Source organism: Lotus japonicus, chromosome 2 (assembly GCF_012489685.1).
Source record: "Lotus japonicus ecotype B-129 chromosome 2, LjGifu_v1.2".
NCBI lineage: Eukaryota > Viridiplantae > Streptophyta > Magnoliopsida > Fabales > Fabaceae > Lotus > Lotus japonicus.
Genome location: NC_080042.1, coordinates 52,575,754 through 52,647,842, shown reverse-complemented (window position 1 = coordinate 52,647,842; position 72,089 = coordinate 52,575,754). Strand labels below are relative to the sequence as shown.

The 72,089-nt window shown below is 38.3% G+C and overlaps 3 protein-coding genes, 2 long non-coding RNA genes and 1 pseudogene across 5 annotated transcripts; 3 read left to right on the top strand and 3 right to left on the bottom strand.

The window, feature by feature from the left end:
• Positions 1-22,607: 22,607 nt before the first annotated feature.
• LOC130738300 (heat stress transcription factor B-2a-like) lies at positions 22,608-24,145 on the bottom strand. Its single transcript, XM_057590274.1, has 2 exons — positions 23,741-24,145; positions 22,608-23,655 (listed from the first exon to the last, which is right to left on the bottom strand). The coding sequence occupies exons 1-2, from the start codon at positions 24,029-24,031 to the stop codon at positions 22,909-22,911; spliced, it is 1,038 nt and encodes a 345-aa protein (XP_057446257.1). The 5' UTR covers positions 24,032-24,145; the 3' UTR covers positions 22,608-22,908.
• A 125-nt stretch (positions 24,146-24,270) lies between these two features.
• On the top strand, positions 24,271-31,570 carry LOC130736605 (mitogen-activated protein kinase kinae mkk2-like; annotated as a pseudogene).
• An 8,024-nt stretch (positions 31,571-39,594) lies between these two features.
• On the top strand, positions 39,595-43,258 carry LOC130736604 (uncharacterized). Its single transcript, XM_057588417.1, has 8 exons — positions 39,595-39,625; positions 39,971-40,207; positions 40,439-41,214; positions 41,296-41,644; positions 41,728-41,864; positions 41,966-42,060; positions 42,157-42,647; positions 42,816-43,258. The coding sequence occupies exons 1-8, from the start codon at positions 39,595-39,597 to the stop codon at positions 43,256-43,258; spliced, it is 2,559 nt and encodes an 852-aa protein (XP_057444400.1).
• A 4,931-nt stretch (positions 43,259-48,189) lies between these two features.
• Positions 48,190-50,113, bottom strand: LOC130738299 (uncharacterized). Its single transcript, XM_057590273.1, has 3 exons — positions 49,751-50,113; positions 48,904-48,974; positions 48,190-48,422 (listed from the first exon to the last, which is right to left on the bottom strand). The coding sequence occupies exons 1-3, from the start codon at positions 49,989-49,991 to the stop codon at positions 48,345-48,347; spliced, it is 390 nt and encodes a 129-aa protein (XP_057446256.1). The 5' UTR covers positions 49,992-50,113; the 3' UTR covers positions 48,190-48,344.
• Positions 50,114-53,985: 3,872 nt separating this feature from the next.
• On the top strand, positions 53,986-54,702 carry LOC130735450 (uncharacterized). Its single transcript, XR_009018456.1, has 2 exons — positions 53,986-54,359; positions 54,439-54,702. It is a non-coding gene; the product is annotated as an uncharacterized LOC130735450 (long non-coding RNA).
• A 782-nt stretch (positions 54,703-55,484) lies between these two features.
• On the bottom strand, positions 55,485-58,837 carry LOC130738298 (uncharacterized). Its single transcript, XR_009019320.1, has 4 exons — positions 57,301-58,837; positions 56,549-57,130; positions 56,101-56,385; positions 55,485-56,016 (listed from the first exon to the last, which is right to left on the bottom strand). It is a non-coding gene; the product is annotated as an uncharacterized LOC130738298 (long non-coding RNA).
• Between the last annotated feature and the right edge of the window lie 13,252 nt (positions 58,838-72,089).

The window sequence follows — 72,089 nt, the reverse complement described above, 5'->3', positions numbered from 1 at the left end:
GGAAAGAATGCAGATGCATTTCTTGGGAAAATAGTTTGGTAAGGTCCTAGATATGCATGCAACTTATCACCAATGGAGAAGGGAATAAGTACCTGGGAATTCCAGATCTTAATCTTTTCTTCTTCATTGGGAGGTTCTGGAACAAAGGTCCTCCCTTCAACTTCAATGGGTTTTAAAAGAGAAACCGCAGACGGAATCTGAGAAGAGGATGTGGAAGTCATGGTCGTGGCCGGCGAACTGGAAGATGATGATGATGCAATGATGGTGATGGTGAAAGCTCGCGTAAACCGAAATGGTTCCGGTAGAGCTTTGGAATATCAAGGAGTTGCAGGGTTTGGAAATGGGTTTTTTCAGAGAGAAAAGCTAGAGGTTGAAGAAGAAGTGAAGTGGAAAAGTTTTTTCCATCTATTTATAAGTCTGGAGCTACAACAAGATGGACGGTTGAGATTGAAGCGGATGCCAAACTTTTGTTTAATAGAATTTATTTGTGATCCGTTTAAATTCTGAGTGGGGTATGGCAGTTTTCCTTGGAGAACGTGTCTGACATGATTAGACATTTATGATAGTGGAGTGTGGAAGTTACTAAAGGTTAAAAGAGACTTTTACTTGTCAGAAATGAAAAAGGGGAAAACTGACATATAGTATGTGGTCGAAATTAGGTAAGTCGAAAATATCATTTTTCTGATCGAACAAATGATATTTTGGGGGGCATCTGTTAATTGCATATAATTTCGACCTATTGTTGGACATTTCGATTGGAATTTATACTGGGCTCAACCTTCGAAGTCGAAAGTGAAGGGAATCAAGGAAATTTATCAAGTGTTCAACGACTTCGACTGTAAAGTACTGTTTTTCGAGATACGGAGAGTTCCATATGAGAAGCCGGTTTGTCTTTGAAAGATGATTCACGAGGGACACGTATAGAATAGAAAGACACGTGTAGGACGAAGCTATGTTCAGAAGACACTTGTAATAGTTGTATTAATTGACCGTTAGAAGTCAGTTACATTTTAAGTCTATAAATAGCAGGTTTGTAGAAAGAATAGGGGTTCACAATCTTTACTCGAAAACTCTCAAGTGCTTACAATCGATCACAATGATTACAAGCCAAGTTAGAGTGAAAAAGTAGGGATTCGTGTAACACTTTGCATCTTATAGTTCATTATTATTATTCAGATTCAGAAAGTTCATTTATGTTTTTATCATTTAAGTCGAATTTATTCGTTTTGTTTCTAATTTGTTATTAAATTTCTTTAGTTTTGAGTGACTAAATTTAATTCATTTTCACCAAAGAACCCAAGAGGACTCGAATCCAGTCCCAGATTGATCTTTGGATTCTTTATTTGTGTTTACCAAAATTTGGTGTAAACACTTGGATAATAAGTTGGTTTGTTTGAACCGCAAAGGCCCAGGGGTCCCCCTGCGTTATGACAAGGGCGAGATTGGCTTTGGCCATGTGGAAACGTCCAGGGATGTGTTATGATTGCTCTGAAGAAGTTTCTCTTCAAGGCATAACAAATAATATCAGGTCTCACCGGCTTAGATGATGTAGAGTGGCTAGTCTCTCTTGGGTTGTTTGTAGGTCTTTTGTTCATAGGGGTTTCTTTGGTTGTTTTCGTGCCTTTGTTTAATTTTTTTTTGGGTTTTCCTTCATAGGGGTTGCTCTTAGTTTTTTTGATGATTCACTTTTGTTGTACTAATCAACTTCTCACATTTTTTTATTTATATATTTCTCATCTTATCATCTATCACATCTCATATTTTCTCTTTCTTACTTTTTCTTTTCTTCCTATCTCTCTCATCATTCCACCTCTCCATCTCAAAAGAGAGGTGTGGATGAAACATTACTCAATTTTGGCATATAAATTTAGCGTGCCATTCCCTACGGTTCAAGCTATCAATAATCTAGCACTTAAATATCTTGGGTCGTTACTGATAGTTTGTTTTATTTTTCTGAACGAATTCGTGAATTTGTTTGCGCCGGAGACTTTTAAAGAAAAATAAAGTTGGGTGTTATATTCTGAAATTACAATTAGAGTAGTGTCGTAGAGCGTAGATTTTAGATAACAATAAAGTCGAATATTATTATGATAAACGTTAAGGAAAATGACTGTATTTTACTAAAAAAAATACTATAGAGAAATATTCATTAAAGGAAAAAAATAAAAATCTGCAAACTAAATTCTATTTGTTTCTACTAAAAAAATTCTATTCGTGGAAGATATACACAGATAAGGCTGGTCAAATGCACAGGGACATTGATGTATTATTTGGTTCAACAATTGCAGCTATGGGTGATAGATATTTTACACGTTATCAATTGCAGATATCAAATGCTTGGTAATTAATGGAATTGAAGTGCTGCAGAAAAGGAACAGACGAACAGTCCATTCCTTCTAGAAAAGCCTTTGATTATAGTTTTAACATATCTATACACATTTTCTCTTTTATCTTAATTTTTTTCTGTAATATTTTATTCATTCTATCTGTTTCTCTTCTTATAACATCACCCATAATATTTTTTAAACTTTTTTCACTATGAATGTGTGTGACACTCTGACAATGAGATGTTAATATAAAATTAATGTTTTGATTATATGGATGAAAAGTTGAAAACGATGGCCACATATTTAATTCAAAAGATCCACATGTTGGCGGTGTCTTTTATAAAAAGAAAAAAAGAAAAGAGACAAGGTGGGGTGCTCGTTTGAAAATTTAATCCAATAATATAATAATCTTTGGAAGCTTTGAGAAACTCATAAAGTTCCCCCTTTTATTATGCTACTGTGACCTTAAACTCTACCGTTTACTTCCCCTTCCTTCCCCTTTCTATCATGCTTCCGTCCGTGACCATAAAATGTACTATTTTCTTCCCTTCAATCATTGAACCTCCTTGCCCATATTCGGAAACCTAGCCCCTTTTTCCATTTTTAATTGTCACAAAGAAGGGATGGGGTTGGGGAAAAAGGGTTGCATCAAAGAATAGACAAAGGCATGGCATAGCTCTATTATCACACCCCAGAAAACATCTACTTGCATCACGTGGCTCAGCAAAATAAAACCAACACAATAGGACTAGATTATTTTTAAAAGTTCTTAGAAGAGTGTGACTGTACATACAATCAATAAATGAGTTTGTAGCGATTTTAAATTAGAACAAGAAAAAACGTGAAAACACATTTCTAGTAGCTACGCTAACAGTTCTAAACGACGGAAATGTGTATGTTTGAAGTATGACTAATACTGAATGATGCAACAATACATTGCCTTTTTAAATGAAAAAATTATTTCTTTAGATAATATATAAGGAATTTTCCAAGGAAATAAGGCTATTGTTTATTGGTAAATAGCCAACTTGGTCCCTGAAAGTGTCAGCCGCCTTCAACTTCGTCCCTAAACTTTTAAAATGACGCACGTGGTTCCTGAATGTGCCATTTCTCCTTCATCAGAGGTCCTTGGGTTAAAAAATTCTCACGCCGTTAACGAAAGCAACAGCTGACGTGGCATTTGAACGTAAGGAATGTTTGGGAATGGTTCAATATAGTCCTTGAAAGTTGAGAAAGTTTTAAAAACTTCAATTTAGTCCCTATGGTTGAAAATAATTCTTTTTCTCCCCATCTTCCTCTACCTCTCCCCATTACCATCACCATCTCTCCATCTCCATCTTCTTCATCCTTCTTCTTCTTCCCCCCACCCTCGTCGCCTCCCTCTCACGCTCTTCCTCACCCCAAATCCTGTTCATTGAAGCCAAAACCTTCGTTTCCACCATCGACTAGTTCTCCTTCTAGGGTTCCTACTACATCTCTACCTCAGTTCAAAGTTGCTAGAACATATTTTCGTGTTCTTCTCTGATGACTGACGAATCTCCATTTCTTGATTTTGTTCCAGATCTAGTTGAATCGCGATTTCACAGACATGATTATGAGCTCTACTCACTGAAATTGTACACTTTAGGTTTTGTTTCTATTTTCACTATTGATCCTCATTGCTGAAATTGTCCACTTCAGGATTTGTCCACCAATTGCATAATTCAAAGAAACTCAATTCGAAATCCTTAGATGCCACCTGAAAGCGATTTTGCAAAAAAAAATTGATGCATCCAATTCATGTCATTCCAACTAGGTTAGTTCAATATTTTGTTTGCGTGTTTGATTTTTTGTTAGTTTTGGCACTCATGCCTATGTTAAATGTGTTTTGGTACCTTTCGAAGGTTTTATTTGCTGAAAAAGGACTTGTTCAAGAAGTGGAGGGAAGGTACATCGTTCTTGCTGGTATAACTTTGACTTGTTCAACAATACTGGCATTACCTAATTGGGCAGTGAGTTTGGTGGCAATGGGTTCAAGTTTATTTCTTGATTTTGTGATTTTGGGTTGAAGGATTTGATTTTTGGAAGGAAAGAGGGTTGGGGTGAGGGAGAGTGTGAGAGGGAGGGGATGAGGGTGGGAAGAAGAAGAAGAAGGATGAAGAAGATGGAGATGGAGAGAGGATGATGGTGGCTGGGAGAGGTAGAGGAAGATGGGGGAGAAAAATAATTCTTTTCAATCATAGGGGCTAAATTGAAGTTTTTAAAATTTTCTCAACTTTCAAGGACTAAATTGAACTATTTACAAACATTCCTTACATTCACATGTCACGTCAGTTGTAGCTTTTCAAAAAAAAATACGCCACGTCACTTTTCCGTTAACGGCGTGAGGTTTTTTTAACCCAAGGACCTCTGATGAAGGAGAAATGTCACTTTCAGGGACCACGGGCGCCATTTTGCAAGTTTAGGGACGAAGTTGAAGGCAGCTGACACTTTCAGGGACCAAGTTGGCTATTTACCCATTGTTTATTGGTGCACAAACGTAAACTGGTTCCTTTGTTAGGTGCGTTTAATGTGCACCCGTCAATTAGGTGGTGTATCCATACACCATCAAATTTCTGTGAGAAAATACCAAGTTGTCCTTGTCTTCTACCTTCCAACCTTAGTAGAGTGTGTGTATGTCAGATTCTGATTTTCCTCCTATGTCGCCGACTACAAATATTTCAAGCAAACTACCCGCGACCGTAATCCCTCTCTTCTCTTCCCAGACCTTCCTTTATCACTATCGATTCATCAAATTCCTCGTTTGCTTCGTAACTTGCTTTCTTTCATTCCATCTGTTCTAGGAATGAACATTGAGGATAGGTATAGTACCTAGAGAGTGGAGAATTGTGCTAGAGAGAGAATGAGAATGAGAGTGAGAATGCTGAATTTCATGTGTAATTTTATCAAATAAGCCAAAAGTCCCTTACAATTGGTAACTACCTCCCATTTATAGAGTTTGGGTACTACCTATTGGGCCAATTGGGCCTCCGAAGCTGAGGCCCATCCTAAGGCCAGGCCCTCGCCTCGGGGCGAGCTACACACTGGGCGTTGCCCCTCTAGGGGCTCGCCCAGTCCACAAGTCCACAAGACACCGAGCTCGAAGCATGAGAGCTAAGTGTGTCTTTTAAATGCCTTTACATGTATCCTATAGTACACTGGGATCTAAGCTGCCAACATGGCTTGAGAAAAAATAAGTACACTATATTGCCAACATGGCGTAAGCAAAGAGAAACAAGCATTTCTGATCTTGACGATCAACCCGAACCAGCAAGTCCACAAGTCCGCCAGTCCACAAGTCCACAAGTCCACAAGCGGCGAGAACGACCGCTCCGTATTGGCGATTGGTTGGAGTAGGTGAGCGGTCGTTCGCTGGCGAGAAAGGTGGCAGGCATTGATCATGTACTGATCACCCAAGTGTTGGCTGGCAATGTCCCTGGCGAGTGGCTGAACTTTAGTGTTGGTATTACCTGTCGGGCGATGACGTTTGGATTCCATGGTGGCGAGGCCTTTCGCGCCTCCTCTTATTTTAAAAACCTTTCAAATCCCTACCCACTCCACGTGCTGTGTCAGTTACATCTGTTTTCCTCTTTCTCCGGAACCGTCACTTCACTTTTCATAACTGTCCTATTGTGCGCAGTAACTCCCCATTACACGCGACCCACTTCCCAAAAACCATCATGACTTCCAACCTTCCACACGCGTCCAACACGCGTCACCCTTCCAGCTTCCCCCCATTTTCCTATAAAAACCCTTCTTCCCTACAATCATACCTTTCCGAGACCTCTCTTCACTTCCCTAATCGCTTACCAAACTCCCTCTGCCAACTTCCGTTCTGGAGCCGTCGCTTATCATCCTTTCCGCTACCCACTCTTCACATCCTTCTCCGGTGAGTCCTACTGCCCTTATCTCTGCATCATACATATACTCATCCTTTCCTTTTTTCCATTTCACTGTCTAAAAATGGCTTCAAACCCTAACTCCCCTAATCCCTCCTCCCCTAACTCCCCTAACCACCCCTCTTCCTCTTCCGGGAGCGACCCTGACTCCACCGCGGCCGGCGGCCTTCGATTAGAGGTCCCGGAGATCCCTCCTTATCGATTAAAAACCTTCGCCACTCTGCCCCTTCCAGTTCAAAGAGCCCCCACCCACGAAGCTATAGACCAACCATCCATTTTCCAAGATAGTGATCTCATCGTGCAATTCGTGAGCACCCTGGGTGGTTTGTCTGACGATGATGAGTTTAACGCCAAACTCAGGATTTGGACCTGCAGTTCTGGGGACCGCCCCTGGCTTCATAAGCTCGACGGCGACGTAAAGAGATCTCACTTTTTCTTTGCGTACGAATACATGTTTGGCGAGCTTGGGGTCAGGCTTCCTTTCTCGCCCTTTGTCCAAACCGTCCTCCGCGACATCAACGCGGCTCCCTGTCAACTTCACCCCAACGCCTGGGCCTTCATCCGGTGCTTTGAAATTTAATGCGCCGCGGTTGGCACCGCCTCGTCTCCCACCAGCTTCTTCTACCTCTACGATGTTGACTCCAAGTCCATCAAGAATAGAGGATGGATCTCCTTAAAGGCCCGAGCCGGCCGAAAGTGTTTGTATCCTCACAAAAGCAACGCAAAGTCTTCCTTTGCCCGAAGGTACTTTCGTGTGGCGGTTCACCCCGCCTATCCGGAGGCATTCACCCTCAGGGACGGGACTGCCCTTTTTCCTCTTTACTGGACGGAGAAGCCCAACGGGATCACCGATCCTTCAGAGGAATCTTTGTCTGCCAACGACAAAGCCTTCCTGAATCTCCTTGCTCCACTTCCCATCCTTGACTGCTCAACAGTCCTTGAGGGCGCTCGCCTCTCAAGGACTCCTAAATACTTAGGTCATCCATAGTTTACTTTTATCCTCGACATTTTCCTTCTCACTTCCTATGTTGTCATTAATCGTTTTTTTTTATTGTTGCAGAAGATATGAACTTTACCAACGCCGAGCTCCTGAAAGCCCGCGAGAGGAGACTGACTCGTTTTTCCCCAAAGTTCAACGCTGAGGGCGATGCGAAAAAGCGGGGTGGTGCTGAGAACCAAACTGAGGGCGCCCAAGTCCCCAAGAGGAGGAAATTGGCTAAGGTTTCCGCTGTCGCCGGCTCCTCCAACCCTGGCGCTCAGCCCACCACTACCGCCGCGTCTAAAGGCAAAAAGGTCGCCAAAGCCTCCATCGCCACGGCCACCGAGTTAACCACCGTCCCAGACCCCGATTCCGCCACCGCAGGCGCGGCCGCTGCTGCTGCCGCCACGTCCACTGCCGGCGCCACAGCCACCTCTGCTGACCAGCCACCAGCCGCTGACACAACCACCAACACTTCTCCATCCTCAGCTGTTGAGAAACTTGCCGCCGTCAATGCCACAAAAGCTACTGCGTCTTCCGACACTCCTGTTGGGGAGAAAGGAAAAGAAAATGAAACCCCAAAGTCTCCCTCTCGCCAAGACGCACCTCCCAGCCCGCCCCCAACAAATGATGGGGGCTCCATGCCTTCCCCGCCTCAACAAGGGGAAAAATCCTGTCCTGGCGCTACCATTACCTCTGAAGCAGCCCGGATTAAGCAAGCTCATGCTCCCGAGGGCGGTTCTTCAAGCTATTATAATATGCTTCCCAACGCCATTGAACCTTCAGAATTCTTACTTACTGGCCTCAACCGTGACGCTATAGAAAAAGAAGTTTTGAGTCGGGGCATTAATGAAACCAAGGAGGAGACTCTTGCTTGTCTCCTACGCGCTGGGTGCATCTTTGCCCACGCGTTTGAAAAGATCAACGCCGCCGCCGTTGAGGCTGAGCGGTTGAAGGCTGAGAGTGCCCAGCATCAGGAGGCCGCCGCTGCTTGGGAAAAGCGCTTCGACAAACTGGCGACGCAGGCGGGGAAAGACAAAGTCCACGCCGACAAGTTGATTGGCACGGCGGGAATTAAAATCGGCGAACTGGAGGATCAGCTGGCGCTGATGAAGGAAGAAGCAGATGATCTCGATGCAAGTCTTCAAGCGTGCAAAAAGGAAAAAGAACAAGCTGAGAAGGACTTGATCGCCAGGGGCGAAACACTGGTTGCTAAGGAGTCAGAGCTCAAAGCATTGCACGCTGAGCTGGAGTCATTGAAAAAGGCGCTGGCGGAGCAAGAGAAAAAGTCCGCTGAGTCCTTGGCTTCGGCGAAGTCTGACATGGAGGCGGTGAAGCGAGCCACGTCTGAAGAGATCAAGAAAGCGAACGAGGCTCATGGGGAAGCCCTCGCCACTAAAGACGCTGAGATTGCCACCCATCTTGCTAAGATTAAAGGGCTAGAGGACGAGCTGGCGATGGAGAAGGCCAAAGCCGCTGAGGCGAGAGAGCAAGCCGCTGACATTGCCTATGACAATCGTGAGCGCGGCTTCTACCTTGCCAAAGACCAGGCCCAGCATTTGTTCCCGAACCTTGATTTCAGCGCTATAGGGGTAATGAAAGAGATCACCGCTGAAGGACTGGTTGGTCCTGACGATACTCCTCTGATTGACCAACACCTCTGGACGGCAGCTGAAGAAGAAGAAGAAGAAACAGGAGAGGAAGGAAGAAATAATGAATAGTGTAACTTTAATTTTACTTAACTTTTACCGCCTTCTGTAATGCACTTTCCGTCATTCCTATATATAAACAACCCCTCGTCATAGCTTTATATTGTCTCCGAATACTTTGTAAACTTTGTTGGATTGCTTTCGCCGTACATTTTTTGGTCGTTATTTCGCAAATCGCCACATTCTTGAGAATGGATTCATAGTTTAAAACGCCCTGACGCCCGGAGTAATAAAATACTCAACATCCTGAGTGACTAAGCACTCGCCTTCCACCTTATTCAATCGCCGACCTTATATCCCGCGCTATTTTTCACGCGTCATGTGATTGAATTACGCCTAACGATTCTGTGCGTTAATTTTAACTAGGGCTTGTTGCTTAGTATCTCCCCACCAAGACTTTAAACATTCTCCACAAAGGGATAAATGGCCTCCATTCTTGAGGGCTTCGCCCGGGGCTTTGCCCGCTCGGGGCTTACGATGCTTGGGTCCCAATGGCCATTTGGGGGTCCCAAGACTTTTGCCTAGTTAATGGCGCTCGTCGTATTCTGGCGAGACTTACCCAGCACATCGTTTACAGGACCGGCGATCACGTCAGACTTTCCGGGGGCGATTCCCAGGCGTCAAAGGCCATTTGTGGAATCGCCACCACCTTCAGGGTTCCAGCAAGCCCCTTTGGGGATCAAGCTTGTCCCACCTAGTGATCGCCGTAATTCTTTGTGTCGATCGGCAATTCCGACCGTCAGGGAACCCTTGGGATTTTTAGACACGAATTTCATGAATTTTCGTTTTATTCATGGTGCGTCTCATTAAAAAACTCCTTTCGGAGAAAAAGAGTACGCTTTTGTTACAATGGAGAGTTCCGAGATACATTGAAAACATCTACCTTTGGCGAATACACTGTGCTCACGATCAACTGTAATAATAACGCAGGCTCAAACCATTGAACGACCTGGGTAGTCGCCTTCCATCAAGCTCCTCCAAGTGATAGGCCCCAGTACCAAGAACTTTGATAATGCGGTAAGGCCCCTCCCAGTTCGGAGTCAACTTGTTTCCCGGGGCTCCTGACCGCCACTTTAGGACCAAATCGCCAACCTGCATATCTCGAACGCGAACCCTACTATTGTACTTGGCGGCCACGCGCTGCTTCATCGTCGTTTCTCGAATGTGCGCCTCGTCACGTGTTTCAGACAGGAGATCCAACTCCACCGCCATATTGGCTTGATTCTCCCCTTCAAAATCTGGCTGGGTTCGCCATGTGAAGTTGTCAATTTCCACCGGCAACATGGCATCTACCCCATAAGTCATTCTAAAGGGGGTTTCCCTTGTAGTAGATTGCACAGTGGTGTTGTACGACCATAGTACCACTGGGAGTTCATCCAGCCAGGCTCCCTTAGCCTCCTCGAGCCGTCGCCTTAGTCCCCGCAGAATTACCCTGTTCGCAGATTCTACTTGCCCGTTCGTTTGCGGATGCTCCACAGAGGCGAATCTCATCTATATACCCATTTCCTTGCAAAATTCCCTTGTTTGGTTGCTTGAAAACTGGGTCCCATTGTCAGATACGATCGCCCTTGGGATCCCAAACCTACAAACGATACGCCTCCAATAAAAGTTGACTATCTTTGTAGAGGTTATTTTGGCCTGAGGTTCGGCTTCAATCCATTTAGTGAAGTAGTCCACCGCTACCAATATAAACTTCATTTGCGACCTGGCGGCCGGAAAAGGTCCTACCAAGTCCACACCCCACATGGCGAAAGGCCATGGGGCGCTCATCGTGACCAGCTCTTTTGGCGGTGCCTTAGACAAATCAGCAAACACTTGACATTTTTTGCACTGCTTCACAAAGTCCATACAATCTTTCCTGATGGTGGGCCAGTAGAATCCCGCCCTTAACACCTTGCAAGCCAAAGATCTTCCCCCAATGTGGCTTGCACACACCCCTTCATGCACTTCAGACATTATCGCTTCGTATTTTTCCGGCAGTACACATTTTAGCAATGGCGTCGAAAAACCACGGCGATAAAAGTGTCCATCAATGAGAGTATAATGGCTCGCCTCTCGCCGTTGTTCCTTCGTGCATTGCTCTACTTCCGCTGGGTCCCCCGCCAAGATAGACAATATGGGTCCCATCCACGTCGCCCCTCTGTTCACACATGCCATGAGCTCACCTTCAATGCTGGGGAACGCTAGCGTTTCCTGAATCACACTTTTGTTGTTGTCGGGCTTCCGCGTGCTCGCCAATTTGGCCAACGCGTCCGCCCGCTGGTTTTCAGCCCGAGGAACATACTCTACTACAACCTCTTGAAAAAGTGTCATCAAATATCGCACTCGCTCGAGGTACTTGATCAGATTGGGATCCTTGACCTGGAAAGTGCCCTTTACTTGGTTCTCCACCAACTGCGAGTCCGTCCTTATTAACAAACTTCCAATCTTTACTTCACGCGCCAGCTTCAACCCGGCGATGAGAGCTTCATACTCTGCCTGGTTGTTTGTGGCTTTGAACTCGAATTTCAGCGATTGTTCTAGTACTAGATCTCCTGGTCCTTCCAACGTTACTCCCGCACCACTGCCACTGCTATTGGAGGATCCATCTACAAAGAGAGTCCACTGAGTATCCACTCTTTCAAACCGGTCTGGGGTCAACTCCACCACAAAATCAGCCAGCGACTGTGCGCCAACCGTGCCTCGCTTATCATATTGCAGCCCATATTCGGACAATTCAACCGACCAGGCGACCAATCTACCTGACAAATCCGGTTTTTGTAACACTTGTCTTAGGGGCAAATCCGTCCGCACCTTCACTGGAAAACTCTTAAAATAAGGTCTCAACCGCCGGGCGGTGACAAGGACCGCCAATGCCGCCTTCTCAATTTTCTGGTATCTGACCTCTGCGCCCTGGAGTGTGTGGCTAACAAAATAAACGATTCGATGCTCGCCATCCACCTCCTGCAATATCACAGAACTCAGAGCACTATCACTCACAGCAAAATACAAGTGCAGCGGGTGTCCCTGTATTGGCTTTGACAAGATTGGCGGTGATGACAGGAGTTCTTTGAGGCGAATAAAAGCTTCTTCGCACTCCGTTGTCCACTCGAATGCAACATTTTTCCGGAGACACTTGAAAAAAGGGAAAGATCTATCGCCCGACTTAGGGAGAAATCGTGATAGAGCTGCTATACGTCCTGTTAAACGTTGGACTTCTTTTACATTAGAGGGACTCTTCATCTGCTGGATCGCCTTGCATTTATCTGGGTTTATCTCTATTCCTCTGGATGTGATCATGAATCCTAGAAACTTGCCACCCTGAACACCAAAAGAGCATTTCTCCGGGTTGAGGCGCATGTTATGCTTCCTGATCTCGCCAAATGCTTCTTCTAGATCTTGATGATGATCCAAACCACGTACTGATTTAACGATCATATCATCAACGTAAACCTCCATGTTTCTCCCCACCTGTCCAGCAAAAACCCTATCCATCAGCCTTTGGTAGGTCGCCCCAGCATTCTTTAATCCAAATGGCATCGTACGATAGCAATAATTGACTCTGGCGGTCATGAAAGCAGTTTTGTCTTCGTCCGCCGGGTGCATGCGAATTTGATGATAACCAGAATATGCATCCATCAGGCTAAGAAGTTCGTTGCCCGAGGCACCATCAACGAGACCATCAATGCTGGGAAGGGGATACGAATCCTTGGGGCATGCCTTATTTAAGTCTGTGTAGTCCACGCACATCCGCCATTTCCCGTTCGCCTTCTTTACCATCATGACGTTCGCCAACCACGTCGGATATTTCACTTCCCTGATGAATTCTGCCGCCAGTAGCTTGTCGACTTCCTGTTGTACCGCCTTCCCCTTGTCTCCACCTAAGCGCCGCCGGAGTTGTGAAACTGGCTTGACACTTGGATTCAATGCTAACCGATGGCAGATGAAGTTTGGATCAATTCCGGGCATGTCCTTGCAGCTCCAAGCAAACAAATCTAAGTTCTCACCTAGCAGCTTTGTCAGTCGCGTCTCCTGCTCGTCTGTCAATCTGGTCCCAATCTTCAAAGTGCGATCGCCAAACTTTAGCACCTTTGTCTCCTCAATTGGCGTGGGCCTGTTCACTCGCCCCTCGCCACGTCGGTCAAGATTTTCATCCGAAGTTTCAATTTCATAACATCTGTGTCCGACCAACGCACTCTTCTTGCCGTACAAGTTAAGGCAATTATTATAACATTCCCTCGCCATCTTCTGGTCCACCTTCAGCTTGCCAACCTTTCCATTGCTTAGCGGATACTTGACCGCCAAGTGGGCTGTTGAAATTACGGCGCAAAGGCGGTTCAATGTATTTCGCCCAATGATGACATTGTAAGATGCCACCACCTGGAGAACCAGATACCTTACCTTCAAAACCCTGGCACACTCATCTTCCCCGAATATCGTGTCTAGATCAATGTATCCTCGCACCATTACCTGCTCACCCGCAAAACCTAACAAGGTTCCCGCATATGGAGTCAGATCATTGTCAGTTAGTCCCAACTTGTCGAATGCGTCACCATAGATAATATCAGCCGAGCTACCCTGATCCAGGAGTACCCTTCTAACGTTGAAACTATTCAACCTTAACTGTACTACGATCGGGTCATCCTTGTGAGGCTTTATCCCCTCAAAATCTGCCATCGAGATTGTTATGTCAGGGTGCACGAATCCGAAAGCAACTTCATGAACTGAGTTGACTGCACGAACATGGCGTTTCCGTGCCGCATGGGTGTCACCTCCACCGCCGAATCCTCCGGCGATGGTGTTTATGGTCCCTACGGGCGGTCCTGAGTGTTGGGCGAACGTGTCATCAGCTCCCTTTGTGGCGATAGCCGCTGATTCTTGCTTTTTCTTGCCCTTAGTGTCCGTTCGCTCCTCCACTCGCTTATGCGTTTTGTTGTGATCGCCGTTGTTGCGCCACTGGCCTTGGCGATTTCCTTGATATCCCGCTTTTATCAACTTATCAATTTCCCGTTGCAAAGTCCAGCAGTCATCCGTGTCGTGCCCGGCGGACCGATGGTATTCACACCACTTCTTGGGATTGGCGTCCCGTGGTTAATATTTCGGAGCCTCTGGCTCATCCACTAGATTTGCACCCCTCACTTCGCGGAGTATATCCGTTAAATCTGTGTTCATCACCATGTCAGTTTCCTCCCGCTGGCGATGAGACTTAGATTGCCATGGCCGGCGCTGTTCATAATCATCACGCCGTGGATACAACTGCTCCTTGGTCGGCCTCAATACCGCCTTCCCTTTATCCTGTCTTTGCTGCTTGCCATCCCCCTTGTCTTCGCCGTTCTTATCTTTTTTCGCGCGCCTGGGTGACGTGTCGCCTTTTTCCAGTTTCGCGCGCTTTCTTTTGAAAGCATCGTCCTCCTCGTCAAGAATATAAGTGCGGGCGCGAGCACGCATCTCTTCCATCGAACGTGCTGGTTTGCGTGTCAACTTGCTGTTCAACCCTCCCGGTAACAAACCATCTTTGAATGCTAGAGCACAGGCTCGAGGCTCCTCGTCCTCTACCTTGACCGACGCAGCGCTGTACCTTGCCATGTATTCCTTCAGTGACTCTCCTTCTTGTTGGCGAATGTTGTATAGGTCATTGATCGTCACCGGCTGATTCTTATTCGCCGAGAATTGCACTAGAAACTTGGATGAGAAGTCTCTGAAATTCGAAATCGATCCGCGCGGCAAAGTCGTGAACCATGCCATCGCCGTCGATTTGAACGTTGATGGAAACATCCTACACTTCACCGCATCCGATGCCGCAATTATCACCATCTTCGTGTCGAAATACAGAAGATGATCCTTCGGATCAGAATCTCCACTGTAAGAATCCAGAACTAATGTTTTCATATTATTTGGAATTGGCACACTCTCAACGTCCTCCGAAAACGGACGGAACTCAGCTACGGAATCCGCTTCCCTGCTTCCATCATCTTGCTGCCCACGGCGGTAGAAATCCAACTGAGCTTGCAGATGTTCATTCCGCTGCTGAATGTTTCCAATGCTGCGCATCATATGGCGCCATTGCTCCTGTGTCACCGCCGGTTGTTGCTCTGGAGTAGGTGAATTTTCTGGTGAGCGCTCCAGAGATCCGACCTGCGAAGGCGATGGAGGAGGTGGTGGCGGTGATGGAGGAGGAGAAGGCGGATGTACTCCCGCCGTTCGTATCGGAGAATCCAAGACAACCCGATGAGGCCGCCGAGGCGGCGAAATGCGTTGTCGCACCGGTGAATGATGCTGCCTCCTGCGTCGCGTCTCCATCTAAACCAGGAATGACGCAAACTCAAAAAAAAAAAAAAACGAACGCCGGTCACAGAATCAGAATAGGAAAACTCGAGAACTGCCTAATCGTAATCAGAGATAGCTTCTTGCACAATCAATCCACGTGAATGGGAGTAGAAAGTTTACAGTTCCCCACAGACGGCGCCAAATGTTCTAGGAATGAACATTGAGGATAGGTATAGTACCTAGAGAGTGGAGAATTGTGCTAGAGAGAGAATGAGAATGAGAGTGAGAATGCTGAATTTCATGTGTAATTTTATCAAATAAGCCAAAAGTCCCTTACAATTGGTAACTACCTCCCATTTATAGAGTTTGGGTACTACCTATTGGGCCAATTGGGTCTCCGAAGCTAAGGCCCATCCTAAGGCCAGGCCCTCGCCTAGGGGCGAGCTACATACTGGGTGTTGCCCCTCTAGGGGCTCGCCCAGTCCACCATCAATATATCTACACTAGCAAGCACTTCCTCATGAACAATATATCTGCACTAGCAAGCACTTCCTCATTTATTTAAAACATGCTGATTTTGCCAACTTTATCTTCATGGGATAAACTATTTGATTTCTGCGTGATGATATTGCCTCCAGGATTATTACATGAAATGCTCAGGTCAGTAACAAGTTTAAAAACAGAGGATTCAAAATCAACTTGGAAGGTATATTATGATACAATTAATTCTAAAACCCAACATCGATAGCACCACAGATCTGGGTTCTTCCACCTGAATCATTTTCTTAAACTGATTGAGGACAAATTTGAATGGTGGATGGCGCTATGTGCAGTAGGGGTGCACATTCCTGCAATTGATGAATTCGTTGACTAAGCTGAAGACGCTGGTGGAAAAGGACGGTGGAAGAAAAGCTGTGGAAAGCGAAATCTATGGGGGAGAAACGGAGAAGTCATGAAAACGTACCACCCACCACTGCTTTAGTCGCCGCCGCCGCCGCTCACCTCCTCCGCAGCAGCGCTGATGAAGTTCTTCTGCTTCACAGCTATTTTTTCATTTTTTCATTTTATTATTATAAGGGTATGAAAGTAATTTAAACCACTATCTATCTTCAATCTCTACCGTTAATTTTTTTAATATTATATCATGTGGTTTATTTTTGTGGTGTATGGATACACCACCTAATTGGCTGGTGCACATTAAACGCACCCTTCTTTTGTTCATTCTTTTACAGATTAGAATAAAGTAGAATGAGTATTGCACACAATTTTACCTGGTTAAGTTTCCAAATTTGACAATAATGAAAAGGACAAAGAAAACGAATTTAATTGCAACCTTGCTCAGCCTTCTCTTAAAATTATACTTTTACAACCTTTACCCCTTTTTGTTTGCCACTTTATTAAAGTCTTTTAATATGTGTTTTGATCACTAGAACCTCCCACGTTTTCTTTCTTTTTCCTCTATATGGATCAATCTCCATTGCTTTTAATTTGACTTTGTTAATTTTGCTTCATCTTAAAGCTGTTGGAATTAGTGGTAATTCAGATTAAGTTCTTGTGTTTTCAGAGAGTTCATTAGTTGGTCCTTATGAGTTTATATGTTGTTAGTTGTGATCCTCATGTAATGAATAAAAGGCACTCACTGTGTGTGAGTGCGAAGAATCAATAATATTCATTTTTCTTCATTCAATCTGAGTCTCTCTTCTTTCTACGATTTACTCCAAGATTCATTCTCTCTTTCTTGCGTTGATTGTTCCTAACCCTAGCATTGATAGTGATAATCAATTGCTTTCAAGGTGATTTCTGATATTGAAATCCAACAGTGGTATCCAGAGTTTGACGATCCGGCGACCGGCTACGTGAGCCACCACCAGTGCACGGCGATCTACGGCGGAGTGTGAATCAGTCACAACGGAGGTGCTTGCTCCGTTGGAAGCTCCGGTGGAAGTGGACGCTTCTTTCAAGGTGATGGCTGGAACGAACGGCAATTTCCCAGCTTCGTTGCCGGTTCTTGACGGCAAGAGTGATTGGGAACGTTGGAATACCCAGATGGTCGTGATCTTCGGGTTCCAAGATGTTCTGGAGATGGTGACTTCTGGGTATGATGCTCTACCGGCGGAACACACGGCGGAGCAAAGCACTGCTCATAAGGAGTTAAAGAAGAAAGATATGCGGGCTCTGTTCATTATCCATCAGTGTGTTAACCCTGCTAATTTTGAGAAAATTGCAGCGGCGAAAACGTCGAAGGAGGCGTGGGATATTCTGAACAAGAGTTACGAAGGTGTGGCAAAATTGAAGAAGGTCAAGTTGCAGACTCTCAGAAGACAGTATGAAGCTCTGAAGATGGAGAAATCAGAGACGATTTCTAAGTTTTTCACTCGACTTCAGACCTTGACAAACCAAATGAAGACGAATGGAGAGACCATGAATGATCAAATGCTTGTAGAAAAGGTTCTTCGATCTTTGACTACAAGATTTGATCATATAGTTACTACTATAGAGGAGTCTAAGGATTTGGATACTATGAAGGTTGAGGAGCTTCAAGGTTCATTGGAGGCTCATGAAATGAGATTGAAGCTGAGAGAGTCTGACAGAGAAACTGAGCAAGCTTTGTATGCTCATGGTGGTACCAGCAAGAAGAAGTGGAGTAACTACTCAAAGACTTCCAAGGAGAAAAATTGGAAGAATAAGGATTCTGGTAAAACCTTTGGCAATGAAGAGGATGGTGATTCTAAGAGGAAAGGGGATAAAGAGAAAGGTAAGGACAAAGACAGATGGTAGAAAGGAAAAGGGAAAAAGCAAGATGTACAATGTTATGCTTGTAAGAAGTATGGACATTTTGCATATGAATGTAAGAACAAGAAGAAAGGGAACAAGCAAGGAGGTGAAGACCATGTCTATTCTGCTCATGAAGATGATGAATCAGATGGTGAACAGGTATTGTTTGTTGTCCCTGATGATGAATCTAGTAGTAGCTTCATTCAAATTCCTTGCCTTATTGGTAGTGAAGTTGTAAATTCTGCTGTTAGTTCTCACATGCTTGATGAGAACACCTGGTACTTAGACTCAGGTTGTTCATCTCATATGACTGGCCACAAAGAGTGGTTTGTTGACTTGGATGAGAGGAAATCTAGTAGTGTTAGGTTTGCTGACAATACCACTATTAGATCAACTGGTATTGGAAGGATTCTCATCAAAAAGAAGAATGGAAAACAAGCATTTATCACAGATGTGTTGTATGTTCCCAGTGTGAAACATAACTTGATTAGCCTAGGGCAGTTGGTTGAGAAAGGCTATTCATTGAAGACTAAAGGGAAGAACCTGTTAGTGTTTGATCCAAAGTATAGGTTGATTTTGAGATCAGAATTGGCAACAAACAAGACTTTTCAGGTTGATCTTAACACTAGTGATGCACAGTGCATGAAAGCAAGTACTTCAAATGTGGATTGGCTTTGGCATCTCAGATATGGTCACCTGAATTTCAAAGGCTTGAATCAGCTCCATAATGAAGATATGGTGAAGGGTCTTCCACTGGTAAAGGTCTCTGGTCAGTTGTGTGAAGGTTGCTTATTGAGCAAGCAGCCTAGAAATGTCTTTCATGAGAGTATGCTAGTGAATTCTAAGGATGCATTAGATGTGGTATATTCTGATGTGTGTGGACCTTTTGAGGTTGTTTCATCAGGTGGTAATAGATATTTTGAGTCTTTTATTGATGATCACACTAGGAAAATGTGGACCTATCAACTAACCAGGAAGTCGGAAGTGTTTGAGGTTTTTAAGAAGTTCAAGGTGTTAGTTGAGAAGCAAAGTAGTAGAAGCATAAAAACCCTGAGAACAGATGGTGGAGGTGAGTATGTTTCAAAGGAGATGAAAGCATTCGGTGAAGAAGCTGGAATCCATCATGAAATAATAGCTCCATATACTCCTCAACATAATGGAGTGGCTGAGAGGAGGAATAGAACTATTGCTAGGGATGGCAATGGGTAGGGTACTATAGTACCCATCCCCATATCCGCGTTTTCAAAAATTACCCGTACCCATACCCGCGTGGGTAGCAACTTGAATGCCCGTACCCGTACCCTCTGGATACCTATTTGCCCATATCCGTGCTCATTACCCGCAATTTAGCTAACAAAAATATATTTTTCACTATTTTTGTTAATAGTAAACATAAATACAACTACAATTTTAAATAAAAAACACTAATAAAAATACAAAAGATTATTCAAATACTTAACAAATAAAATCATTCAACTAAGCATATTTTTTAGAAGGAATAAACGAAAAAGATATAATTTTAAATTTATAATTTAGATTTATAATATAGCCCTAAAGTTGTAGGTTAATAACTTACAAATTTTAAAAATAAGTGGGAGTAAATTAGTGATGATTATGAATACCTTAAATACTCACCTTTTTTTTTAAAAAAGAGTAAGTTTGAAAGTTATTGCTTAAGTTAATTTGTTATATATTACCAAATAATAATAATAATATGTGTGTGCGGGTATGGGTGCGGGTGTGGGTATTATAGTACCCAACCCGCCCCATACCCGCTACTTTTCACGGGTAATTACCCATACCCAACCCCATACCCATCTAGCGGGTTTTTACCCTACCCATAGTGGGTATTTTTTGCGGGTACCCTATGGGTCCTAGAGCCATTGCCATCCCTAACTATTGCTAACATGGTGAGAAGTATGTTGAGTAGCAAGAAGTTGCCAGTGAAACTATGGGGTGAAGCTGTATCTACTGCCACTTACATTCTCAACAGGTGTCCTACAAAAAAATTGAAGTCTTTGACACCCGAGGAAGCTTGGACAGGTCTGAAGCCAATTGTGAAACATTTTAAGGTTTTTTGATCTGTGTGTTATAGACAATTGCCAGATCAAAGGAGGAAGAAGCTGGACAACAAGAGTGAGAAGCTACTTCTAATGGGGTATCACTCTACAGGTGCTTATAGGCTACTTAACGCTGTGACTAATGGGATAATCATTAGTAGAGATGTTGTTGTTGATGAAGAAACAACATGGGATTGGCCTGATGATGAAGCAGTGGGATCCAGTGCAAAAGTTCAGTTTAATTTTCCTGAGCTGTTACCTGATGCTGAAACAGATGTGAATGGAGGATCAGGTGAATCAGTTGTACAAGGAACTGTGAATCTTCCTACTGGTAATGTGGTTCAGAGGACTCAAAGATCAAGACACTTTCCTGCTAGGTTAGATGACTATGTGCTATTTCCTGATAATAAGGTTACACATGAAGGTGATCTGGTTCATCTAGCTTTGAATGCTGAGATTGAGCCAGTGAGTGTTGAAGAGGCTTTTCATCATGATAATTGGATCTTAGCTATGAAGGAAGAGCTTGGTTCTATTGAGAAGAATAAGACTTGGAGTCTTGTTGATTTACCAAAAGGGAAGAAGGCTATCTCTGTGAAATGGGTCTATAAGACCAAGTTAAAGTCAGATGGCTCTATAGCTAGGTATAAGGCCAGGCTTGTAGCAAGGGGTTTTCAACAGAAGGAAGGACTTGACTACACTGATGTTTTTGCTCCTGTGGCCAGAATGGAAACTGTAAGGATGGTTGTTGCTACTGCTAGCCTGAAGAATTGGAGGTTGCATCAGCTCGATGTTAAATCTGCATTTCTCAATGGACCTCTTGATGAAGAGGTATATGTCCAACAACCTCCTGACTTTGAGGTTAATGGTGATGAGCACAAGGTTTATAGGTTGCATAAAGCCTTGTATGGACTCAAGCAGGCTCCTAGGGCATGGAACAAGAGGATTGATGGTTTTCTGAATCAGTTGGGATTTGTAAAATGCATCTCTGAGCATGGTGTATATGTCAAGAGATCAAAGAACACTGGAATGATCATAGTGTGTCTGTATGTTGATGATCTCTTGGTTACTGTGAGCATTGAAGATGAGATAGTTGAATTTAAGGAGAAGATGGAATCTGAATTTGAAATGAGTGACATGGGAGAGCTTTCATTTTTCTTGGAAATTGAATTTCTCAGAACTAAGCAAGGAATTTTCATGAGCCAAAGGAAGTATGCGGCTGAGGTATTGAAGAGGTTTAATCTAGCTGAATGTAATCCTGTGACTACTCCAGTGGATTGTGGTACTGTTATGACCAAGGCAGATACTGGGAAGTCAGATGATTCTACATTGTTCAAGCAAATAGTGGGTTCTTTAAGGTATCTGTGTTGTAGTAGACCTGAAATTGGCTATGGTGTGGGACTTGTGAGCAAGTTTATGGAGAATCCTAAAGAGTCTCATTATCTAGCTGCCAAGAGGATACTTAGATACATTAAAGGAACCCTTAGTCATGGTGTGTTGTTTCCAGGAAAGGCTTACAATGTGAAGAAGGAAGTCACAGGTTATATCGACAGTGACTGGAGTGGAGACAAATATGATAGGAAAAGTACTACATGCTATGTGTTTTTGTGTGGTGATGCACCAATCTCATGGTGTTCCAAGAAGCAGCCAATAGTAGCACTTTCATCTTGTGAAGCTGAGTATGTTGCAGCTTCATTTGGTGCTTGTCAAGCTCTATGGATTAACACACTGATGGAGGAAATTGGACTGAGAACTTCTGGAATTATGTAATTGCTGGTTGACAATAAGTCAGCCATTGATCTTGCCAAGCATCTTGTGGCTCATGGAAGAAGTAAGCATATAGAAACTCGTTTTCATTTCTTGAGGGACCAAGTCACAAGAGGGAAACTAGAGTTGGTTCATTGTCCAATTGAGGACCAGCTTGCAGATCTGTTTACAAAGCCATTAAGGCCTGAGAGGTTTGCAGCTTTGTGTAAGAAGCTGAAGATTGTATCTGCTGAGTGTATTCTGAATTAAGGGGGAGTGTTGGAATTAGTGGTAATTCAGATTAGGTCCTTGTGTTTTCAGAGAGTTCATTAGTTGGTCCTTACGAGTTTGTATGTTGTTAGTTGTGATCCCCATGTAATGAATAAAAGGCACTCACTATGTTTTTCTTCATTCAATCTGAATCTCTATTCTTTCTATGATATACTCCAAGATTCATTCTCTCTTTGATTGTGATAATCAATTGCTTTTAAGGTGATTTTTGAGATTGAAATCCAACAAAAACCATCGTAGTTTTTTAGCGATTGTCTAAATAAACTAGGAAAAGTTCATTTAAGACAACTAGACTAAGAATTTTATATTTATTTATATGAAATGTTATTAGTTCGCATAGAATTACGATAATTTAACCTAAATTTTTCCCAAAATCATTTAGACATACCATTTTTCTAAAAATACATCTACGTATTAACATTTCGACCTAAAAATTCAAATAGTTATTTTTAACCCCCACAACCGACCCTCATCGGCCTAATCAAGCTAATGTAGATTCATATAATTCTTTTATGATTATTAATCTTGAATTTTCAGTGGCAAGTAAAATAGTTAATCGATTAAACAAAATCTTAAATACTATATACTACCAAAGGAAAATCTACAGTACAATTTTAATGCTAAAAAAAGCAAAGAAAAATAAAAGAAATGACGAAAATAAAAGGACAAGAGTATCGTTTTCTTCTGACTTGTGGGACGGAATTGTAAGCGTCCCCTGGGAAGCTTCTGGGAATCGGTCCCATACGGTTAAACGACGCACGTGACGATCATCACGTGCGCCTCCGCGTGCTCGGTCTCAGATTCCCTACGCCACTACCTATCTAATCTATCATGTTCCACGCGTTAAAGCATAGCCACGTGTCAGTTACAAACTCTCTGATTTGTTGTACGGCACAGATTTAGCCACGGCGTTTGCTGGTTCTCGAGATGGTTCTGACAATCTGACGGCTCTGATTTCACCTCCGCAGGAGGTGGCTGATGCATGCGCAGAAGTGTATCATCCTCCCCGCCTCCGCCTCCGCCACCGCCACCGTCACCACCGCTACCGTTCTCTCTCGCTCGCTTCGCTCCTATCGCGACCCCAAACAGCTTCGGATTCATCTCCACCGGAGCGGTTTCCGTCGCCGGCGGCATCAAATCAAGCGGCCTCACCGCCGTCAACACGGACTCTCTGCTCCCCTGCGCGCAGCCGCCGCTACTTCCGACGTCCGCTTGCTGGTTGTTACCGCCGCCGCTCGCATAGCTAGACATCAAACTATATATATTGTTACAAAGCAACCTCATCTCCGCAAGCTCCTTGTTCAGTTGAACGTTCTCTTTCCTCAGCCTCTCGTTCTCATCGAGAAGCTCCGCCGGACCTCGCGACGGCGACGAACTCGACGATATCACCTGCTCCTCGCCGGAGTTCGACGGCGATCTTATCGGTACAGCAGTCAGCGGAACCGGCGAATGAACCGCCACCGTCGGAGCTACCGCAGCCGCCGCCGTGGGAGACGACACCGACGGCGAGATCTTCCGGCGCTGAATCTCGCAGAGCAGCCGTTTCTCCCCTTTGCGGAAAAACTCGTTCGAAAATTCCCACCGATCAGGTATAACCTTCCTGAATCCCTAAAATTCAAGCCAAAACGAAATCAGAAATTTCAAATCAAAATCAAAAATCAAAAACGAGAATCAGCGACGGTTGGTTAATTACGTAGGTATTGAGTTGGCGAACGAAGCTGGAGAAGTTGTTGTGCTTGAAGTATTTCGGAAGAAGGTCCCTGGCGAAGACGGTGGGGTTCCAAACGATGAAGGTGGATCCGTCGTCGTTCCAGGAAATCACGTCGTCGATGGATTGGTCCTCGACGAGCTGGTACGTTTTGGTGAGGAACGGTGTCGGAATAGATCTCTGAGACTCGAGAGAGGAGGCCGCGGCGGGGGAGTAGGAGTCGGCGTTGTGTTGTTCCACCGGTGGTGGTGGTGGTGGTGGTGGCGGCGGAGCCATGAAGAGAGAAAGAAAGAGGTGAAGATTGATTGTTATGGTGGTGGTTCTAGAAGGTTCTGTTAGGATTATAAGGATGAGGGTAAGAGAGAGAGAGAGAGAGAGAATAGAAAAGAAGGGGCGAGAAGGTACTGCGTTACGTCTTAAAGTCGAGAAAGTTCCGTGTGATTTGAGGATTGGTTTTGTTTGGATTAAATTAATTAAATTATAATATTAATATTAAATTAATATAAACCGCATGAATGACGATGCGAATGGAACTCTATTACTATAGGCGTGGAGGTAACATAACTTCCACGGCTCTCACAAATCCAAGAAACTTCTACACATCTAAAAAAGAATAAAATATAGATTATTTTTGTTTTTTTTCTTTTCCTTTTCTATATTTGCAATAAAAATAAATAGTTCAAGAATATTCTTCACTTGAATAATTATTATCACTATTGGCTTATTAAACTATTTTGATTTTGTCACTGAATCATAGCTTAGGTGATAATAAAAGCTAATAATGGTAAATATGCAAGATTGCCGGAACAAAAAAACAATTATACTATATATTTTATTGATAAACGTGATTATCTGAACAAAATTTTCTAATAAGTGACTAAGAGAATATATATTACTTCAAAAATAAGTCATCGTTAATTTTGTCTTATTTTAAATTAAAATTATTTTTTTTTTACATCAGAAAGATAAATTATGCCCTTTAAAGTTTGATCTTTTGAACTTCCTTCACCCAATTCACAACATTTATTGAAAGCTTATCTTTTTATAATGTTTGAATTTTTTATTTTTTTTATAGATGTAATGGTGAATGTATATATGAAACATCATAATATTACTTTTTGAAATTTAATAGAGAGTTTTATATTAAGGGACAAGGGGTAGATCACTAAGAGGTTTTTAATAGGGGATAGAGAGTAGTATTTTCATTTTCAGTTTCTCAAAAAACTTCTTCATTTTTTTACTTTTTATGCTAGAAACTATTCTATTTCTTTAAAAAAAAAAAACAGAAACTCTTCTACTCAAATGCGGTCAAAGTGAGTTGTGGGACATATGGGTTGGGTAAGGGGAGTCCAATGATCAATTCCATGCGGGTGCAATTTATCTTTCCGATGTACCAAAAAAATGGGGTCAAAGTTGGCTAAAATAACTCTCTTGAGTCTTGATGGTGTTTTGTTTTCCACAAAGACTTTATGAGTGTTAGAAAATTGTTTTTTTGTTGGAAAAACCAAATATATATATTAATGATAGTACTAGAGATAACTAAAGCCCCAAAGTCAAACAAAATAGAAAAATAGAAACAAGAGACAATCCTAGATAAAGAAGGTGCAAAACAAAGGCACCAAAACGAAATAAGAGAAAGATACAGTTGCTGGCACAGCCGGTGCAAACCAAAAGAAACAGCAGTAGGCAGCGACAATCCATCAAAAACAGTAGCTAAGCCAGCGTAAACAGAGTACCTAAAACCCTTCAGCATCATGCAGCAGCCGGGATCATCCACTACCACCCTCGACCGCACTTGGCAGAGAGCCCAACACCACAAAAACTCTCAAACGAAAAAGACAGTAATCTAGGACAGCAAAAGAAATAAGCACCCGAGCAGAAAATAGTTGCAAATAGAACAATGAATGTTTTGTGTTTAAATATGTCTCAATTTGTGTTTAATGCAAACTAATCCTCAATTTGTATTTACTTTCAAAAAAATCCTCAATTTGTATTTAATAGAAATTAACACTTCATCCATTCCTTCTTATGTTTCTTAAGTAGAGAATAAATGATGAGAGATAGTAATGAATAAAATTTAATAAGGTAAAATAGAAAAACACATTGCTTTTCTGAATAATTAACAAAATTAAATTCATTTATTAATTTGTGTGTTTTTTTTTCTCTTCCCGTTTAAAGAATTACTCTCTCACGTGTTTATGGTTTTAATTTTCTTATTATTATTGTCATTAAATTAAATTAAAATTTAAAAGTAAATGTAAAATTTTTTAATAGAAAAAATAAACAAAGAACTACGACGCTAACATATCTCTAGCCAATAAGGGCAAAACTAAATCAGGATGAGTCATTAAATCTATCATAACACACCGAGACTCCGCGCCGACTCTGGCAAGCATTCCGCATGTGCATTGGCTTCATGAGGCACATGCTAGATACGAACTTCCTAAACACATGAGAGCAAAAGGTGCAAGTCGATCCAACTACTCTACCATACACATGAAAATCAAACCGGTTCTTCCTCAGCATGTTTACAAGCTCCAAACAATCCGAGCCACAAAATAACTCAAAGTATCATGTAGGCTAGTGGTGAGGTAATTGTGGTTAAAGCTACAGGTCTGGGGTTCGAATCCTTTTGACCACACATTTTGAATTACCCAACATTTTCTCTTGTGCTGACTTGGCAAGGATGACCTTGTGGCATGATGACGTGGCAGCTACGTCATCCTCCGTTAGTAGACTAACGATTTTTCTAACGGCAGGGACCTATATGACACTATTATTTTGCACTTTGGGGTGTATTCCAAAAAAAAATTGTAGGGACCTAAACCAAAGCACCCCTATTTTAGAGGGACCTCCAATAGATTTAAGCCTTAAAAGAATAAAATTGTTCTAAATACTTATCTTGTGCGTTTATTATTTTTCACAATGAAATGGTGCAAGGCCTAAAATGGTTTGTTTGGCATGGTGGAGCTCTGTTAAAAAACTTGTATTTATAGGCTTAGTATGCATCACAATAGTCTTTCAAAGTCTTTAGGAAGTCTTAAGGAGATCTTCCGAGATCTTTCAGTAGCCTCGCTTAGTCGTTAATAACTAGGTGAAACCTCACCGCTCGACCATTGCTGGGATATGATGCTCCTTAATTACGTCATTTCATCCGCCATAACCCTCGCTTGGACCGATCGGAACTGAAGTCCCTCTAGCTTGGCATGTTACACAGGTAATGTCAAGCTATTCAAACTTTTTTGAACCTTATCTGCTCGGAGTTTCCCTTAACTGAGATAGTTTCTTGCCGTTGTTTTTTAAAACGTCTGTATATCAATTGGTCATTTGTTCAACTTTCAAAGTCTTTTGAATTCGCTTGACCAATCTAAATTTTGAATGTTGCAATTAATGAGGAGCACACTTCCAACAATTGTGCTTAAGTAATGATTGCGTGTTGTAGAACCAAAAATTTTAGAAAGGTCGCTTTCCTCACAATTCCAGGCTTGCTTTTAAGTTTTATGTTTATGCCCCTTTTATTTGACTTTAGGAAAAACTCTTGAACTTCCTGACTTCCTCTTTTGGGGGAAATTTTCCATTTTATCTCCTTTTAGAAGCTTCCAGAGTTTCTTATGCTATTAGTTTCAAATCATTCAGACCCTAGTGTCCACATGTTGTAGTTTGCTACCATTCATTCTATCATAATGGAGTTATATCTCTTGTATTGGAAACATGGATCGGAGTCTCTCACATATATAATCAGACAAGTTAAAACAATCTTGGAGCCATATCTTGTTGTGGTTTGTAAGTAGACATGCTGCAGAATCTGGTCCTAGCAACAGTTGAGGCCATGTTATGTTTACTTTTTAATTGTTAATTATACATGTCCTTGTTCCAGCTAATACACAAGGTCTTGTTTACTTGCATAATGAAAGGCATGTAATACCTAGGGACATTAAACCATCAAATTTGTTAGTCAATCACAAAGGGGAGGTGAAGATCTCTGATTTTGGTGGTAGTGCTATGTTGGCAACCTCAATGGGCCAAAGAGATACATTTGTTGGAACTTACAATTACATGTCGTTAAGTAAATTTTCTTTCTTTAAGCTATCAAATTTATGCTCGTTTCCTCTTTTCTTCCTTACATCAACAATCAGAGATTGCATTATGATAATTAATGTCTTGGTTTGTGGATTTCATTGTTTAGCCGGAAAGAATAAGTGGGAGTACTTATGATTATAGCAGTGACATCTAGAGTTTGGGCATGGTAGTACTTGAGTGTGCCATAAGATGGTTTCCTTATATACAATCTGAAGATCAGCAAGCCTGGCCTAGTTTCTATGAACTTTTGTTGGCAACAATTGTGGAAAGCCCCCCATCTTCTGCTCCATCGGATTAGTTCTCCCAGAGTTTTGTTCATTTGTGTCATCCTGTAAACTTTTCATTTCTTTTTCCTTGGTTTCATTACTGAGAAAACTAAATTATGGTACTCAAGTATTTGGAGCAACCTTTTTTTTGTTTTGTTTTGATTGCTTGCCCAAAATTGTCCTTTTAGCTATATCTATTTGAGAAATATGGTGATTAAATTCTAAGAGTGTGTTTGTTTTCTAGTTGAAAGCACATTCATCTGACATATTTAGCTTTCTTATAAGACAATTTTCCAACTGATTTTAGTTGTTGTATAAATTGAGAAAAAACATATTCACATCCAATCCAATGGTTAAACAGACACCGACTAACTCGTTCAAATAATACTATCTTTTTCTTGTTTCTGTAGTTTTCATACCTAATGTTTGTGCCTTTAGTACCTTAGTACCTGTTTCCCTTCTGCTGGCTTGTCCTATGCTGTAATTACCGTTTGACCCATTTGGTAGTTATATGTGATCCAAAAGTACTAAAATCATTGTAAATTCTAAACATATATTATGTTGTGTTTAGTATCTCAGTTCTTTTCTTGGTTTAATTACAACATCCAAAATGATCCCGTGGATGATTGACATCCTTGGAGCTTCTGGTTAGTAACCTAATGCTCAATTTTTCTATCTCTTATTTTGTTAAAATTTCTTATTTCTTATGCACCAGATCTCATTGTACCTTCAGGGTCATCCTTTTGGTAGGTAGCTTGGAATCTCCTATAAATTTTCCAGATAATTCTTATCATATGTAGTGTGTATAATTTGTACTTGACAGTCATAACTCTTGACTTTATCTCAGTCTTGGTAAATATTCATAAAGTCTTATCTATTGAATATATGTCTAAGTAACAATGTCTTGCTTCCTAAGGATTCTGCTTTTGTAGCTCCTTTTAGCTTTGACATCTGTGTGCATGGGTGAAACAAAAAATCAACTCATTTTGCTTTTAAATTGCTAATTCCTTTGTTGCGCGTTTGGAATGTCTCTCATTATCTTTGCTTGTTTTTATAAAGCACCTAAATGTTAGACATTTGCATAAAACCTTCCTTTCAGCTCTCTTCTCCTCTGATCGTACATACCCTTGATTAAAGGCAACTATTGTATTCAATTTAGATTGTTCCATACATTAGATTTCGGTTTTCAAATAATGATCATTTCATAAAAGTATTGAACCAAATATGCTATCACTGTTGGAAGCTATCCATATGGAAAGGAGAGAGGCTAACTGAGTGTTATGAATTCATCTTAAGCATCATTTCGATATATTAGATTTCGGTTTTCAAATAATGACCATTTCATCAAAGTATTGAACCAAATATGCTATCACTGTTGGAAGCTATCCATATGGAAAGGAGAGAGGTTAACTGAGTGTTATGAATTCATCTTAAGCATCATTTCTAAACTTATTTGGATTTCAGAGTTCATACCCTATTGTTGTTGCTTTCATTTTTCAACATTTTTATCTTCTACTAAGATAATCAATCTCTTTCAACTTATTTCAGTTGAAGTCCTTTGATACTTTGAAGGGGTTAGCCTCAAATCATTCTAATATTTTTCGGCAGGTGTCTCTTTATTTGATAAAAACAATGGTATCTGTTGTCAGTTTGTCTTTTGAACCTATAATTTTCAATATTTGAAAATAAAAAGTCTATACTCAGACGTTTTGTGTCTTATCTTATCCACAAACTAGAAAGAAGCAAATATTGGTATTTCAGTTGGTTCTGTGATGATGTAGTTAGAGAATTTCATCTAGCCTTGTACTGATAGTCAAGTAGCTGTTTCGAATACTTCTTGGTTATATTTGAAGTTTATGGCTTGTTCACTTAATGATTTAAATATGAAGTCTTCTAGCCTTGTGAGGCTTGATCGATCCATCTTGGTTGCAATGAAAGTGGTTCTAACCAGGAAACGAGTGATCCACCATTGCTTCCAGAGCACTTGTTATGAGATATCCATATGAGATGGCATGTCTAGTGTTTGCCTGCACAGTCTTCAGATGATCATAGACAAGGTGAACATGATCAATGTCAATACCCTTCAGCATGTGGTAAATGATGAAAACATCTTTATTAAAGACGTAATCATGCATTCTTATCCTTGGGCAGTAAACATTGGTGATCAGGGCATGAATAGTCTTTGCTGCAGGGGTGAGATTGCTGGCCTTTGTTGCTTCAAAAGGAGAGATGTAGTCATTGCCATACACAGTGGCTTTGATCAAAGTTGCATCCCACTCAACGTTCCACCCCTTGAGTACTGGTCTCCATTACATAGAAAACTAGCAGATTGGAGATCGTCAGCATGTTAAAGTTCAGGGCATAGTCGAAAAACTCACTGTCTTAACCTACAGGTTCAGAAAAATGTGCATTTTCGCAAAATTCCTGAACAAGTTTGAAATTCTAGTTCCTGTATGACAGATGTCCTACACGATGCTTAAGCAATTGCTTTGACAATCGATCGTAGATTTAAAAATAAGGAATAGTGAAATTGCTTATAACTTTGCTATACAAATTGCATTATGTTGTGGTAAACATTTTATACATTTTTGTTGTGTTTGCAGAAATTGCTTCTGTTGTCTTCCACAAAATTGTTCCACGATGCCCTCGTGTGTGCTATGATGCTGATGATCTGGATCTTTGGAAGGTTTCTTCTTCTGCTTTGATCATAATTTCGTCCTTAGATGTCATTAACAATGCTGCCACAAGACAGATCTTTCCTGAACTTGTTCAGGAATTTTGGGGAAATGCACATTTTGTTGAACCTGCAGGTTTAGAGGGTGAGTTTTTTTATTTAACATGCTGACGATCTCCAATCTGCTAGTTTTCTAAGTAATGGAGTCCAGTACTCAAGGGGTGGAACCTTGAGTGTGATGCAACTATGATCAAAGTCCCTGTATATGGCAACGAATACATCTCTCCTTCTGAAGCAACAAAGGCCATCAATCTCACATCTGCAGCAAAGACTATTCATGCCCTGATCACCAATGTTTACTGCCCAAGGTTAAGAATATATGATTACATCTTTAATAAGGACGTTTCATCATTTACCACATGCTGAAGGGTATTGACATTGATCATGTTCACCATGTCTATGATCATCTGAAGACTGTGCAGGAAAACACCGGACAAGTCATCTCATATGGATATCTCATAACAAGTGCTCTGGAAGCAATTTATTAAAGACGTAATCATGCATTCTTATCCTTGGGCAGTAAACATTGGTGATCAGGGCATGAATAGCCTTTGCTGTAGGGGTGAGATTGCTGACCTTTGTTGCTTTAGAATGAGAGATGTAGTCGTTGCCATACACAGTGACTTTGATCACAGTTGCACCACACTCAAGGTTCCACCCCTTGAGTACTGGACTCCATTACTTAGAGCACCTAGCGGGTTGAAGATCGTCAGCATGTTAAAGTTCAAGGCATAGTCGAAAATCTCACCCTCTAAACCTGCAGGTTCAGCAAAAAGTGCATTTCCCCAAAAATCTTGAAAAAGTTCTGGAAAGATCTGTCTGGTGGCAGCATTGTTGATTACATCCAAGGATGAATTTATGATCAAAGCAAAAGAAGGAACCTTCCAAAGATCCAGATCATCAGCATCACACGTGAGGGCAAATGTCTCGTGGATTCATTTTGTGGAAGACAACAGAAGCAATTTCTACAAACACAAATAAATGTATACAATGTTTATCACAACATAATGCAATTTTTATAACAAAGTTATAAGCTATTTCACTATTCCTTATTTTTTTAATCCATGATTGATGATCCTTTTCCTAAAATCTCATTGTCTGCTTGAAAAATCTTATTGTTTTATTGCAAAATCATCTTGTTATTGATTGCATACTTTATAGTCTCCTAGTGCTTAAATTTGTCCGTTTCTGGATATTGAATACAACTACTTGCATGTGTTCATTTGGAAATTTGTTCCTTATTAAATAAAAAACATTATGTTTGCACACTAATTGTTTTGGTGTATGTTGTGGTTCTACATAATTTACCCCTTTTTGATCCAAACATGATTTTGTTCCTGTAACATGGAATAGTGAAATTACTTATAACTTTGTAATACAAATTGCATTATGTTGTGGTAAACATTGTATACCTTTTTGTTGTGTTTGCATAAATTGCTTCTGTTGTCTCCCACAAAATGGCTCCATGAGACATTTGCCCTCACGTGTGCTATGATGATGATGATATGGATCTTTGGAAGGTTTCTTCTTCTGCTTTGATCATAAATTCGTTCTTGGATGTCATAAAAAATGCTGCCACCAGACAGATCTTTCCTGAACTTGTTCAGGAATTTTGGGGAAATGCACATTTTGATGAACCTGAAGGTTTAGAGAGTTAGTTTTTCGACTATGCACTGAACTTTAACATGCTGACGATCTCCAATCTGCTAGTTTTCTAAGTAATGGAGTCTAGTACTCAAGGGGTGGAACCATGAGTGTGATGCAACTGGGATCAAAGCAACTGTGGATGGCAACGACTTCATCTCTCATTCTGAAGCAACAAAGACCATCAATCTCACCCCTGCAGCAAAGGTTATTCATGCCCTGATCACCAATGTTTACTGCACAAGGATAAGAATGCATGATTACGTCTTTAATAAAGACGTTTTCATCATTTACCACATGCTGAAGGGTATTAACATTGATCCTGTTCACCTTGTCTATGATCATCTGAAGAATGTGGAGACAAACACCAGACATGCCATCCCATATGGATATCTCATAACAAGTGCTTTGGAAGCAATGATGACTCACCCACTTCCTGGTCGGAGCCACTTTCATTGCAACCAGGAAACGAGTGATCCACCATTGCTTCTAGAGCACTTGTTATGAGATATCCATATGGGATGGCATGCCTGGTGTTTGCCTGCACAATCTTCAGATGATCATAGACAAGGTGAACAGGATCAATGTCAATACCCTTCAGCATGTGGTAAATGATGAAAACGTCCTTATTAAAGACGTAATCATGCATTCTTAACCTTGGGCAGTAAACATTGGTGATCAGGGCATGAATAGCCTTTGCTGCAGGGGTGAGATTGCTGGCCTTTGTTGCTTCAGGAGGAGAGATGTAGTCGTTGCCATACACAATTTCTTTGATCACAGTTGCATCACACTCAAGGTTCCACCCCTTGAGTACTGGACTTCAATACTTAGTGCACCTAGCAGATTGGAGATCATCAGCATGTCCAAAGCTTCAAGCAAGTCATTAATCCTTTATAAAATATGGAGCTTCAAGTATAGGATTGGAAAATATGCACCACCTTAAGTTTAATTTGATAACTCAATGGCTTTGTCCGAAGAAACTTAACCCTTGAACATATGTTTGAAATCCAATTATTTCTCTCTGATAATTAGGAGTAGTTTCCTCTTTGATAATTGCTCAAGTTTATCTGACAATCTATGGTATAAACCCGCACTGTTTTCTTGCTCTGAATGAATTTCCAGAACCATAAGCATTCTTGAAGATAAATATGTCACTTCCAATGCAAATCTATTTAGAATGTAATTTCTATATATCTTATGACTTCTTAAACAATAAATGCTATGCTACTTCACAAGGGCATTAGTTATCTAAATACTCACACCACCACTCTATGTATGAAGTACAAACCTACTCAAAGAAATTGAACCATTAAGAAAGTGCATAAAAAATAAACTGTTTCATGAACTCAATCCCTATATAGTTCATGACCTATTCATGAAATGTGAAAAATGAAGAAAATGAGTTCATCAAGAGAATGAAAGAACTCACCACAGGATTTGGGGCATCATTATGCTTGCACATAACCCATGGGACTCCTGTACCAAATCCAACAACCATCTTGCAGCCCAATTTATGTACGCAAGACCAGAAGCTACTAGTACCCTGTTCTCTGCTCCATACTCATTCTCAATCTATAAAACACAAGTAGACTTTTTCTAGAATTAGTAGAGCAGAGTTCAAAATTTTAATAGTAATGAGTCTTCAATCAATTTGGAATAGTGAATAAGGAATATATGAGAGATAAGAACATCCATGAGACACTTGCTAAAAGATCACAAATAAGCCCGAGTAGAAGTATAGCTGAAATGAAAGAAATAAAACATTTAAATCGCACTTGCTAATTGATGTGAAGTAGGAGTATCTAACATTATGCCGCCTGGTTGCAATTCCAAAAGGATTCCTTCATATTTTACTCTTGATCTATATCAAAGTTAGGATCCAAATATTAATGCTATATTGCTATCCCTGTGTAACTAATACCTCAAGATATTTAGTCAGCAACAATCTTCTGAAGCCTTTGGAGGAGTTCCTCTGCTCTTTTGTTCCTACTTTTAAGACGCTGAAGTCCTGAACAAGAATGCTCTAGTCAACAATTTATGAATTTTCTTTCAATTTGAAAAACATTTATAACATTCATATGATAGACATATTATAACTGGAAATGGACATTGTCTCTTAAATTAAAGGTGACTATCATATTCATGTAAGGTATGATAGGATAAAGAGAGTAGAAAGGGAACACAATAATATTATTGTGGTAGAGATGAAGAATCTCTACAGAAGCTTGTACAAACAGCAGGAATTGAAGAGTCAAGTTCTCTCCATTACAACTACAGACTACTAATTTCTGAGCAAACTTCTGAAAGAGGCGCCTAGGCCTATATATAACTTCCTAGTGCAGTTTATTTTGAATTTAAACTGAAACACACAATAATAACTACTAACTTCTACTAACTATTAACTTCTACTAACTTCTAACTGCTTCTAACCTCCTGCCACATATAAATTCTCCTTCTCCTGATGCTAATTTGGCTGCGCAGCAATCTTTACATCTAAGGTTCTAAAAAACGGAACGATATTCAGATATCGTCCGATATGTTGCGGTAACGGCGAGTAGCGTTACCGTTACGGAACGATATCTCGTTGCTACGCCGAATCACATATATCGGCCACAATGTAACGGCGTCTCGGCCGCAACGTAACGGCGTCTCGGCCGCAACGTAACGGCGTCTCGGACGTTTTTACCGTTACTACCTTTTTTCCCCAAAAACCCCTTTTCAGAGCTAATAATAGAGAAAATCAGAGGAGAATCAAAGAATCTTAGTACAGAATGTAAGGCCCAAGTTTTTCAGTTTATACCAAGTGAATAAATTCTTATTCACCAGTAGGTTTGATGCATGGCGAAGGGAAACCTGAACAAGAGTTTAGTAAATGAAATAAATGTATGAAGGAGAAAGTTCAGGAAAAGTCTGAGGTTCGTATTGAAGTCGATAAAAGTTATAGCACGATCGTTTTACGCTTAAACCTAGGTCAGAAACCCTAGTATATAGCTAATTTTCACTTTTAGGCACGACGGAAGTTAATTCCAAAAATCTTCAAAGAAATGTTAGAACTTCTCTTTTTTCCATATATCACAATCATTTCGAGGCGAAACTCTAGGATCTACGAACGTCCGATTCCAATCATCGGAAGTTTGCCGAAACCGAATCCCTGGTATTTCAAAACCCTAGAATTTCTCGACAATGAAGACTTTTTCTATTCAGAGCTTCAAATGAATATTCTACACGCGTACACCCATTTCTCTTGATGATTTCAATCTTTCTTCAGAAGGAAGTTTTCCATTCCGACATCCGATGCAAAAAGCAACTTATCGGGTAAAATAGTTTTATACCGACTATGCTTTAGTTGCCAAAAATACAAACAGACCTCATTTTAGTTTTGGAATTCTTTCGCCAAAACATATCTATTAATTCACGGAGAATGACGCCGGAAAAATCAGATTCGCGAAACTTTCATTTTCCCGCGAATTTCCAACCTTTATATATAGCAAAGAAAGGAAGAAAAACTCAAATTTTCCTCCATTTTCTCTCCTCAAGGCCGCGAGTTCATCCAAGGAAGAAGGAAGAAGAATTTTCTTCATTACTTGCTTGATCGTTGATCCGTTAGTTGCTGCTTCAAGGTTTCGAGGTATAGTCGCTAATCCTTACCTCTGATCGCTTTTTCCATAGCTTTTCTGTAGAGTTTTCTGAGCGGATAGTTTATGGGTTTTTGCAAAACTATCCTGAATCTTTCATTTCTGATTCTAAACCTCTTCCTTATGCGCCCAAGATCACTTCTGCCGGGTTAGATTTTCCGTTATGTCGCCGGAATTCCGCCGGAATCAATTTGAGCCTAAAATACCCATTTTTGGAGTTTTTGGTGTAAAGCTTCAACCTTTAGGCTGAAAACTATCGCCTTAGCTTAGTGCTAGTAGGATTAGTTGTCATAAACGTCGTTGGTGACGTCCCTGCAAAATTTTATTTTTGGGATTTCAGTTTTGAAAAATCCTAAGTTAAAAATCATGACCAAAATACCCCTGCGACAGTTTTTGATCCGATAATTTTTCCGAGTTCAGAATACCCTTAGTTACGGCTTATGAAAGCATAGGAACCAAGTTTGATCGTAGAAAAATCGAGCCCCATAATTGCACAAAGTGGCCGAGCCCTATTAGGGGGGAGGAGGAAAATTTCCTTTTCCGAAAACTTGTCTTTCGCGCTAGTTTATCGTACCTTAGGGTATAGATTACTTCGAGTAACCTTAGTAAGTATCGATAGCTTAGTTTCCGATAGATTCTGAAAGTATTCTGTGATTTTATTGTAAAGGTGCTTTTGAGGATTTCCCCGAGGACCAACACTTTGAGAGCGAGGAAGCACTAGTTGATCATTCTGGAGAACTTTCAGGTGAGGGCTTCTCACTGAATCTCTAGTTAATGCCTAGGGTCGATGTTTCGACATTGTTTACTGTTTATGCACTGGATTGTGTGTGATTGGAAAATGTTTTCTGAGGCTTCGGCTGACAATGTAGATGATTCATCTACTGAATGTTTTTGAGATTGTCTTACATGCTATGTGCTATGTGGGTAATCTAGGATGTGTGGTGCATGCTTTATATGCTAAGTGCTAAGTGTTTATGATGCGATTTATTGATATATGACATGTTGTTGATTGTGATGATTTAAATATGCTCTGTACTGGAATCTGAGATTCTGAATGGTGAGAATAGCGGGCAGGTCATGCCGATTTTATTTTGAGAGTTTTGAGAAAGTTTGATAGGACGAACGAGGTTCGGGCCTTAATTTTGTTTAGTGGATCGAGACATCCTCTGGAAGCGACTTGGGATTGGGAGATCCTGAAAATGTATAAGACTTGCGATAAGACAAAATGGAATCTATTTTATAAAGAAAATTCATAAGACCTTAAATAACCTCAAAATCTTTAAGTAATGATAACAACCTCGAAGGAAGGCATTGGAAGTCAAATCATAGTTTTGGAAAAACGAGGAGTGTCGTCGGATCCAAGTGTAGCGTTTGTTGTTGTGCTGTTGGAGCAGCGTTTGTTTGTTGTGCTGTTGGAGCAGCGTTTGTTGTCGTGCTGTTGGAGCAGCGTTTGTTTGTTGTGCTGTTGGAGCAGCGTTTGTTGTTGTGCTGTTGGAGCAGCTATGTGTTGTTGTGAAGTGTGTCTTTTGTCGCAGAATCGACTTTACCTTAGGGTAAGCTTTTAGAGACATTAATTTAGCTAGAACACGTGGCGACGTGTCGAGTGAGATCGGAGACGTTGATTGACTAATCATCTTGCATTCATGCAACATTAATGAGGTATTAACACAGGACGTACTCTGGACCTCGTCGGTTTCCAAAATGGTCATAAGACCCGGTATGCCGTGGTAGAGCGTTTGTAGACGTCTCTTGTAGCAGACCGAAATGGCAGACCTACGGGTTTACTGCTGATCTGGCTACCTTTGTGTGGTGTAAGAGGCACGCGGGCCGAAATGGTTCCACCGTGGCTGGTGTTAGGGCTGATCCGTTTGATGTCCATCTCTTTCCGGAATGCATGTGGTTAACTGGGTTAACCTGCATATCATTTCATGCAACATGCATACTGACTTAGTGATGAGTGTGTTTGATACTTGTTAATTCTATTTGAGGCATGTTAACTGTGATTTATCGTCGTTTATATTCATCATGAGATATGCAACCCTAGGATGTTATCCCTAGCTAAAAGCCTAAGTGGCTATCCTATTATCTGTATCTATCCTTGCTATTATTTACATAATTCTTTGGAGTTGACCCTCGCGTCTTCTGTGTGTGCTTTGGCGAACAAACGCCCTTTGTCAGATGTCTTTGGCGGACTAGTTCACGACGGTTCACCCTTCGGGGGAAACTAGAGTTGGGATGCTGGAACAGGAGCGCATCGCGATAGCGAGCGGAGGACGGAGGATGTACCTAGACTTAGTCGTTCTGGATTCAGATTCGGACGACGATCACGCTAGCATGTAGGATTGAGTGTTAGTGTGAGCTCCTCGAGATGAGATTAGTGTAGGAGTAGAGTCTTAGCTCTGAACATCATTTGTTTCATTCGGGACAGGGTAGTTTCCCACCTATAGCTTTTTGTGTGGTTTCGTTACGGGAATCACAGAGAGTTGGTTGGACTTAGGAAGTCTTGTTTCAGGCCGATGGGCCAGCTTATTCTCATTTTGAGGGATAGTGTTGCGAACACTTCATCTTTTCATTTGGTTTGTACATATTGCCTACGGGCGCTACTCTTCTATTACCCGTCACTGGAGGTTTACTCGTGACGAGGTTGCTACTTACAGCGGGGGCTGTTATATATTTTGTATATTAGTTTTATTGCTTTTCGCATTTGGGTTTTATTTATTTCAGTCTTGTCTTAGTTATTATCGAAAAAAAATATTCACGTTTTTCTGCATTAAGTTTACTTTTGGTTACTAAAGTGACGCCACCGAAATCGGGGTGTTACACAGAATTTCAGCTTTTTCTTAAATTCAACTCAGAAATCATAGCTTTATTTTCAATAATTTGAACAGATTGAAGATTCTTGTACAAAATTTCAGCTTTTTCTTAGATTCAACTCAGAAATCATAGCAAACCTAACTTGTATTTTCAATAATTTGAATAGATTGAAGATTCTTTGAGGCTTTGAGCCATTCCACTCCTTATATCTGACTTCCTCTACCCTCAGCTTCTCTTCCTCTTTGAGGCAAACCATCAATCTTCCAGCTTCTCTTCCTCTTGCTCTGACCGTGAGAGAAGTAGAGAACTGAAACGATCGGATTTTGTGCTCCACCGGCGTCCACCATCCCCGACGCTCCAGACGGGTCTTCCCTTCCCTCTTCAGTTTCTTCTTTGTTGTCCTCTGCCCTTGAGGTAAGTAACCCACACATGACCCACCCTTCAATCTCTTGACTTGATTCTTGAAGATTTGTGGCTTATTGTTTATTTTTTTGGGAGAGAAGGAGTGGAGAAGATGAGGAGAGGAGAAAGACACTCTGCAGATAATTTATGTCGTTGAGAGAGAGTGGAGAGATTTTGACCGTGAGAGTGGAGAAGATGAGGAGAAGGAGCGGTCAAGATTTGTTACTTATTTTTATCATCTTTTAAATTTTTTTTTCTCCCTAAATGTATGCCATGATCCGTGTGATTGAATGTGGTTGGTTGGGATTTTTTTTTTTGAAAAACAGATATTCATTATTTCCTTTTTTTAAATAATATTCATTATTTTCTAAAATAACAATATATACTTTTTTTACAGCAAAATAACAATATATACTTCTCACATAGTATTTGCATGTTTCCTATGATGATATATTGATATATAACATATCTTTTTGGTTTATAATAAATATTAACAGATTCTTTTAAACAAATCTAGATATTAATTGAATAAAAAAATTGTGAAAATTAAACATGAAATTGACATAGTTGGATGTCTATGAGTGAATTGTTTTAATTTAATTTTTTATATTTGATTATTTATAAATGTGACTTGTTACAGGTTCTTTAAAAATGCCACCAAGAGAAGAATTTCCATCGGGTAGAAAAGAAGGTGCTCCAAGTGATGATATTGGTTGGCATTTTGCAGACCCAGTACCTAGTAAAGGTAGAAACTGTGTTGCTTGTAAACTATGTGGCAAAGTGATTTCCAGTGGAATTACACGATTAAAAGAACATATTGCACATGTGCCAGGAGAAGTTAAGGGTTGTGCAAGGGTGGACAGTTTTGTGAGAGAGAGTATGTCGAAGCTTCTCAAAGAAAATAAAAACAAGAAAAGGGATTTTAGAAGAAGAAAAGAAGAATTTTTGACAAATATAAGAGGGGAGGAAGAAGATGAGATTGAAGGTTTTCTTGATGATGATATAGCTATAAGACGAGCTACGGAAGAAAGTCTACATTCACAAAGCCAGTGGGAAGATAGACAAAGATTTAGACAACAAACTGGAAGATTGGATTCTATATATGAAGGTGGAGGCATGTCAAGTGTAGGTGGTAAAGGAGCTCCCCGTCAACGTCAAGAAAGTGATCTTGAACATAGATTGAGGTCAGTAGATGTTGATTTGACTAGGAGTAAAAGTATGAAGCAGCCAAAAATTAAAGGAGGAGAAGTATTGAAAACATTGAGAAAAAAATTAGGGGAAGCAGTGTCTAAGTTGATAATATATGAGCGTCTTCCTATGAACCTCTCCAATTCTCCATGGCTACACAATTTGTTGACGGCGGGAGCTGACTTAGGACCAGGTATTAAATACCCTACTCCTTATGAGATTTCTTCGGTGTATTTGGAAAATGAATTTAAATGCATGAAATCATGGATAAATGAATTGAAACCAACATGGAAGGAAAGAGGGGTAACTATCATGTGTGATGGCTGGACAAATGGTATAAATCACATGCATATCATGAACTTTTTAGTGTATTGTAGCAAGGGCACTGTGTTCTTAAAGTCTATTGATGCCTCTAGCGTTGCTAGTAGAAACACCGAATATTACTTTAGTCTACTTGACAAAGTTGTGGAAGAGGTAGGGGAAGAAAATGTTGTTCAAGTAGTCACTGATAATGAGAAAGCGTTAAAAGCCGCTGGTTTGAAATTGATGGAAAAAAGACCTCATCTTTTTTGGTCCGCATGTGCAGCTCATTGCTTAGATTTGTGCTTGGAAGACATTGGTAAAAAGTCAAATGTTCAAAAAGTCCTTGATGATGCAAAGAAGGTTACTTTGTTCATCTATAACCATATTTGGACAGTGAGTCTCATGAAGAAGTATACACGTGGCAGGGAAATTATTCGTCCAGCAATCACTCGCTTTGCAACACAATTTATGTAGGTTGAGTCAATTGTGGCGCAGAAACAAGCTTTGAAAAATATGTTTGATTCCAATGAATTTAATGATTCTAAGTGGGGAAAGGAGAAATCAGGGCCTGCATTTGAAGCCAAACAGATTGTCAAGAGTGATAGCTTTTGGAGTAAGGCTGCGGATATAATGAAGGTATTTGAGCCAATTGTCAAGGTGCTGAAATTGGTGGATGGTGATGAAAAACCAACTATGGGCTTTGTTTATGAAGCAATTGATAGAGCTAAACTAGCAATTGAAAAGAATTGCCGCTATCACTCCCATTATACTGACATTGTTGATAAAAGATGGCACTTCATGCATTCTGATTTACATTCAGCAGGTACATAGTGATATATTTCATTTAATTTTTTATTTAGAATTTGTATACTTTATTTTGATATACTAATTACTATATCTTTTAAGGTTATTTTCTCAATCCCCAATTTCAATTTGGCGTTGTGCATGGAAGTGATGTAGCTAAGGAAACCATGGATGGAACAACAAAAGTGATAAGCAGAATAGAACCAAACATTGATAACCAAATAAAAGCTATCAATCAGGTGAGTAATTTGTAAATTTCATACTTACATTGTATTAAATTTAAAATAGAAAATTTACTCAATATCTATTACTAATTGATATGGTACATTGATGCTTGTAGTTGTTACTTTTTCGGGATAAGCAAGAGGCATTTGGAACTTTACAAGCTCAAAGAGCTTGGTGTCAAATGAATCCTGGTAAAAATTTAGATCCTATGTTTTTTTTACAATTTTCATATTGGCATAAGAATATTTCAAACCTTTTCTTTTTATTGATACTAATAATAGTAATAATAATATCATTTTTTTTCAGTGATTCAGCTGAATGGTGGATGGTATATGGATCTTGTGCTCCTGAGCTTCAAACTATAGCTATAAAAGTTCTCAGTCAAACAACTTCAGCTTCAAATTGTGAGAGAAATTGGAGTACTTTTAGTTATATACATACAAAGACAAGAAACAGGTTGAAGTATCAGAGATTGCAAAAGCTTGTCTTTACATTTTACAACATGAAGTTGAAGATGAGACATACTATGAGAAGAAGTCAAGAAGAGATTGAAAGAAGTTTCAATCCCATTAATCTTGATTATGTATTTCAAGAAGAAGATCATTTGGCTCCATGGCTTGAGGAGAGAGAAGGTCCATTGTTGGATGGGATGCAAAACGAAGAATGGCTCCCTATTGATTCTGATGATGATAATGAAGAAGCGCAACCTGGAGAGAAATCTGATTCAAGTCAACCACCAACTCAAGGCGATGAAGGTGGTTTAAGTCCACCAAGTGGAAACAGTGGGAGTGGGAGTGGTAGTGGTGGTGGTGGTGGTGGTGGTGGTGGTGGTGGTGGTGGTGGTGGTGGTGGTGGTGGTGGTGGTGTTGGTGGTGGTGGTGGCAATTCAATGCAATGTGAAGAAGAACCATGTGGCAGGCGCGATCAATATCTTATACCTATGACACATGGTAGGATGGATGAAGATGCTTCTGATAGTGTGATTGGTGGTAGTAGCCGTAGAGGTAGAGCCAAACATGGGAAAAATAAAAGAAATGAAAATGTTGCATTGGATGATTCTTCCTCATCTAGTGTAGCACAATCTTCTACTGATTTTGGTATTGCTACTTCATTTGATGGTAGTCAAGGCAACTATCCACCATACTACCAAGAACCTTCTTACATGCATAACATGCCAAATGGTTATGAGCATGCTCCATATATGCCAAACCCACCATATTACCAACCTCCTATGAATTACCAAGGTTATTATGATCCATCAACAGGGTTTTCATATGATCAACAACAACAAATTGAACAACCAAGAAGTTCTGGAGTGTTTGATTATGTATTTGGAGGAATGGGATATAATGATAGTCAAGTTGATGATGGAAGTTATGATCCCGCACGTCATTCTACAATGTGGTGATTGATGAAGTGATAACTTTTGCTTTTGTTGAACTTCTTTATTTATATGAACTCTATAACTCTTATGAGTAGTAAATGTGTGTATGTACTCTATAACGTACAGTTATATGAGTAGTTAATGTGTGTTTGTACTTTATATTTTATATATGTGGAATTGTGGATTTATTGTTTGATTTATGTTAATGGATGATCTTTATTAAATACATTAGTAGCTACTAATTTATTCATATCAATCATTTTCTAATGATTTTTTTTACTTTTTGACATGTTATGAAGATTTAAAATATATGTTATGAGTTTTTGTATAGTTTAGAAGTTACTATTATGATCTATAATATAGGTTATATGATAATATATATATTTTCACATATTTTATGCATTTTACGCATAATTTCTGAAAATCTGGGAACCATTCACACCGCAACAGGCGCAACACATACCGCAGCAACTGTAATATCCGTTATCGCGAAATCCGCAACGCGACCGCGACCGCGACCGATATTTAGAACCTTGAATTTACATCCACCATAGTGGCTGCGCCACCACCCATGGTGGTGGTTGGCTTGAAAGCAGTTTCAACTTTATTTCCAATTAACAGATAAAAATGGAAGTCCTGCCAGCAAGAGGGAAGACACATAAGGTGAAAAATGGGATAATACAGTAAATAAGCTAAGATAACATCAAACTAGGCTGTATCTTACAGGACTTCACTCTGTTCTTCTTTGAATTATGAAACAATTGACCAAAAAAAATTGTAAGGTGCTTCTAGGATTGAATTGAGTTGGACTCAATGAACTTAGATGATCTTTTTGTTTAGAAAACTATTTCTTTACAATATATAAGTTAAAGTATGTAAATATGAATGATGCAATAAATTTATTAAAATATTAAGAAAAAGCTACAGCTTGTAGCGTGTAAAACTACCATGTTTCCAATGAGTTGCAAACGCTGAAATTGTTCCTATTTTGTAACCTGAATTCTAATCTCACATTAGCTACCTAGTTTGCTTTTCTTTTTATATGCATAATTTTCTTGTTTATTTTCTACATGAGTTTTAATGTTTGGTACATTAAAATATCACACATTAATCTTGCAAAACATGAAGAAAATGAAGATTATAAGGAATCACGAGAGCCATATCTTACACCTTTCAACTAAGCATGCATAACATAACTTAAGCTATTTAATAGGACGTACTAGTACCATTCTGTGAGAAGGCAATACTGTCTATACTGCTTGAGCAAATCCGACTCTCTAATTACCAAAATCAAAGACAGTGTGATAGCGCCCCATGAAGACATCTCCAAGAATCCTGCATTTATGCAGATGCCATTAAGTGATGATAATCAAATCAAATGCATCAAAACAAAGCATGTCTAAAGCAAATTCAAGTTTAATGTACCAGAGTGGACCGCGTGGAGGAGGAACATCCAAAGCGGTAAAGCCACTAGTGCATTGGGCTGCAGAACCTTCACCCACCTTCAATATGTACTAAAGAAACCAAGAAGAAAATTGGATCAGTGAGGAACAGGGAAACCATTCATGGATAAAGCCAAAATCAATTATGGAGAGAGGTCTGTTAGTAATTTCTAGGTACCAAAACTGATTCTGAAAAAAAGTAAGCTAATCCAAACATGCTGAATAGTCGGTTTTTGTTTGCTCTTTTTTAAAAATAATTTGTCTTTGTTTGCTCTTTTTTTAAAAGAATTTGTCTTTCAACAATTTGATGATCAGCTGTCAAAAGCAACTACTCTGGTTTGAAATTATACCTCATGTAGAGCAAGGTCAAAAACCTTTCCACCAATAGTAAAGGAAACAATAGACATTGAAGAGATCTTTGCACAGTCAACAGATGATGCTCCCATTGGCCATTGGGTTAGGCATTTTCACAAAGCTGCAATATCATGACAAGGGTTGGAATCAATAGGCGAAGTAGGATTTGATTAATTGAGTACTCAAATGACAAAATCAAAGACTTAACAAAATCAACAGATGATGCTCTCATTGGGTTAGGCATTTTATCACAAAGCTGCTTAACAAATTGTAATAATCTGAATTACAGATAATTCACCCCAATGAGTGTATCCAAAACAGTTCAAACCACACCAAAAATTAACGAATGTAAACACTGAGCATAAACATACCGCATCAGATGCGTCTTTGGCTTACCTAAACCGCCTAGAACGTTGCTGATTCATCTTAGCCCTGGGCGCAACACCGTCTACAAATTCAAACCGCCAAAAAAATTAACAACTAACCATCACCGATAACAACACACACAGAGCAAGCAAATTCACACAATCAAAATTAAGGAAACTGAAGCTTAATATCTTTTATTGAACAAAAACCTGAATTTAAATACATCAGAAAGATAACTAGTGAACCTAAACTCTAGCATAAGTCTAGGAACTGAATATAAAAACATAAAAGATACTAATATCTCCACTAACAACTTAGTGGCATATCTTATTTGACTTATTCAAATTAAAAAACCAAACTTCTCTAAGCATCATTCGAGGGCACGTGATTAATTTGTCAACCGAAACACAAACCAATAGCCATGTAAAGCAGCTTCCGAGGCGGAACTATGACAAATAGCCTGTCAATGTAATCGAACACGCACTCAAACACCTCATCGAAAGAGGTCGGAGATGGCTGCAATCAAACAACAACAAAACTCATTCAAAATTTTCAATTTCAGAATCCAAAAAATATAGTTTGTTCGGTTAAACAGTTACCCTATCCTCATGGGGAAGCAAGGGTGAATGATGTCGTTCACGTCGACAATCGCCATTGGAAATTGATAGAAGATTTAGACTAGTTAAAACACAAACACAAATTAAACACGTGAATAACCAGCAACAAGATAGAGAGCAAACAATGCAATATAACAATGAAACATGTTTACAATTAAAATAACAAGAGAACGAGTTCAGAGTAGCCTGGATTGAAGCACGCTAGGCGCTGTTCTTAGAGAGAAAACGCCTCAACTAAACTGGATAGAATAAGAACTTGATGTGCAGCGAAAGATCCCTTAATTGATGCACAAACTGTGCTCATTGAATATTGATTAATGGAAAAACCAGTGAAAATTAGAATAAGAAGAAGACAATAGTGTGTTCTGTTTTTCTGTGTTGTGAAAGTCGTTTCAAGACTCCTTTTGTAAAGCTTTTGTGCCAACGTAATGCCAGAGGAATAGGCAACTGAGAAAAAATTAAGAACGTGCAATGGGGGTGGAGATATTTTCTAACAGCTATAAACAAAACTGAATTAAGAAACAAATCCCTAAAAGTAGGATAAAGACTTTGAAGTCAAAATCATATCTGAAAGATATAATAGTTTTTAAAAAATAAAATGTCACTAACATAAAATAGGATTTTAAATGAACTAACTATAAATTTTTCCAACAATCCCCCACAAGTCCTCATGTAATCTTCCTTTTCAAATTTTTTAGAGATTTTTCTAAAAGATCCCTCCACAAGGATAATTTTCACAAGGCAATGTCTTGATCCTTTAACAAAAGCTATGCTATGTTTGGCATGTCATGTCATTTTAGTTAGTTCAAACCTTATTTGACTAGTTTAAAACTAATTTGACTAATTTAAAAGTTCATTACAAGTGTTTGTTAAATGAATTTACTTAAGTAACTTAGAGCTATTTTAATAAGCTACTTAAGATAGGTAAAACTTATTAAATTTATTCTTATTTTTATCCTTATCATTTTATTAAAATTTTACTATTACTTTGTTTATATATCAGCTAACTTTTCACCGTAAGTGTCAAAGATAATAAAGATTTGCTTTAAATACAGGCAATAAAGGCTCATCTAAACTGAGACTCACTGATTCACATCACTAGCTATGGCGACATACAAAGTTGGCAAAGCGATGGAACTTTTCTAAAAGTAGAAAAGAGTATGCAAATGAAAACACCATCATCATGCATATTCGTGCAGATAAGGTTGAAAAATGAAAACTCATCTCCCATCCCAGTCTCTAAGCTCCAATCTATCACCATTGTATTCACGAGCCTAATATCTATTAATTATATGCAGATGTCATGCATGTGTGCAGCGCAGCTTTGAAAATATCACGATATGACACCTTGCTACCGAAGCTATAACTTCATTTATTATTCTAGTATTATATTCCACACCCTGCTACTAACAAATTAATGTTTACTTGATCATACCTAGAACTTCCATAAAATATCTCCCATCCCCTCCCTACTTTGTCCATGAAACTTACCTTCAAAATTGGGAAAATCGGAAAAGTAAGTAACGCAGACGCAAAGAAATGAAAAAAATATTGAGCACAACTTAGATTGTGGTAGTTGGTGCTGGTAGGAGTGCATCAAGCACACCCTAGGTATTGGAAAATAAAATAAGTCATCATATATAATAACGATTACTTAATTAAAAAAAATTAATCAATAATGTGGTGATCGGACTCCCTTTAGAGAATTGGACTTCAAACAAACTCTTCACGCCCCTTTTAAAAATTTAGTTAATTGTATTTAAGAAATTATTCTCATTTAATTTATATTAGCTTTTCAAAATTACACATAACTCACTTTTCTTAGTTTTTATTTATCGTTGATATTTAAGAGAGTGGAAAAAAGCGAAAGGTTTTTTTGTAAAAGATAATTAATGTGTACGTACCTCCAATTCAACTCTAATTAAAATATTCAATGTGCATGCACCTCCAATTTAGTTCTTTTAAGGAAGATAGAGTACTAAATTAGTTAACCACCATCTACCCCGATAACAATCTTATTTTCATCTTTCACACTCGTTATTGTCTTTGTTGCTTTGCGTTGGTGCCACCAATTGGTATAGTAATTTGCTCATTAATACAAGTTTCTTTTCTACTAAATGAAACCCATGCAAATAACACAACTTGCGTCCAAAAGGAAAGAAAAATTAAACGAAAATTGAGCAGAAAACAAAATATTACCAGAGACACTTTAGAAATTAAATGTTAAGGTAAAAGAATGGATAAAATAAAACTACAAACGAAAAATAGGAACAAATTCAAAAAAGGGAAGAAAAAAAAAACTTGGGATCTTTCATCGATGGTGGGTGGACATTAATTCTCTGCTCCTTTGTCATTGTCGCCATAACAAGCCGCACCTTTCCTTTCTTCATTTTCTACTTGTGGGACTACCTGTTTTGGGGACACATGGAAAGCACCAAAATATCATTCTCATGTTAAGATTTGGATCTCAATTAATAATAATGTGATAAATAAATGTATTTATAAGCAAAGATCGAACAAATAGGAGTGAAGTAGGTCAGACTGCTCGTCAGAGGCTCGCGCTCTAACTCGTCGATGGGCCAACCTAACTTGTTTATTGAAAATGTCAGACTTATGTTTTTTGACCTAATAGGTCAAGCTATAAAAAATGTCTGACTAAGTAAAAATGCTGGGTTCAAGTTTGTAAACACAATCTGTTTACATAATATATTGTTTTTATTAATAATTAAAAAAAGTTTGTTTTCTATCATCTTAATAAAAATATGTCCTTCTCATCTTAATAAAAATGCCGGCCTTTGGATCATGATCAGACGGTTGATACAACATAAGGATTTTCAATCTTCACATACAAAAACACAGGCGAGACACACACAAGTAGTCAAGTACACACCTGATCCTGTGATGAATCGCACGGCTGAGATGATCTCCTCTTCGTTCTTTTGGTTGTTTGACCCACTGAATCTGCCACGTGCAGTCGTGCATTAACCCAAAATTAAAACGAGAGAAAAAATAAAGCACAAACTGGTCAAAAAAGTGTCAGACGAGAAACCACATTAAAAACTAAAAAGTGTTTTTCTTTTTCTATAAAACTCACCCTCTTTCTGACACAGTCCACTTACCAACAGTAAAATTAATTAGTAAAATTTCTGAAAGTTTTCAGTACATTTCAAAATTTATTTTTTTCATTTAAAATTAACCTTAATTAAAAGTCAATTAATTCATCTATCTCTACCTAGTATATTATAAATTAAAGGTATGTATGTACACATGTACCCTTTATTTACATAAATACTCAATTGATTTCCATCTAATAAAAAAATATAATTTTATTTTCAACCCTAAACAAACACTTAATCAAACTTAAAGAAAATTTGATAAAATGTTTGTGTGGAGTAGCGTTTAAAATAATTGAGTTTTAAATTTTGAAATGTACTGAAAACTTCGTGATAAGGGTATAATTAATATCTTTGACATAAAATTTAAAAAATTGAAAAGATAAGGCAGTCTGACCCAAAAGAAAAGAAGAAATAATTCATGATTATAATATTATTATTATCTACAAATATCTAATTGGCATACTCTGTGTCTTCCACGTAACGTGCTGTTTGGTTTCAATAAAAAAAACAAAACCACCAAGCACCGCTTCCTGAAGTTAAACGCGTTTTTAACGTGCATCCAAACGCTGTCTTACCAACTTCCACACTTTGAGGAAGATGAGATAAGATGCGATCATGTACCTGAGGAGGGAGCATGGTGTTTTCCGGTGCGGCAGTGTTTCATATCTAAGGTAGATTCTGAGGTGTCGGGGAGGTGGCGATCGAGGCGGAGGAAGCGGTGGTGGTGGCGGCGGTGGTTGTTCTTGTTGTCGAGCATTGTGCGGACGAAGGAGGCTTCCATGGTGTTGAGGAAGTGCACGTGCTTCTCGTCTGTCCTAAACGACGCCGTCTCGCTCGCCGGCACGTGCACCGGAGATTCCATCGTGGATCGAACGAACGAGAGAGAGAAGCGTTGGCGAGAGGAACTAAACGAAAGAAGAGTATGGTACTCGCTTTATTAACACGACACATGTTTTGCTCTGTATAAATATCAGACTCAGACCCACGTTTTTTTTTGTTGATATTTATCATTTTCTTATAAGCTTTGATATTTCTCAATTCTCATTGATATTTGCATAAATATTTATTTAATTTAGACAGTATAAAATTGGAAGCTATATAAAAATTATGCAAATAAACAGATGTTCATCGTGATCCGATCCTAGTCAAACGAATGAAATTGATTTGGATGCAATATTTTTTATTAAATATTATACTTCAAGTTTTTTTATTAAACGAATAACTTATACTTCAAGTTGTATATGAAGTAAACAAATTGCTAAATTGCTTATATTTGTATATTTCTAAACACTATTATTCATAGATATTTTCTATTTCTATTCCTCTTGTTACCAAAAAAAATCTAAATATTTTTATTTTATGAAAACTACTTTAACTTTGTCATCTTAGTTATCAAGTGTTTTTAACTAGATTTATTAATCTAATTTTATTGTTATATATATTTTGGATATTATTTTCACTAATTAGTGAAGGCTATTAATAGTACTCTAGGAGGACAAGTAGGGAAGGTGTGCAGTAGTGGAGGTGGGTAAGGTTTAAATGAGCTGGAGGTAGAAAATATCTGAGGTTCATGAGAGTCAGTCAGAGAGAGAGATATTTTGGGGATTATATAACAATGAAAAAATAAAAAATAATGAGAATTGAAAATATCCTCAGATGGTGACGTTGAGTTGTCCATGTCATATTCACTGCAAAGAGTACTTTATTGTTCTTTAGATGGTCCTTGTTGTTTAGTTTCATTTTGTTTCTGTTTCTTTTCAATATCCATGCCAAGAAATAACGTTTTTTTTTTTAGAAACAAATAACGTTTTTAAAACATTCATGTGTTTACTTGTTTTTTGTTACAACATATGTTTACTTTAATATCATATTTATAATAATTTTTTGATGTAAAAAAATATTAATAATAAATCATTTTTATTTTCCTTTTCAACTATTATTTTGAGGTCAGGGTTCTTCATTTATTTTATTACACTTGAAATTTAAATTTATGTTTGATAATTTTATTAGAATTTTAATAACATTAAAACTTATTATATTCTAACTCACTTTTATAAATTTTAACCAATATTAAAATTACGTTAACACTATACTAAAAAGTATTATGATTGAAGTTTTTTTTTATGATTGAAGTTGCTCATAACTGTAAGTTGTTGCTTAATACTCCCTCCGATTTTATAAAACTGATACTATTTTTATTCTTTTTTTTTGTTCCTATTTATTTGATACTTTTATAATTTCTAGAGTACTTTTACCAATTGTACCTTTCATTTATTGGTGGTAGAAAAATTGAAACGTTAGAATTAAGATGAGAGATAAAAGGCATAATAGAAAGTTAGATAGTAATTTTAATAAATCAAGAACATTAATTGTTATTTCTTAATACTTGTGCAACAATCATAAAATATAAGTTATATAGGAACGGGGAGAACAGTTTTTTTAATAGTTGATATGCCTCAAATTGACTAACATATTTTCATATTTTAATTTGTTATTAACTTTTTTTTCTTGACGTGCCTGAGCCTCGGGAAGATAACAAATTAGGCACCCGACTAAAAGGTTAGAGACAAAACCTTGCTTACATCAAACATAACCAAAAGAGGAGTAAAAGTCATGGTTCTCAAAAGGAAAACACAATGCTACACTAGCCAGCTAATCAGGCACCACATTAAGTTCATCAAAGCAAACGAAAACTTAATTCATCCACGAAAAGCGACTCCCTAACCAATGCGCCCAATAGTTTCCATGAAGTGATGATTCTGATCACACGTTGTTGTGATTAATTGAATAGCCTCCAAGCAGTCACTCTCAATCACTACCTGAAGAAAATCATGATTAAGGATGAATTGAATTGATGTGTAGATTGTCATAAGCTCGATGAGAAGGGGGCTGAGTCTCAGAGATTGTTAACCAAGACATCATTTGTATCCTGGAGGACACCGTCACACTCGGATGATTTATCTAACTCGATTGCACCGTTGATGTTGAATTTAAGCCAAGTAAAGTTCGGCTTCCTCCACCGAGCAGAATAGGCGTTGGCCCTTCCAAGAATTGCTTGAGGAATCGGGTGTTTGCTAATTCCCGGTGAACACGACAACATGTTTCTTCTTTACTGCGCTTGAATTTTGGTTTTGTTCAAAAAGAAGTGACACTCAAATCACAAACCAACAAAATGACATTGCTGCTGGGAAATTGCATATGAATACAAAGCTAGCATTGCTTTAGTTTCTATATATGTACATAGTTTTTTATATTTTTATTTATCGTGTGACTAATCTTCTTGGTTAGGCTTGTATTTTCTCTTCGTGTATGCAAGTTATGATCCCAGCTGATCAACTACGGCTCGACCCTGAAGTTGAGAAGACAATTAGGAGGACCAACGATAATACAAAGAAGAGAAAGCAACTTGCTGAGCAAAAAACTGAGCAAGAAACTTAAATTTCAAGTTCTTCTTCAAACCAAAAAGAAGTTATGGTTGCTGAAGGTCAAGTCGATGATAACAACAATGGTGGCAATCAGAGCACTAAGGGAGGATTTGTCAATTTCATACCAAGAATAATTATTAGGATTGGTAGACATCCAAGGAACACAAAACCACTTAAGGGAGGATTTGTCAATTACACACAAAGAAATATAATTAGGATTGGTAGACCTCAAGGAACACAAAACCACTTAAGGGAGGATTTATCAATTTCACACCAAGAAACATTATTAGGATTTGTAGACCTCAAGGAACACAAAACGCACCTCATCAACGACGAATGGTGTGAAGAGTCGAGTACTGTAAAAGCAAAGGTGAGAAAGTTCTTTGACCTGAAATTTAAATCAGTGGATCAAATTCTACCTACAATGGATGAAGTGCCTTTCAAATCCCTATCATATGATGTATCGAGTTCACTGGAGTTGATCTTCTCGATGGATGAGTTGAGGGAGGTAGTTTGGGGGTGTGCGGGGGACAAGTACCCGGGCCCAGATGGAATAAACTACAAGTTTATCAAGGAGTTTTGGGACATAATGATAGACGACTTCAAGAGGATGGCTGACGAGTTTCATGAGAACATCGTGTGGCCTCGAGGTAAAAATGCTTATTTTATGGTTTTGATCCCAAAATGGGAACCCCTCAAGGCTTGTGTGAGTTCCAACCAATATCACTTATCAATTACCTCTACAAGGTAATGTCAAAGGTGTTAGCAAACATACTCAAGGGGTACTATCGTCAGTGATTGGTAGTTGTCAGTTTGCTTTTGTTGGGGAGAGGAATATGCTAGATAGCGTTCTTATAGCAAACGAAGTGGTCCATGAGGCGGGAAGGAGAACCAACCAACTTTTATTTTGAAAATCGACTCCGAAAAGGCATATGATTCAATGAATTGGGGATGTTTGCTATACATGCTTAGACGCCTGAATTTTGATGAAAGGTGGGTGAAATGGATTAGGGGTTGCTTGAATTGATCATCTGTCTCTATCTTGGTGAATGGAAGCCCAAATGAAGAGTTTAGGATGGAGAAGGGCCTTAGCAGAGGGATCCCGTTGCCCCCTTCCTGTTCATAATCATTGCAGAAGGACTGAATGGGCTAGTTAAGTGAGTGGTGTTGAAATGTATGTTATCTTCGTTCGGATTCATATCTGAAGAGGGGCTCGACATATCACTTCTGCAATTTGCTGATGAAACCATCTTTTTTGGAGAGGTAACTATGCAAAAAAATTATGTTGTCAAGAGCATAGTACGGTGTTTCGCGATAATTGCATGACTAAATGTAAACTTCTTTAAAGGCTTAATTGCACTTTTGGTCCCACACGAATTAACAAAGTGCATTTGGAAATCCTAACGTTAAAATAGCAGATGGAGTCCCAAATATGATTGGCATATTTTAAATGATGTGGAAGTTTAGCAGGAGAGAGAAGAAGCCATGTGCATCTCACGTAAGAAGAAGCCAACTTTAAATCCCTAAATTGATTTCCCAATTCCCAAATTGAAAGCTTCAAATCCTAGCTGTAGGGGGATGCAAACGAACTCATGGTGGCCATGATGAAGAGATGAATTCGCATGGAAGAACCGATGAGAGGCGTCGTAGAAGGCAAGAGGAGAACGAAGGTAGCGAGATTTCTTCTACTTCTACTGGTAATGGAAGGAGGAGATGAAGTTTGAAATTTTGTGACTGTTGTGTTGAAACTCATCTCTCGACATAAAAAACTGGTGTGAACCCTGGAAGGAGGTTCTATGGTTGCGGTATGCATATTGTAACCAGTTTTTTAATTTTTTTGCTTCCATTTTCTGCTATCATAACTGTGTTCTATGGCAAAACCAGGAGCATGGAAGGAAAGTATGTGACTTCTTTGAATGGTATGATGAGATTGGGGGTGAAAGCCAAAAGCTACTGATCGTCGCGTTGAGAAGGAGCATTGAAGCTATAAAAAAAATAATTCAGATCCTAGCTTGTTGTTTGTTCATTGTCATGATGTTTGGGGGAAAGTAATGATGTTTGTACTTAAAAAAATGTTTGTACTTGGTTGTGTATGATGAAAATGTTATGATGTTATGCAATAAATGAAAATGTTGTAGTTGAAAGTAATGATGTTAGTGGCTTATGTTTGTGAAGACTGGGAAGCTTCTAGTTGCACTTGAATCTGCTTTAGATTCATATTTCCTCTTAAATATCATCTTATATTTGTTGTGCAAAGCGTGTATTGGTTTGTACTAGTCCAATTTGAATGCAGGTCCATTGATTGGAATTCCATGATAAATTATTTCGTAGTCACCATCATAACTAAGCTAAACTCAAATTGAGTTGTAGACAAATGACTGGTCTATATGAAGTGAATCCCTTTTTCCAATTTATCTCAATACTTTTTTATCTGACTAAACTCTAGGATGCTACTAGTTTTGGTCCGATCTTAGATCACAGGTTATACCATAAATCCAGAGATTATTGTGTCCATTAGTGACAAATATAATTCGACTATGCTCCCCTAGTTGCTTAAGTTCTAGTGCAACTTTAAAAAAGGATAATTAATTAAAGGGACCACTAAAATGTAAAATAAATGGTATAAACTAATTAACCATTCCAAATAGTCCCTAGGAAACTAATTATAGGTAGAAAGTTGTCCATGACTAAGATTGTAAAGGGGTTGCCTCTTTTTGTTGGTATTTCCCTGTAATTTCTCAGCCAACAGAGTAAAGTAATATTATCTAATCATGATGTACCAAATACATGTACTAAACTACTAGTTAAAACAAAGAAATGAAAGGAAATGGAACAAGTTGCAGAATGCAAGTACCAAATCAATTTTTTTTATCATTCAATGGAAAGTATCTAAAAGTTAAGACTTTAATTGCATTCAACAAAATAGGAGCCTAAATTAGCATCAGTACTTGAATGCATCCAAAAGAAGCCTAAATTGGCATTAGTTGTTCATAGCATAACTCAAAAACCTAAACTTGCAACCACATAAATACTTGTTCAACATCTTAAAGTACACCAAACATCATAAATACTTAGCCTAAATAGTTCATCCCTAAACATAACATCAAAATCCTCAAACTACTGAGTTGCACTAATATCTTGAATTTTACTTTTTCTCCCCCTCCTAGGTGCAGGGTGAGATCCAGTAGGTGCTGGCTGAGAACCAACAAGTGGATTCTGAGATCTTTTTCTTCCTTCAGCTGCTTGCTTGGAACTTGCAGTAGCTTTTCCCTTCTTTGTAGTTCCAGTAGCTTGCGTTGCCTTCTCTGCTCGTACAACAACTTGTTTTGAACTTTCACTTGCATTAGTCTTCTTCCCTCTCACAGCAGGCTTTTTTGATCTTGTAGTAGCCTGAGTTCAAGTTCCAGCATCATTTCTAGCAGTTTGTGCCCTCTGCTCTGGTTGCAACTCATATGTATTTTCCTGTGAAATTACACTTGTTTCAATATCCAGCTATTGTATTTCATTTATTTCAATAACCCATAATGAAAGGCAAACACAACTTACCTGATTTCCCCCTGTAGGAATGGTCATGTCAGCTGTTGTCTTACCCTTGCAAGTTCTGTTGTTGTATCCATACTCTCCACACCTCTTGCACTTAACAGTGTTATGATGCCTTCTCAACTTATTTGGGTCTTTAGGTTCATCATTTGTCTTAACTCTCTGCTTCTTTGGTCAGTCAGGGGTCATCCTAACAAAACGTGGATTTAGTGGTAGTGTTTGCACCTCTAGCCACAACTTGGCTCCACTGTTGGGCAAGAGTTAGCATAACTTTGTAAGAATGTATGCCTCCTACAAAATTCAAGATGACAGTAAGAAGTAGCAATTAATCATCTAATGTAATATGGACCAAAACTATAGCATTACATGTATGATGTATCAACATAGTTTTCAATGGTTATTATAGAACATGCAAGCCACAACGTGTACACATGGAATCCCTGAAAGGTCTCACCTCCTACAAGCACATGCTTTTTCCTTCAGATTCACCCTATACTTGTCAATATCCCTACTGACTTCAAAAAGTGAATAATCATCATCCCCATTCCAGTTAACTTTTCACCAATCAGAATGTTTTTTCACTATCTCTAGTTTTTACTGGATCACATGACACAACTGGCTTGGCCTCCACCTTTGCATTAAGTCTCTCTGCTTGACTATTCTATTTGTCATGTAGAATTTCAATCCTTGAAGGAGAGAAATTATTGGCTTGTCCCTATGGTCCAGAATATCCCCTATTAAAAGCCTCACACATATTGTTTACTTGTAAATCACACTTGGTGTGAGGGCTATAGGCTGATCTGGACCTGAATTTTGAAGGAAGCCTCATCATTTCTTCATAAGCAGCTTCATTTAAGGCTTTCATCTGGTCCATTGCGGTCTTCCATTTAGGGACAGTGCTAGCTCTAGATGCCTTCTAGATAGCATTCTTCAGTAACTCTCATGGGAATTTCTTTCTAAAGTTGGCATACAAGTGCTTCATACATAACCTATTCTCCAAGTTTTCATCTAAACTAGCTAGAGTAGGTATCAGCCCCTGTAAACATAATAAACTTGAATGAGATCACCTTCTGTTGAAACAAAGAAAATAACAAACAACATTCACGCTCAAATAAGAGACAATTGAAACAAACAGAAAAACAAATAGTATTCACACTCAAATAAGAGACAATTGAAACAAACAGAAAAAGAAAAGATAAATGTTACCTTCTGTTGATCAGATATGAAGGACCACCTTCTCTTCTGCACTTGATTGAGATCACTGAGTAGGAGTTCTAGAATCCAAGCCCAGGAATCTATGGTCTCAGCTTCTACAACAACATAGGCAATAGGAAACATTTGGTTGTTTCAATATTTGCCATCAACTCCTCCATAAACTCCCTTGAGAAAGCATCCATCCAACCCTATCAGTGGCATGCAATGCTTAGCAAAAGAAGGCTTAATCCAGTTTTTGGTCCCCAACCTTTGTCATAAATATGGCTTTAGTCCCTCACCGAAGTAAAGGTGGGGATTGGTCCTCAGTTTTTTTGCAAAATAGCTGGTTTTGGTCCCTCCGGCCGTTTGAGTCAACGCCGGAGCTCCGACGGCTAATGTGGCCTTGCCACGTCAATTAATGAACCTTGTTGGATTTTTTTTCTTTTTCCATTTAATTATTTTTATCTTAATTTTTTTATTAATCAGATTATTAATTATTTAAAAAACTAAAAACAAAACTGATCATCCTTATCAACATCATCTTCAAACCTTGTCGTGTCTCAGGACTCAGGAGACTTCCTTGAAACCCTTTTTCTTTTCCTCCGTTAAGCAAAGCATGCTGAGCATCCATGGCTATGAGATGAGTGAACGGAGCCAAAGGTCACCATCAGTCTGCTCCCTCTCTTCCCGTTCTCCTTTTTCTTTTAGTCACTGTAACCCTAGATCTACAATGAAACCAAGAAGACCCAGATCTAAAACTCAGATCCAGAAATCATACCCAGAAAGTTCCGGTGTCGCTGCTCGCGCACTCTGCTCCCGGCGCCGCAACCCTCTCAGTTTTCGTCACTGCTACCAGATCCATGTCTGCCGCTCATCCTCCCGGTTTCCTACGTTGGTTCTAGCTTCGGGTCTTACAGCGCTGTCGTTGTCCCTTTCAATTCATGCTACTACTCTTTAATGTGTGTGGCTTTGTTGATTTGGGTGTTTCACATGAGTAAAAGGTACTCTTTGTTGATTCTGTAGAAGAAATTCTGGTTGGAAGGGTGTAATTATACCGCAGAATTTCTGGAAGGCCGATGGTGAAGGATGTGATTCGTGGCCCTCTGTTGTGTACCTGGCTCCTTTTGTTTCTGTTTCTCCCTGCTGCATTGCGACTCTGTTTCGCTTCTCTTCTTTGTGCTCTGTTTCTTTTTCTTCTTTTGTTTGTTTTCTTTTTATGTAATATCCATGGTGACACCCCTTTGTGCTTATTTATTCGTGCCCACTTAGTGTTTGCTTCCAAACAATTTTCTTTTCCTTGTTTCTTTACCTTAGCTTTAGTTGTACTCACATGGCGCAGACCAATATGAAAAGAGTAATGATTTGCTAAAAGAAAAGAAGTGAGGAGGAAAATGGGTTTGAGTTGGGGAGAGAAGAGAAAAAAAAATATCAAGTTTGAAATTTAGACTTTAAAGTGTTGGGTTTGTATGGGTTGAAGAGGATTGATGAACATAGGTTGAAGATTGTAGTTGTTGGGTTTTCTGGAAAATATGGGTTGAAGAAGATGAAGAAGAAGATAGATGGGTTTTTTTTAAAATTAATTAAGAAGAAGGTTAATTAGTGAGGGTTAATGGTGCTAAAATATTATTATTTTTAAATAAAAAAAGAAAAAAAAATCCATAAAGGTTCATTAATTGACGTGACAGTGCCACATCAGCTGTCGGAGCTCCGACGTTGACCAAAACGGCCGGAGGGACCAAAACCAGCTATTTTGCCAAAAACTGGGGACCAATCCTCACCTTTACTCCGGCGAGGGACTAAAGCCATATTTATGACAAAGATTGGGGACCAAAAACTGGATTAAGCCGCAAAATAATTCTTAACTGCAGCAAAACAAATGTAGATCCTCTAAAAAACTAGGCAATGAGGCCCAATAGTGCTCTTAATAATGACTGTGTTCCCAGGGGTGCTTCTAAGCAATTCTTCACCATAGCTTCTCGGATGATGATACTGTTGAATACTAGCCCCATGAATCATGTCGAGAGACTTCACCTTAGCTCTATAAGCTTTGTGTCTGCCAACAGTGATGCCCCACCTGACTTTTGCCTCTTCTACAAACCCATGAATCTTGATATTTGGTGAGTGTCTCAGGATATGCATAAATTGCTTTGCAAGCCAATATGATTTTGCATTTCTATTTGTACCAGTTCTGCAGCAGTTATGCTCATCACATAAACTTACCAGTTGCCAAGCAGGTCTGATTGGTGTCTTGGCTATTCTCATGTAAAATGGACATTTTGGCACACACTTCACAACAGCCCTAGTCTTGTCATTTTTCTTAATCTTCAGATTTTTCCTTGTCTGCAGTGCGTAGTCCTTGACTGCATCCTTAAAAGTGTCCTTGTTATTGAACATCTCCACCTTCTAATGAATGTCTAAACCTCCTAAATTCTGTTTAGGATTCACCAAGTCATCTTCAATATCATCTAGGTTGTCATAGTCTTCAGAGTCACCATCTTCATCACTTAGTTCCTCATATCCAACAGGAACACCAGTAAATGGTCCCTCTTCCTCTACAACATGAAATTATGAATCACCAAATCCTGGATCTGGATTAGCCCTTGCTACATCTCTCAGAGACTCAGGGGGTAAAACTTGTTGCCAGTCCCAATTTTCCTCATAATCACTATCATCTAGTGAATACATCACTAGTTGATTCATCTTAGAGCACATAAGAATCATCATCAGACATATCTTCATCATCCACAACTGTCTTACCTTTTCCTTTGTCAGCAACTCGAGTCACAACTTCATTCACAACCTCAACATTCACAGCAGCAGCCACAAATCCAGCCTCTTGATTCACAGCCTCTTGATTCATAGCCTCTTGATTCACAACCTCTTCATTCACATCCTCTTCATTCACAACCTCTTCATCAACCACAACCTGATCTTTACAATCTTTTGAAAGCTGAAGTACATCCTTATCACACTCAAGTGGCTTTAACCCAATAAAGTCATTTGAAAGATGCATGTACCAACAGTTATAACTGACATACCACAAGCTTTTTACCATTTTCCCACCTCAATTATAGATAACTCATCCGTATCTAGATGCTTGAAAACTTGACAAGCTCCATTATAATATGGGATAGTTGGGTCTCCTGCAAATTTCCCTCCATGATGCATGTGGAAGGCCACCACATGGCGTATAGTAGGCCTGACAAAAGACAAACCATATATGACAAACAATACATACTTTACCCTAAATAACAAACAAATGCATTAAACACCTACACCAACCCTTTCATTCTACATAAATAAGAGAAAACAAAGATTAAAAAACACACTAACAGACCAATGCATTGAACACCTACATCAACCCTTTCATTCTACATTTTTTTTTGAATGCCAAATTTATATATATATATATATATATATATATATAAAATAAAAAAGCACTAGCGGTGCTACAGGCCCAATGGGCAAAAACAAAAGAAAAAAAAGAGGAGCAACCTACACAGATTAAACAACCTTAATCCCTAACAGGACCAGAACAGCTTAGTGGTTTGCCTCAGCTAGCACAGACATGAAATATGAGAAGTAAAACAAAGGAACCACCCTTTCATTCTACATAAATAAGATAAAATAAAGATTAAAAAACGAACCTTGCAACAGTTCCAGGAGGCAGAGTATAATCAAAGAAAGAGAAACCTTTGTTCCGAGTCTTCTCTTTTCCCCTTGAGTCTTCTCCTTTCTTCCTCTCCCTTGCCATTCGAACTTCAGTCATGATCTGCTTCAGAAGAGACTCTCAAAGTATAAATAACGATACCTATCTTTTGGAGGTATAATTTGCTTGATCAAAGCAGCCCTATCTTCAATCCCCTTGTATTTTCTTTCCTTCTTTAAGATGCCACCCGGTATTGTTGTGAAATGCAATCGAATTATAAGAACCTTTATGTGGAGGGGGGGAGCGGATGGAGAAGGTAAGCTTGCATGGGTAAATTGGAAGAGAATATGCATACCATAGAGAGAGGGAGTTGGGTTGAAGGACTGAAGGATTTTCAATAAGGCACTACTTGGGAAGTGGTTTTTTTATAAGCACTTGGGAAGTGGTGCTAGAGAATGTTGAGGGAGAAAGAGAGTTTGTGATGTTAGATTCTGGATGCAATATACATGAATTCCATGCACATGGAGGAATCTGAATATAGTGTGTTTAGAGGTTGAGAAAGGGAATTGGTTAAGCGAGACAATCAGTCGGAGAATAGGGGATGGAAGGGATGTAAGCTTTTGGTGTGAGAACTGGGTGGGGGTGGGCGAACTGAAGGAAGTTTATCCAAGGTTATTCAACCTATATGTACTATAGGAGGCATCAATTCTGGAAATGGGGGAGTGGTTAAACGAAGCTTGGGTGTGGAAATTTAAGTGGCGAAGGGACATATTTGAGAGTGAAAAACTTCAGGTGGAGGATATGAAGAGACAAATAGGCAATTTTTCACCAAAGTTGGGACAACACGATTCTTGGTTTTGGACAAGAGACGATTCAGGCCGTTGCGGTATCAAGTCAACATATGAAGTACTCCAAGGTGATTCAACTGAGGTTGAGGGGCGTTTTTCAGTAGATAGTTGCAAACTAAAGCACCCTCGGGTATGATTGAAGTTGCCTAGAAGGTCTTGATTAATAGAATACAAACTAGAGTGGATTTGGCAAGAAGGAATGTGTTGCCATAAAATGCAGAGTTAAATTGTGGATTATGCTCAAATGATGAAAAATATATCCCACATATATTCTTTAACTGCTCACTGTCGTGGAAAGTGTAGAGGAGGGTATATAATTAACTGGGTATTCACATAATGCTACCAAGGACTGTTGCGGAACATGTCCTTCAACATGGATGCTCTATTTTGGGAAGTAACAAAGCATCCCGAGTGTTGTATCAAATTTGAGTAGTTGCTGTCAATGCAATCTAGTTCTGCGGAAATGGCCTGGTTCAGTGTTCCGAGGTGAGGAAGTTCAGACTGACAGAGTTGAGGAGTGTGTCCAATTTAAGGTTTGGTTGTGGATGAAAGAAAATAACAAAATGTTTTGTGCATCCTTCTTTGTGTGGTTCATGAACCTCTTGGTTTGCATTAAGTCGCTGTGAGTCTTCAATGTCACGAGTTGGTGCCCATTTGGTTTTGTTATATTCCTACATCTATTGTTGTCTAGTGTGATGGATTTATAGAGCATGTGATGTTGGTGTATATGGGGATGGAATAAGTCATAAAATAGACCCAGTTGCAATTTTGATAACTGTTAGCTGTAGTATTTAAGATTGCTAGCACCTAGAGAAATCCTTCTAGAATCTTGTCTTAAATCTTTTTATATTACCTCTATTGTAAGGGTTGGAGCACCCCTTGTGCTTTCATTAATTCATCTTTAGCTTATCCCAAAAAAAGAACACAAATCCACTTGAAATAAAGATATGATTGGTGCAATTAGTACATGTCAATCCGTTTGCAAGTCTAGGTCACGAGAATCCTAAGAATCATCTCACAAAGTTCAATGAACTTTGTGGAATGGATGTTGTGATCGAAATTCAGGAAGAAGTTGTATTTCAAAGGTTCTTCCCATTAACATTAATTGGCTATAAAGTAAAAGAGTGGTTTCTGAAAAAACACAACATATTATGTCTAACTGGAGTCAAGTTGAGGAAAAGTTCTTGTCAAGGTATTCCCTTAATCTAAGTTTATGGATTTAAAACTGTCATTTCTACTCTCTCTAAAATTGCAGATGAAAGTCTATGTCAAGCCTAGGAGAGGTACAAATCCATGCTGAGAAGGTTTCCAAATCACGAATTCGATGCTCATACATCGATTCATATATTCACGAATGGCCTACTCCAACAACATAAATTGATCTTGGATGCTACACCTAGAGGCTATTTAATGTCAAAGTCCCCTAAAAGATCAACATGGCCAACATTATATAGGTCCTCCAAGAAAAGGAATGATAGAGTTGCGACATAATGATGCAACATTGGCCCAAAACAAGCTTCTACAACAACAGAGGGAAGAGATGACTAAGAAGCTCACTGATCTCCTTAAGAAATTTAAGGAGATGCACGAATTATCATCCAAGAGATAGATGTTATGTATGTACAGGTGATCATCCTACAAACTACTGTGAGCCAAAGGAGGAGGAAGTGCAATACATGGACAATCAACATAGACAAACCTAATATCAGAACAATTAGTCTAGTGGAGTCAATCAACAACACTACAACAACACACTTTGGAGGAATGAGGCAACACCTTCTTCTACCGAGGCACCACTGATACACATCTAAATTGCATGATTTTTCCTATGTTTTTTAAATAATTTTGTGCTTAAATATTACATTACCTGTACAAAACTCATGTTGTTTATGACAAATATACAATAGGCATGTCACAGGTAGAAAAAGGAAAAATAGAAGAAAAACAACGAAAATGAAGCAAAAAACCCAACTTGCTAATTAAGGACAGGAGCACAAATGTGGAGATGGTTTAGCATGATCGTGCATAAGAACTTATTGAAGCAGAACCATGCATGGCACGAGCACGACAAAGTGTTTTCACTTTCAACACATACGAAGTTCAAAAAAAAAAACTTTCAACACATACGTGTTTGGTCTCGCATCCCTAATTAATATCTATCTAAGAGAGAGTCATATGTCATGATGAGGGGAAATGATGATAGAAGATGATCAGATATACCACGAAGACGATGATAGAAGATGATCGGATACACCACAGCGACGAGAACGTAATCTAGGGTTTGAGACATAGATGAAGACCATTGAAGCTAGCTAATAAGATTTTTATGTGTTTACTTTCTAGCATGAGTTTCTGTGGAGGATTACAAAACGTTCATACATATTTTTTTTATAAGCAAACGTTCATACATATATCTTTTTTTATCTAACTAATTATAAGGCTTAATAGCACTTTTGGTCCCTCACATTTGTCATATGTGCGAAAATCGTCCCTTAAGTTAAAAAATAGCAAAAATAGTCCCTCATTTTATCAAACGACAACACCTTCAGCCCCACATCACTATTCCGTTTAATTCCATCCAAATTTTAACAGATTTTAGAAAAATAAAAAAATAAAAATGCAAACTTTGAAAAGTGTGAATATTCATCTTCTTCAAACATAGTCTTCATCATCTTCATCCTATGCTTCTTTTCTCACCATCTCTTAACACTAAAAAACCCAAGAAAATCTCTCTGCTTCTTTCCTCACAACATCACACCAACACTTCCAACCTTCTTCTTCCACACCTACCTTCCCAGAACCAAAGCTCTGTCGCTGCCTCATATGTCCCCCACCATCACCAACACACACTCCATCACCTCCGACCACCACGAGAGACAACGGAAAGGTTTCAATCCGCTGGGGAAAGAGGGAGGATGAGGGAGAATCAGCCCTTTTCCTCTGGACCTGACAATGTGCTCGATTTAAAGCTGGGGAAAAAGAAATCGAGAACAGGGAGGATGATATTGAGGAAGAAGCAAGTCGAGGAGAGAGCAGATATGACATTACACTGAATCAGGCATTGGAAAATTTTAGGGATTTTGTTTGAGATGAAATTTCTCAAGCGTTAGGGATGCAAAGTGTGGGTGAGAGTCAGATCTGAAATTTTTGTAGTTTCATTCAAAGATCAACTCGGTTTGCACCTCCATTTTAGTTCCCTCTTTCACGCCTTGATCTTGTGCGGCGACTGCAGCCATCTGAGCAATTGTGAGTGATCAATTTGAAGCACCTCCTAAATCCTCCCTGTTCTCAGTCCTAAATCGAGTAACAACATCAATTTGTTCTTATGGTGGAGGGGAAAAGGCTGAGGGAGAATGTTTTGGTGGCTTGTTATTGATGGGTCTGTTTTTATTTTTCTGGAAAATAATGAGGAAGATGAAGAACATGATGGGTGATGGCTATGATGAAGAACATCATAAATTTTGTATGGGTTTTCATTTTTTTTTTAATTTTATCAATTTTTCTCAAAAAACCGTTAAATATTTGACAGAAAATGTTAGTTTGTTGACGGAACAGTGATGAAGGAGTAAAAGTGCTGCCGTTTCACAAAGTGAGGGACGTTTTTTTACTATTTTCTAACTTAGGGGACGATTTTCGCACATAAAGCAAACGTGAGGGACCAAAAGTGCTATTAAGCCTAATTATAACAGAATAAAAACCTTACACAAGAATAAATGCTTTTTGTAAAAAATATTTCCATACTTCTAAATGCTTGGATTTGATACTGTGTGGCTATAATTCTAAGATATTTGGATTCAAATAATTATCGTTATTAGCTGTATATTCGGGCATCTCATTAACGTCATCTTTTTTTTTCTTTTTTTTTTACTTTTCTTTCGAATCAAATATGATTAAAATAATTCTTTTTTTTCTGAAACAAAATATTATTCTCTCATTCGGTTAACTTTTATTCCTATCCAATACTAGTATGTATACCCCGTGCCGATGCACGGGGCATATTTCTGAGTATATAATAAATTGTTTTTAATATATAGATTTATTTATTTTGTATAAATGAAAAACAACTATAAATATAATTTTTATTTGATTAATTTGTTTATGATATAATAATTAATATAAAACATAATAAAAAAATTTCCATAATTGACTTCTGGTTGGAGAATTTATTCACGAAATTAATTCGTTCATGACTCTAACATGAATAATGTGTGGATCATCTTTATAAATTCCAAACCAAACATAATGATTCTCTGTAATGTTATTCGCTTTGATGAATTTTTTCCACCCCTTCTTGAAGGTGCACTCAGACTCTCTCCTTGTGCTCCAAACCAATTCACAGTAAAATCTCTTGTTTTTCTGATCTCGTAGAACCAAATTGTAATGTTATTGTATATCTACTCAAAAAAATATTTAAAAATGTTCCTCTTCATACTAAATGTTCCTCTTCGTATTAGCCTATTTTTATTGAACCTAAACATTAACAAATATTGACTAATTGCTCTCTCTCTCTCTCTCTCTCTCTCTCTCTCTCTCTCTCTCTCTCTCTCTCTCTCTCTCTCTCTCTCTCTCTCTCTCTCTATATATATATATATATATATATATATATATATATATTGCGCTAATGTATAAATGACTTGTTATTCCAACAACTTGTTCATTTGGAGGCTGAATTAATCTATGTTGTGAGATTGTTATGCTGATTGGATGCTTATAAAATTTGAATTTAGTGACTCAATAATTTATTTTAGTTTCTCATCGAAAAACCTAAACATAAAAAAATATAAGCTATATATGCTCATTTATTCCAATTGTCGTCAAAATTTCATATTGTTATGTTACTGGGTTTCAACTTGAAAGCACTTTCATGCAAAATGTTTCTCCCGGTATGAGTTTTTTAATATGTAACTTAAACATAAATAAATATAAGTGAAAATGTTTTCTCATCTGGCTTCCGAATTTTCACAATTAAATTATAATGTTTCTATATATATTCCCTTAAAATCATTTAAAAAGTCTGAAAATTGCATATAACATAAACTTATTTTATCGAAAATGTCTAATAAATACCGTGGAAAATAGCACGACATATTTATCATAGTTTAATATATTTTTACTTCTAAAAATATTTAATTATAACTCCATCATCTGAATTAGTAAAATATCTGAATTAGATATTTCTTGACAGCAATAATAATAATTAAAAGTTATTTCTGGTCAAAACATGAAGAAATTTTAAAAATTCAAAGTTAATAACATTAGAATATTATATAATATTACAATAATATTTAAAAATCATAATAATTATTCATAATTTCCTATGCTAAAATAGTTACAAAACTATCAACTTTTAATTTTTAAGAAGTTTATTTGAAATTAATAAAAATGTTAGTATTTCAGTTAGCTTAAATATTTTACCAGTTGATTAATGTATCAATACGGTCATATATAAATAATATTTAATTTATAAAATTTAATTGAAAATCTTCCTCCTTTAGAGCCGTTTCTACCAACAATTATTTGCACCGGCAAAACCTTATTTCACGTAACTTGACTTATGTTTGCCAATCAATGTAAGCATGTAGATCTTCTAGCCTGATTCATGCCAAATAAAGAGAGATTTTAGTAACAATAGACTATCATATTGCGTGTAAAACAAATATAGATCAGTAGATCTATCAATAAAAATAGGAAACCACATGAACTTTTAGGTGTACCAATTTCAGTGTTTTTGAGCTTGTAGCTCTGCTATTAATTTGTAATTATGTAGCCATATCATCATATCAAGGTGAGAGACAAAAGTGTACATATTAGAAATCATGAATGGCTGGATGGTGTTTGAAAGAGTGGATAAGCATATTTGCTCAAGGCTTTTTCAAATCAGGTAGAACCTTAACTCTTACTTTACCTCACAACAGGTAAGCAAAATTTGTCTAATCCAAACCATGATCACTATCCCTATAAGAGATAAATAATGAACCAAAAAAGAAAATTTATTTCAAAGAAAGACGGTGTATATTCTATTGGGGGTCATAAGAAGAGATCAATGAGTCAGTTTATGAAACCAAGATCAAGATTATTCATAAAGTAACATTTTCCACAACTTTTCCACAAATGGGTGTTAAAGCACTTTTTGTATTTGTTTACTGCCTCAAATAGTTAAGTTTTGAAAAATCAATTCAATTTTGTATATATTTATGTTGCAAGCAAAATGTTACTCATGTATGGGCTTTTTACTATATAATTAATAAATATACACGAAATATGTTTATTTTTCCCTATATCCCTGTGAGAGCCCTATGTTCACAATCAAATTATAACGCTTATGTATATCTACTCTTAAATTATTTAAAAAGTATGAGAAAAGTACTAAAATGATAAAAAAATAAAACAATTTTCTATTAGTTTCAACTTGAAAGCATTTTCATGCAAAATGTTCCTTCCCGTATGAGTTTTTTAATATGTACCTTAAACATAAATAAATATAACTGAAAATATTATTCTCTATATATTCCCTTAAAATCATTTAAAAAGTCTGAAAATAGCATATAGCATAAACTTATGTAGAAAATTTTATCGAAGATACCGTGGTAAATAGCACGACATATTTATCATAGTTTTATACTCCCTCTGTTCCTATTTATAAGTCACAAAAAACTAATTCTCTTAGATTAAGAAAAGTAGTTAGTAATAATAAATTTGTAAAGGAAATGATTAGCTTTCCTAGACTACCCTTATTTACTTTCCTATGATTTTCTCTCTCCAAGTTAATATTCCAAAAGTTTATCATCTCTTTCATATTAAATATGAGGGTGAATTTGGAAAAAATTATTTAATGCTTCCTAGATATTAGAAAGTGACTTATATTTAGGAATAAATTTTTTTAAAAAAATGTGACTTATAATAAGGAACGGAGGGAGTATATTTTTCTCTATTTCCCCGTGGGAACCCTATATTCACAATCAAATTATAATACTTATGTATATCTACTCTTAAATTATTTAAAATGTTTGGAAAATGTACTAATACTTTTTTTGAAAATGTAAAAGGTTTAATTTCAAAATGTTCCCCAAATAATGCATTAATCAGCTCTAGGATAATTACAGATCGTGTGGCTCAGATTGCACAATTTGAAAAATAAAATGCGAGATACTCGAGTTAATTCCTTTATAATCAATCAATTTAGTTTATATTAAACCAGCATTTAATAGCTCTCTCAATATTTAATAGCTCTCTATATTTGTGTCCAAAATTTATTTTGCACAAGACTCCAAATATTTTTAAAATTCGTACTCCCTCCGTTCCTTATTATAAGTCACATTTTTTGAAAAAAAATTGTTCCTAAATACTATAAGTCGCTTTCTAATATCTAGGAAGCATTAAATAATATTTTCCAAATTCACCCTCATATTTAATATGAAAGAGATGATGAACTTTTGGAATATTAACTTGGATAGAGAAAATCATAGGAAAGTAAATAAGGGTAGTCTAGGAAAGCTAATCATTTCCTTTACAAATTTATTATTACTAACTACTTTTCTTAATCTAAGAGAATTAGTTTTTTGTAACTTATAAATATGAACAGAGGGAGTACTTTTTAAAAACAATTTTTCACCAAAGAATTTTTAAGTAAGAGATACACATAATAGTTAGTTGTTATTTTCGAAGTTCAAATACTTGGAAAGAAAACGGTTAACATCTCTAATAGTATTAATTATATTATATCAAAGATTTGCTATCTTGATTATTTGTAAATTTAAACCATAAAGATTGGAAGTACTTTCGATTTTTTTATATCTCTTTGGTGAAATTGATTTCTTTGAAAAAAAGTATCTAGCACTTGATTTTACAAATGGATTCTATTAGTTTAAACTTGAAAGTATTTTAATGCAAAATGTTTATTCCTGTATGAGCTTTTTAATATGTAACTTAAACATAAATAAATATAAGCTACATATATTCATTTATTATAATTCTCGTTAAAAATTGAATATCCATGAGAACACACTGCTAATTAATCACTACGGATAGGACAAATATCCTTGAATAAATCTAGGATCTTCCAAACATCACCCACATAAAGAAAAAAAATACATGCTTGCATATATGCACCCACATACATATCCAGTAAAAATACCAAGACTGATGTTAACCATACACCTAAAACATGATTAATATATAAGATGGATAGATCTTATACCAAGTACAGTACAAAACTTTAGTAGCACACAAATAGTGTTCCAAAGCCCATCACTTTTTAAACTAAATCACCTTACCCAAAGCCAAAATTTAATAAATGTCATGACACCACAAGATAACAACATATATAGCAGAGGATATAACAACAAATGTCATAGTTGTTCAAAAAACCTCCTCTAAAATTCGTGAATCAACCATCAAAAGAGCTTTCAATTCATCCAAGCCTTGTTGCCTGACGCACAAAACACAAACTTCATCTCCCATTCTCTGTCATTCAATATTCTCAAAGGGTCCGGTTCCAAATCATCCATTAAAAACTAAAAACACATCAGCAATCTCAGGGTTTATAGACTTAATATGTAAAAATAGAGATGAAAGTATAATGAAATAAACACTACATAAGCATATTCCAAATACATTGATTAAATCATTACCAAAATAGAGAATCAAAATTTATCAATGGCTGCCAAAGAGATACTTAAGCTAGCTATTAAAAACCCTAAGTTAGCCCACAATATGCAAAGACGTGTTCCCATAAACATCACATTTGTATCTTTGCATTTGAAGATGCATTTTAACACAAAACAGTGAGAGTAAGAGTAAAGCATTATCAATAAATAGAAAACAAATAAGCTCAAAGTTGAAGTCTTCAAAATCTCAAATAAAAAAGAAGAAATCAGGAAATAGAAGGTAAAAGAATGAGGACGAAGAACAACAGAAAAAGAGGAGGAAAGGAGGAAATGTAGAAAAAATAAAAGTTCAAGAGTGATGAGGGAGAAAAAAACGTTGTTGAGTTAAAAATTAAGAGAGTAAAATAACATAATCAGTTTTTTTTTTGTAAATGACATAATCAGTTTAAGATAACAAAAATCTCTAAAATTTGTTCTTATCACAAATTTAAATCTATAAAGAAAAACAAATTGATAAAAAAAAACTTGGCCATCAAAATCTAAAATTCAAACCTGCAATGAACCATCCTTGATTATGGGAAATGTCGAACAATTTGAAACTCACGAGAAAGAGTAAAGGCCACAAAGAGCCAAACACCCAAACATTTGGAAAAACTTCAAAATTATCCAAAACACTGTACTGGACACTCCTTTCCGTTCTCATTTTATTCAACATTCACGAAGAATGAAGCTACAAACAACACCGTTAATAAGAAGTTACAAACACCAGTCTCCTAAATAGCATGTAGATTCAATAATAAATGTCCAACCAAACTACAATTTGAAAAAAAATTGTGATGAGAAAGGTAAATATGCTATCAAAAGACTCAACCAATATACATCAAGCCAAGGTTAGTAGTTCCCTTCAGATATTTGAGGATCCTCTTAACAGCAGTTAAGTGAGTCTCTCTAGGATCTGATTGGAATCTAGCACAGAGATGCACGCTAAACAATATATCAGGTCTAGATGCAGTTAAGTAAAGAAGAGAGCCTATCATTCCACGATAGAGCTTCTGACAAACCTTAGAGGAAACTTCCTCTTTCTCAAGAATGCATGTTGGATGCATTGGAGTCTTTGAGATGTTGCAGTCACTCATGTTGAACTTCTTCAGAAGTTCCAGGGTGTACTTCTTCTGATGGATATAGGTGACTCCTGGTCGTTGATCTATTTGAATTCCCAGGAAGTATTTAAGTTCTCCCATCATGCTCATTTCAAATTCAGCCAGCATTAACTTAGAAAATTCCTTGCACAAGGAGGGATTAGCAGAACCAAAAATGATATCATCAACATAAATCTGAACTATAAGAATGTCATTCTTATAGGTTCTGCAGAAAAGAGTATTGTCACCTTTACCCCTTACAAACTCATTCTGTAGAAGAAAGGAGCTGAGCCTTTCATACCACGCTCTGGGAGCTTGCTTCAATCCATAGAGTGACTTCTTGAGCTTGTAGACATGCTCTGGGTGTTTGTCATCTTCAAAGCCAAGAGGTTGCTTGACATACACTTCTTCTGAAATGTAGCCATTGAGGAAGGCACTTTTGACATCCATCTGATGGAGAATGATGTTGTGATTTACTGAGAAGGAAATCAGTAGCCTTATAGCTTCAAGCCTTGCTACAGGAGCAAAGGTCTCAGTGTAATCAATTCCCTCTTGTTGA

What these genes read in the sequence shown, in the direction of transcription:
- LOC130738300 (XM_057590274.1), bottom strand. Translation starts at nt 24,031, where the DNA reads ATGGCTCCGCCGCCACCACCACCACCACCACCACCGGTGGAACAACAC. An exon ending in TTCGCCAACTCAATACCTAC is followed by an intron (nt 23,656 to 23,740) that starts GTAATTAACCAA and finishes CTTGAATTTTAG; the next exon opens with GGATTCAGGAAGGTTATACC.
- LOC130736604 (XM_057588417.1), top strand. Translation starts at nt 39,595, where the DNA reads ATGTATGCCATGATCCGTGTGATTGAATGTG. An exon ending in GGACAGTTTTGTGAGAGAGA is followed by an intron (nt 40,208 to 40,438) that starts GTATGTCGAAGC and finishes CTATATATGAAG; the next exon opens with GTGGAGGCATGTCAAGTGTA. An exon ending in AAACAGTGGGAGTGGGAGTG is followed by an intron (nt 42,648 to 42,815) that starts GTAGTGGTGGTG and finishes GGATGGATGAAG; the next exon opens with ATGCTTCTGATAGTGTGATT.
- LOC130738299 (XM_057590273.1), bottom strand. Translation starts at nt 49,991, where the DNA reads ATGGAATCTCCGGTGCACGTGCCGGCGAGCGAGACGGCGTCGTTTAGG. An exon ending in ACACCATGCTCCCTCCTCAG is followed by an intron (nt 48,975 to 49,750) that starts GTACATGATCGC and finishes TGCACGTGGCAG; the next exon opens with ATTCAGTGGGTCAAACAACC. An exon ending in GCGATTCATCACAGGATCAG is followed by an intron (nt 48,423 to 48,903) that starts GTGTGTACTTGA and finishes TCCCCAAAACAG; the next exon opens with GTAGTCCCACAAGTAGAAAA.